General features: G+C 39.3%; 2 protein-coding genes across 10 annotated transcripts; both read right to left on the reverse strand.

The window, feature by feature from the left end:
- Positions 1-8,289: 8,289 nt before the first annotated feature.
- On the reverse strand, positions 8,290-26,320 carry RBP1 (retinol binding protein 1). Its single transcript, XM_039378774.1, has 4 exons — positions 24,869-26,320; positions 24,120-24,298; positions 11,691-11,792; positions 8,290-8,559 (listed from the first exon to the last, which is right to left on the reverse strand). The coding sequence occupies exons 1-4, from the start codon at positions 24,939-24,941 to the stop codon at positions 8,506-8,508; spliced, it is 408 nt and encodes a 135-aa protein (XP_039234708.1). The 5' UTR covers positions 24,942-26,320; the 3' UTR covers positions 8,290-8,505.
- Positions 26,321-26,387: 67 nt separating this feature from the next.
- Positions 26,388-49,442, reverse strand: NMNAT3 (nicotinamide nucleotide adenylyltransferase 3). 9 transcript variants are annotated; one of them, XM_039378769.1, is made up of 7 exons: positions 49,337-49,402; positions 44,441-44,567; positions 43,059-43,144; positions 41,543-41,679; positions 32,575-32,758; positions 28,345-28,454; positions 26,388-26,878 (listed from the first exon to the last, which is right to left on the reverse strand). In XM_039378769.1, exons 4-7 carry the CDS (start codon positions 41,649-41,651, stop codon positions 26,469-26,471), a joined length of 813 nt encoding a protein of 270 aa, XP_039234703.1. In that variant the 5' UTR covers positions 41,652-41,679; positions 43,059-43,144; positions 44,441-44,567; positions 49,337-49,402; the 3' UTR covers positions 26,388-26,468. The 9 variants fall into 9 exon arrangements, with proteins under 9 accessions (XP_039234703.1, XP_039234704.1, XP_039234702.1 ...); XM_039378770.1 differs by lacking the exon at positions 49,337-49,402 and adding an exon at positions 44,815-44,894 and having other exon boundaries at positions 43,059-43,136; XM_039378768.1 differs by lacking the exon at positions 49,337-49,402 and adding an exon at positions 44,815-44,894.
- Between the last annotated feature and the right edge of the window lie 4,394 nt (positions 49,443-53,836).

Consider the following 53,836-nt stretch of genomic DNA (forward strand, 5'->3'; position numbering starts at 1 on the left):
AAATTGCAGGTAGTTTTGCTATCTTTTCAAGAAAAAAAAAAAGAATTTAAACAGTGTTATTTCGGAAAATACTTTCATTGTGAAAAGATCAAATTATCAGCAAACAAGCACCAAAATGACCTGTGGTAGAGCTTTACAAAACTGAGTTTTCTAAAAATAAGGATCGCTTGCACCAGAAAAAAAAGGAGTATGAAGAAAGGAAACGTTTCTTGCTTTGTGTAAGCTATTTCATCAACAAATTTTTTGTTCTGATGGAATGCACATGTTGCACAACAAAACAAAATACACTCCAAAAGAAGTTGTAGCAGGTTCAGGAAGAGCTGTACTTCACAAAGAAATAACTCTTTTGAAAAGTGGCCTTTTCTGTGGGTACTTGTTCCATTTATTTTTTCTCTTGACTCGTACAGACATTCCTAGGAGGAGGATTTACCAGCCAAGATAAGCAGTGTGCCATCCTGAATTTAGGCACAGTGTCTTGAGGTTTTATGCTTCAGAGATGAACTGCAAGTAAGCTTTTGGTCAGCTCTGTAATTGAAAGCTGTACTTATTTTGCTATTGATGATTTTGCTGTTGTGGGGCTTTTTTTTCTTTTCGTTGTGCAGGGAGGACTTAAAAGAAGAACAGTGTTGTTTATGTGGGGATTTAATCTACATTTGCCTGCACATCACTAAGATTTAGGCATTCCTTTTTCAAATTTTAAGTGTTTGATGAGTACTGAAAACCAATCACTTCAGGGGAATGTGTGACTGAAAAGGCAACTGGATGCTCCTGAAGTTACACAAGCTGGAGTGGGAAGTGCAGGACATCAGGCCAGCTTTTTAAAACATTCTTGTGGCTGAAGAGGGCAAAAGGCTCTCCAAAAAAAAATCCACATGATATTCAAGCAAAGTAGGTACTTGTTACCTGTTAATTTTAACTAACAGTAAAGCACCTGGTAAGGTTTTTGACAGACCTTAAGCAGTTTGAGTGTCTACCTGTTCCTTTGGTCCCCCAAATACAATCAAAAATAGATGCTACCATGCTGGGAGTTGGAAAAAGAAATGGAATTCTGTGTAATGTGATACTTTAAATGCTTACAAGGCAGAATTGCTGTGTTAGAAAAATACTCTTGAAAGCGTTGTGCATATGTTGAAAAAACCATTATCTGAAATAATTCTGCATCTGTGTTTGGGACACATTTGCCTTGTGTTCAGTTGCACAAAAGATGACAAGGAAAGTTTCTAACGGAAATTTGAGGGTTCTTTGGTCCGTAAGGAGGTGGAGGCAGACTGTTCACAGACTATTTTGCTATGGAACTCTAATGTTCTACTTATTTTCTGTTTTGCTTGCTAGGGAATGAGTCATCTGTTTCTGCATCATTTAGGGCAGCGTGAAATCCAGTTTGCAGTTCTTGTTTGTCTGGCTCCTACGTCAGCCCCCGTGTCTGAGACTGGTTGAAGTTGGGATGATGTGTTACTGCTGCAGAGTGTTGTGAAAGTCTGTTCTGTGCTTTTGGCTGGTTTTTAGGTATAATATGTCTAAAACTCTCAAGTAGTTCTTTCAGAGCTGAGACAGTATCTGTGTTTATAGGTGCAATAATGGAACATATGTGTTGGAATCAAGGATAGTGATGGCTGGCTTTCCAGCTAGTGCTATTTTAGACCATATGTTGCCCTTAAGGATTGTCCTGAGTAATTAAGTGTCTCTGATGAGCGCTGTCATCAGTGATACAATGGAAAGGACTGACTGCATTACAGGGAACTACATTGTGAAACCTAAAAGTGAGTGTTTGGAGGAACTGCTTGGTGCTGTGTTTGAGTAAGTTCTTTGCTATGTTGCTGTTACACACATAATATGGCACTTTTCTCTCCTTTTTCTCTACAAAAATAAACTTGGAAATGTCAGCATCAAGAATGGCAGCCTGTTTCTTGACAGGATGAGTGAAAGATCACACAGTCATTTCACAGAAGCACTGCTGAATTGTGTTAACTTCTTCTTTATGCCCTTAACATGCCCAGCTGGAGAGAAGTGTTGGAAATTGTAATGGTTATGGATAATAAGTGTCAGTGTTTTGGTAAGAAAATATAAACTGAGTCATGCTGATTTAGAATTAGAGGAGGAGGTGAGTCTTATTGCACTTGATTGAATGTTAAATTTCAGTGAGCTCTCCCCATATGCTTTGGTTCTAAGCCCCACCAAACTACAATGGTGACTGCATTGCATTATAAACAACTCCTTTTTGCAGTAAGTCCACTGGCTCACACTAGAGAAAGATTGGGTGGGAACATCAGGACAGAGGAACTTTTCCATTTAAGGGTAACTTCAAATTTCAGTACAATTTTGCATAAGCTCTTTCTTCATCTTTTCTTTTGTTTCAGTTCTGCACTTCTGTACTGTTGCTTTGTGCAGCTGAAAGGAGAGGGGAAAGAAAAGCCAGTCAAAGAGTTAGAGGAAAACTTTGGAAGTGAGGCTACAATACTGATCAAAGCTTTTTAAGGAGTGCACATCTTTGCAGTGCACTGCTGAGGGTAATGCTCTCTGTCTTTGCATGTGCCCAAACAGGTTCGAAATGTTTGCTGCTCTATAATGCCTATGGACCCATAAATAACTGCCTCTGCTCCAATCTTTAACTATCAAATAGCTGAACATTTAAATAAAATGCTTTAAATCTGAAATGCTCTTGCTACAATATTGGCCTTTTAATTTGCTCAGCATTAGAACAGTGGTGTTAACGAGACAAATGGTCTCTTGTTATGTAAATAAGTGTAGAGTCAATAACACAGACCATTTCTTATCCTTCTTTCCTCCACTCCTTTAATGAGAATGTTGCCATTGAAAAAGGGAATTTTATTTTGCCTCCATGGTGTGGAAACTTGTCATGTGATCCTGTTGAAGGGTTCGGTGAAGAACTGAAATGCCAGTCCGGGTAGGTGTTCAGTGTGGATATTTATATTTAGCTATTAATATAGAGAAAGTGCTGGCCCTGGTAATAAAACACATGGTACTGATGGGACTCTGCTTTTGTGGGCACTTCTGCTAGACAGGAGTAAATTATTTAAATGAATATTTGCTTTGAGGTTAAAAAACCCTGAAAATAACAATAGCTGTACCACACAGAGGGTATTCCAAGACAAATGTGCTACTAACAGAGGATGAAAGGATGAATAGCTGTGACTCTGTTATGTGATTACAGATGAGGCTGTCCAAAAAAATAATATAATACAATATGATACATACTAGGAAATTTTATTAATGTTGTAATGGAGAACCCTTGCTTTTTACTGTCAGCTTGAGTTTCATATAGCAGAGTCAACCAAATGATTGATGGAAGTGGATGTGTCTGGTGGAGCACATCATTCATGGCATGCCAGTAGACCATCAATCACCCTCTGCTGCTCAGTCCCATGGGGGACTTCAGGAACCTAATGCACCTTCTCGTTTGAAGGTATTTGCCATTCAGCTCCCTCACGCTTCTTTGACAATAAAACACTTACACAGATCACACTGAGCACCTCTTTCCCATCTTTCAAAGCTGGACTGTTGCATAAATGAAGACTGCCAAGCCCAACTCTTATTTCAAGTTTGGTTTCCATGGCTTAGGTTGTAAGAGCTGCTCTTAGTCCACGTGTTTCCATGGAGCATTTCACTGGTGTGGGCTGAAATGAGAACACTGATATTCTGATGTTTTAAACAAAAGCTTCTAGGAAAGAAAACAGTCAAGTTTATGCACTAGAAGGGGTAAAGAAAATCTGAGTGGCATGGACAAGACAGAGAATGGCTCTTTGGTATCTCTTGCATTACAAGAATTAGGAGAAAGTACATTATAATAGAAAGTAGCAGATTCAAGCAAACAAAAAGAGGTGTTTTCTCAACAAGGGACAGAGGCTGTTTTGTTTACATTGATCCCACAAGTCATTGGAGAGTTTCATGAAAAAGAATATAGTGAAGGTTAATCAATCCAAAGAGAAAATATTCTAGATTCAGCTACAGCTCAGTAGAGTCTGGGAGAACACTGTAGTATAACATTAGTCATATTTTATGGAAATCACAAAGGGGGGTGTTCTGCACACATGACACTGCAGAATAAATCTGCTGATGAAATGCTCTGGCAACATTAAAGGCATTTCAAAAGATTCATGAATACCATTAATTTAATAACACTAATAACTGATATTAAAATACCTCTTTAGGTAATGCAATCTGGCTTAATTTGTGTTCTCCTGCTGGCAAAATATTTTGTTATCTATTAAAAAATCCTGGATTTTTAGAATACAGAAACAAAACATTTACAGTCCATAGACACACATGTATTTTGTATAGATTAGATTAGATTAGACTAGATTTGCACTCATATCAAGTATCTAGTCTTCAAGTAGTGAGTTAAAGGCTTTATACTTATTTGCCCCACTAAAACTAATATGTATATTTTGAATTCTTCATATAAAACAGAAATCAAACTGGTTTCCAAATGAAAATATAATCTGTACAGATTATTCTATCAAACATGATCAATTTATTAAAAATATTAGTGCTACTAATTTTTCTTCTTTCTTTCTCACCCTTCCCTCTCCTTCTACTCTTATAAGACCATCCTGTTTTCTTTAAATGCCACTACAAAAAGTTTCAGTTGGTTGGGGCTCTGAGCAACCCGGTCTAGTGGAAGGTGTCTCTGCCCATGGCAGGAGGGTTGGAACTGGATGGTCTTTAGGGTCCCTTCCAACCCAAACCATTCAATGATTCTGTGATAATTCTGTCCCTGACCCTTTGCATTTGCATGTGTATCATGTTTTCAAATCCTACTGAAATTTCTTTCATGTTCTGCTCTGTGAAAGCCTTGTTTCCTAATCATTGTGTGTTCTAAGCACACAACCTGAATGAATCCTTTATTTCATTCTCTGCATCTCCAGTGAAGATAAGCAGGCTGCTCATGGCTCTACATGTTGCTTCTTCTGTTTTCACAGGAAGTTTGGCCATCCCAAACTTTCAGGCTCCGAATTTTGCTCTCTTGCCCCATGACTGCTAAAAACATGGTTCTGTCTCTCTACTTCTTCTGTAAGGCTGCAATTTCACACCCACAACATGCCTTCATGTGCTATAGAGACAGAAGGGATGTATTCCTTCTGGGTGTCCTTCACTGAAAAGCCACAGAACCATAAAATGTAGCAGTGAGTTCCCCAGTCATCCTCAGAAGATCATACCTACTTAGAAAATGCACACAAATCCCCAGCTGGGGGAACTGAAGTAGAACAATCAGCCTTATGGAACACATTGGCCTTTATTCTTCAGCTTTCTCACCTAGAGGTTTCTGGATTGAGAATAAAAGCAATACTGAATTTAACTTTTAGAAATGGTGCAATGCACCCTTTTGCCTTTCCATTCACACTGCTGCTGTGGGCACTGGTCTTTCCCTACAAAACAAAAAATTTCCATTATCTGGAAGGAATGCAGTTCTGCAGAAATACAGAGTTGGTATTGGCAAACCACAGCTGAAATTCTGTGCAAGATCAAGAAAATCGATATGAAGTTTGATTCTGAGTGGTAAGCAAATCTGCATATGAATTCACTGTGAAGGTCTTGGCTACTAAGCAGTTATGAAAATAGTCAGGGAGGCTGATGTTTGTCAGGTGACTGTTGAATGTTATACATTCAAGCGAGCATTTATTTTATGGAGAAAGTGTTAAACTATATTTTTATGGTACATTTTCAGTTGTTCAAGGTTTGTGGCAGCAGCATGGTTCATTTTACACACATCAGCTGGAAAGCATCGTGGTGGAAGCAATGAATGAACATAATTTCCTTTTCCAAGGGAAAGGATTGCTGCAGGAGAGATAGGAGGTTACAATTATCATGACAAGCAATTGAGCTGATTTGAAGCCAATGTATTAAAAGTTAAATATTTCTGAATTTTCTGTATTTTACGTCCATGAGCTGTGGCAGTACTTTGTGAGCTTGCCTTTTCTCCATAATTAGCAGCAGGTTACATTGCTCCTGGTTGAAAAGCCATTAGTTATTAGTACAGTGCTAAATTTGCCCTTGTACCAAATGACCCAAAGGGGAAAAGCTGTCTGTTTGATTACAATAATAATAGCTTTTAACAATTGGATTTACTTAGCTAGATGTTAATTGATCCACTTACAACCTTCTGCAAAAAGAGTTTGTGAATGTTACACAAGACTGCAGAGAGCTGCAGGCAAAAATTAGAAGACAGCTGGTGAATTAAGGGTTATGAACTGCCAAGTTCTATTGAAGGAAAACTACATTTCAAAAAAGGTCTCAGTCAGTGCTGAACATTAAAAGAACTATGCAAAGTTTAACTTTGGATAGTGGTGTCACTATCCAAAAATCACTTTATTACATAGTTGCTTATTTTCCATTATTTTCCATTGTTCTCTTGCTTTCCTTGAGGCTGAAGAGTGGAGAGGTACCTGGAGGTGTCCATGATGATGAAATCCATAATTAGGAACTTGAAGGAAAGACGTTTCTGTGTCCAATAATCTTTCAAGAAAAACAAATGACCGATGCACTGAACTTTGGCAACTGGGAAATCCCCAACCTTGCATAGGATGGTAAGTAGCACTTTAAGTAGACAACTACTTGCAATTTCACTTAAGCAGAGAAGTATTTTAACCTGAGATCCACAGGTTTCTGATCCTTTCCTCTCTCCTAGTACCTTTCCATCTTATTTAATTGTAACCTGTTCCACGCCAAGTACAAGAAAACTCGAACACCATTATTTGCTGGTCTATATGTTGGTCAGGAGGGGTATCCATTTAGCTGTGGAAACACAGCTACATGGCTAACATACTCTTCCATGGGAGAAAAACAGCTTCTGCATGTTTCTGGTTGACTAAGCCAAGCATAATTCCCCGAGACTTCCTCAGTATGAGGAAGAGTATTGGCAAGAAAAAAAAATTACAGGGGAAAAAAGTAAACAATTCTCTGGAATTCTTAGTAGTATGAGCCACACCTGTTGTAATAGTAACACAAGAATTTACATGGAGAGGGAGTATTTTTCACCTGTTTATCACATGGGGATGCTTAAATCTTCATGAACAATATCTTCTGTGTACTTTCTGAAGTAAAACAACCCCCAAAACTTTAGAAAATTGAATTAGATGTCCATTACAGCACATCTGGTGCTAAACTCACTGTAAATGTAGTACTACTGAAATACCATAGTTTAGAAAGTTTATCATCCCTGCTGTGCTGACCTCAGAGTTTACAATGACTGTTTCTGAACCTCCTTTCCTTCATGTTGGATCAGGCTCCTAAACAGGTTTAACACCAGTGCATAATTTAAAGCAGACCCTGATTAGTAGAGAATGGCAGCATTTGTTCCCATTTACATTTCTAAAGTCTCTGTCAGCATTGGGTTCCCAAGGAAGGCAAAAGCCATGCTGTGCACAGGAGCTGCAGAAGAGTAGGGAAACGCAGAACATCTTAGAACACTTTAGAAAACACCTCAAACTCTGCCACAGCAACTTCCCCACTGATTGAGTCCTGGAAAATGGCTGGTAGAAGCTGTTCTAGCAGACACTTGGAATTCTGTTACATACTGAAGGTCTGATCCAACCAGACACCCTGTATCCCTGTTTCTTTTTGAACTTGTTGTGAAGTGGTGGTGCTAATTGTATATCCAGCGTGGTGATGGACTGAAAATACAACAGTGTGCTTTGAAGATTATTACTCCAACTAATGTTTAAACCAGCACTGGAAACTGCTCAGCCAATGCTTTGCTACACGCTCAGTCTCCACTGAGGACTGTGATGGGTCATAAAAACCTCTGCAAATTCTATGGTACAAAGCAATGCCAGTCACATCTGCAGTGTGGTGTGTGTACAGTTATATACAGCTTCTAGCAGTGATCCTACTCTTAGTTTCTCAAGAATAAGAAAACAAAATGCAAGGGCAGATATTTGCTGAAGTGTTCAGGAAAGAATTGCCCCTTAGCCATGCTTCTGTGTTTTTGCAGACTATTGATCCATAACTTTACTCATTTTGAGAAATCAGATTTTTATTTTTAGTGGAACACTTCCAGTGCTGTATTGCTCCATTGGAGCTAATGGTCAAATCCTCACTGGCTTCACTGAATTCCTGATGTAAGTGTAAGCTCATCCTACAGCTCTCAGTTTTCCCTACAACTACACTTCGGCTTTTGACAACAAGACTACGTGGAGGCCCCTTGCTAAGGCTATGAAAGGGTGATGTCTATTGAGAAGCAAAAATTAGCTTACAAGGTCTTAAACTCCAGCCTCTTGTTTTGCACCAGGAAGTCCTGTTTTGGTGTGGCCAAATTATGATATGCACACATTTATAGCGTTTAGTATCTTTATTGGCATTTCTAAAAATACTTTTATTTGCACTCATTTTTTCAAAATTATTTCTTAAAAATATTTTATACTAATTATACATTTCTAATGTGATCTTCATTTCTGTGTTTGCTCTTGTCACTGATGATGTTCACTTGGAGATTTGGTGGTAAGTCTGTAAATTCTACTGTTCTTCACTTCTGTATCAGCAGTAGGCTCACTGTACCTTCTTAAAGACCTGCTTACACATTACTCCACACGCTCTTATTTCCTAAGAAGAGAAAATAATTAAAAATACAACTTAGAACACATGGATTATAGATTCATGTGTATGTCCACCTTAATTTGAATCCACAATTGTTTATTAAATTAGTTTGGGAGGCTTGTACATATTTTTGCCTATTTTTCATCCTAAAAGAAACAATTTGGTTTGGGTTTTTTTTTTCTGATAAAAGATGGAGTAAGAGAAGTTATTTTGGGACCTCTGATCTTAAAGGGCCAAATATTGTGCATTATTCTCTATTTGCAGTTTATGCAACTGCTTAGATCTTTGTAATGGGCATTTCTGGTTTGGATACCTAAAGAAGTGGAGGTGGATTTGACTGACCAGTTCTGAATGTGCCAAAGCAGACACAGGCTGAAGGCTCACACAGAGATCAAGGGACAAAAGCACAGGTGTGCAGGAGTTGATAAAGCAGCACAGCAGCGAGTCTGGACTGAACCTGAGCACACTGGATGCCTAATGCTCTCTGCTGATCCTTTGTGTTCCCTAAGAGCTTTCCAAAAATGCCCACTTGCCAGGCATTGGATCCCTGTGAACTGGGCATAAGCAGGTGCAACAATGATCACATCCTGGCCTCTGATTTGTGAGGCTGCTTGCCCTTCTCTATTACTGAGACTATTACTGCTCACCTGCTTACCCTTCTCTATTACTGAGACTACTTAACTCTGACCTGAGAAGTGCCCACAGGTGTGTCCATGTGGGATGTGTGCACATGGCATGTGTGCATGGCTCAGCTGGTTTAGGGGGAAGAAAAACAGCGCAGAAGCTCTTAAGGGACACAAAGACCAAGGTTACGGATGACCCAGCAGAAGGGATGGTTGTACTTTCTAGACGAGACTTTTAATAAAGCTGTCAAATACTTGGAGGAAGTTATGCACATTTCTTATGGGGGACTTACTTTGATAAAATGACATCAAAACCCTTACATTAAGTCAATAACCTTATTGACATTTGCTGCTGGACCCCAAGAGGAGAAAGTGCTTCGTAATGAACCGGCGCACCAAGCAGACCAATACACTGATTTTACTTGGGACCTGTTTTGTTCACTACTCTATGGGTAACCCAGAAGAAGGAGTGTGCAATAAGGGCTAAGAGATCTGCTGACAGTGACAAAAACCTATAGAGCAGAAGCAATCAATACAATAGAAAAGGGCAATAAAACTCAAAAGGAAATGGAGAATGGCCAAATAAGTCACTCACATAAAATAAAATCTAAAGAGGAAAAAGAACTACAAAGTGCAGACCATGGAATGAAATGAAGGAAATAGGAAACAATAAACTACTAAAGGATGTGGTATCACTCTCTACAGAACTGTGGAAGAATTAACACTTGGCTCATTGTGTAAAGTTCAATAGGATCATAAAGCTATCAAAGTATCAATTTTTTAGAGGTAACTGCTCATTCTATCAAAGCACTCTCAAAAGTACAAGCCCTAGTTACCTTAGCTGGTCAAAAATAAGGTACGAAATGGGACTCTTTACTGTGTTTTTAACAGGGATTCAGAGAAGTAAAGAGGATGTCTTTTGAAGTTCATGAAATATAAAAAGTGATAAAATTGAAATACTGGGGAGTGGACTCTAAAATATTTTTTGCATGAAGTGATTTTATACTGAGTTCTGAGACAGACTGTGATAAATTGTCCAAGTGCTGATGAGTACAATGATGCCTGCATGAGCTGGCAGGTGTGACACAGAACCCTGCACAGCCTTCTGGAAAGAGCCCCAGGTCAGTCAGATTACCCTGGGGTACCCAGAGTGGCACTGGAGACATACATTTGAGAAACTGAATTGCACTTTCCGACTTCTAAAATCAACCTCTTGACAGGGACAAGTATAGAAAGTGGTCTGGGCTGGAGGTCCATGGGCAGGTTGTGTGGATAGCAGCACTCAGGACTAAAGAAATCCATGCTGGGGACAGGAAATGGGAAGAGATAATGACTGCAGAGCTGGCGAGGGACAGAAACCAGGATGCCAACACAGAGAAGTGCAAGAGCAACTACTGCTCTTGTTTCACATATGTCATATATCTTTCAGATGAGTGCATATATGTGCATGGTTGAGTGCAGCAAGGTGTAAACTCAGCTTCTAGGCCAGACATTGTAATGGGTCATTGCAACCTGTTTGCCAGCAGAGAATGTGAAAGGGCTGATGCTCAGTGGCATGGCAGCAGCTGTTGGGAAGCTGGGAGGCCGTGTGGAAATACTGTCATGTGCTGAATAGCATTGGTAATGTATGGACAGGCAATTCTGGACTCTCCTTATTGCTTGGCCCCCTACTTTGTGTGAGGCCAGGGCCTCAGCTCTAAGCTCTAAGGGAGCAACTTTCTCCCTACCTGCATTGGATCAAGTACCTAGTCCAGTGGGTAAGATGTCACATATATTCCTTTCCTGAACTGGTTTCTGAGACTTCCTGAAAAAAGTGTTTAGTAGAGGTTTGCAGTACTTTTGCAAAGATTTCATAGCTCTGCTACTGATTTGAATATTTAGAGACCATCCATTTAGGCTGCTGAATACTAATAGTCCTGAACAGAAATGGAGGCTGGATTTTGCTATCTCAGCAGGAAGACTGCCTTTCACCCACACTGATGAGAGAGTGAGGCTGCTATAAAGCCTTATAGGATAAAAGAACAGGCATCTTCTTTCAGGTCCTGTTAATTCAGAAAGACAAAAACGATGATCTGAAAGAACATACATTTCAAAAACTTAATTGCTGTTTTAGTTCTGCAGGCTATAATGCAGCGTGACCTGTAATTATTTTAAAAGAACAATGATGTATTTTCCCTTTAGTGTTGGGTGTGCAATTTTACCATCTCCCATACTGAGTATTTCAGAAACTGTGAGAGGGACATTCTGTTAAATGTCTTCCTCAATGTGAACATTTCAGCCTGGCATGTCTGGACAGACAGTTAAAACAGACAGAGTAGTGCTCTGAAACCACCAGTCTTTGTAAGGGACACAAAAGTGTAATGGCTCTAAAAGACATTGTTGCTTTAGAAACAAGTCAAATGCTGCACCGATACATAATTATGTCCAAGTGGCCCAAACAACAGCACATCCCCTGCTGTGTTACATCCAACCATTTTAACAGAGTGGCATTTAAAACCTCTTACATGATCTTACCAGGTGCATTTTATCTCCTTCAATCCACTGGGTCCAACCACGACCTTCTTTTTCTCCATTCTGTACACAAAGAAGTTTATCTCCATCCCAAGATACAGTGGTCTAACAAAATAGACATGTTCAGTGTTACCACAGTATTCTCTGATTTTATGATTAGTTTCCACGAAGCAAAACTTATCTCAAATGTAATTAATGATTAATGTATCTCGTAAGAATTGCAGAGTGTTATAATACTTAGGGTAACTACAAAAGAAATGAGCCTGAACAGAAAGATGCTGCCCAACTGCCTGCTAAAAACTGGAAGGATGAGATAAAGTTGTTTAAATGCAAGAAAAAATACCATCAAAATCACTGATGATGAGAGCACACTGCTCCCTCCCTACTGACAAACACAGCAGGAGAAGGGCTCTGCAGCCTAACGCTGTGTTTACAAAAGGAGCTGAAAACTTGAGATTCACTTTGGTTCTTCCACCCTAAGAATGATTCCCCAGCTGCACCACCTGAAAAAAATTCCCACTTCCTAGCATTACGGATGAACAAGGCTTTTGAATACTGAGCTGGTTTTAACTCATGTCTTAATCTGCCCTCCTTCATCGAGCAGAGTGGTTTGGAAGTATCAGCAAACTGGTGACTTTCCCAGCATTTAACTGAGGCTGGGGAACTACTTGAGCCAGGACTGGCATATGAGAGTGAGAGTCAGGTGTTACAGTATTCAACACAGCACTTTTGTGAATATTGGTGCTGTCCTGAGTAGTTCAGTAAAACTTGATTCATAAAACTATTTAAATGCACGCTGGTGCATCCTCCAGCTTGTTACTCTGGTTAGTGTTGCTTGACAATTTGCCTTTCACATCTCCCTAAGATAAAGAGGAGCAATACTCTGTAAAATATTTAAAGAGGGAAGAGCAGTGACAATTTGTGTTCCATGAGGATAATTTAACATCAATATTAGCACATGGCTCTTAAATCAGCTTGTTTGAAGTGGCTCTGAGGACTAAATATGAAATTACTGTCTATCTTGTAAAAGCCTTCAGCCACTGCCTGCAGCCAGATCAGGAGAGATGATGAATTCTGATCTGTCATTAAGGGAAACTTCTTGCATCCATCCTGTGTAGTTTCTAAGAGAAGTCAGCCTCCATTTGTCATTCTGGGAATTAATGCCAGTTCAACACTCAGGAACTGTGTGGTCCTATTTATTTAATCTGTGCATGTCACAAACAATTAATTCTTAAATGATATCCATGATAGCCACTATCTCTGCATGAGTACAGCCAGCTTCCTACTGCGGGAAGCTTTAGACTAAACAAGCATGGAAAATGAATCAGTAGAAGGAGTGCCAGAATAGATAATCACAGGCAAGGCATTGCTATTGATCACACATAGTCTCTCTGCACCACAGGGGGTCTCTGAAAGACAAACTCACGTGTCCCTGCTAAAAATCTCTTCAGTTTGGAAAACGCATTTGCAAATTCTTCTGTTTGTTTTTGGAAAATGATGTATTTAAACAAGTAGTAGATGACATTTTCGCGCGCAGCACGGCCCAGCCCCAGTCCTGGCATATTACAAACAGCATCCTGCAGTCCTCTGAAGAATCCTTAGGGTTCTCCTTCAAGAAGAACAAGGACTGGTTTGATGAAAACAATCAAGAGATCCAGGAATTGTTGAGGAAGAAGAGAACCACCCACCAAGACACCTTGCACTGCCATCCTGTCATGTGAGAAAAGCAGCCTTTCGTCTTGCATGCAGCAGGATCGGTGTTTACAGAGCCTTTGTGCTGGCTACTCTTTTATATGGTTCTGAATCAGGGGTCATCTACTGCCACCACCTGCGACTCCTGGAACGCTTCCATCAACGCTGTCTCTGTACAATCCTAAACATCCACTGGTCAGATTATGTGACCAATCCATCTGTTCTACAACAAGCAGCAGTCACAAGTATTGAGGCCATGTTGCTGAGAACACAGCTGTGCTGGACAGGGCACATCTCAAGGATGAAGGACCAACTACCACCTCCCTAAGATCCTGCTCTATGGTGAACTTGCCACCGGCTGCTGCAAGAGAGGAGCCCCGAAGAGGAGATACAAGGACTCCCTGAAACAACATCTCAGCCTTGGCCATATTGATCATCATAACTGGTCTGCTCTGGCCTCCAATCGGGAGGTCTGGAGACACAGCATCTATAATGCTGCTGATGCCTTTGAGAACACAGCAGGACCACCCTTGAGGAGAAAAGACAACGCAGAAAGAATCGTGTCTTGCAGAATTCACCACCTAAGGAGTCTTTCTGCTGTGCCTTTTGCAGCCGGACATGCCTGTCTCGTATTGGCCTTTTTAGCCACCAGCGCACTTGTAACAATGGTGGGTAGAGCCCTCCCCAAATCTTCCTTCATGAAGCACAGCCACGATGATGAGATAACATTTTAATGAAACTATATCCTCTTAATGTAAAAAATGCTAATGCAGGAATGAACAAATTTGGGTAAAACAGTAGTTTATGTGCTCACCCACAATATAAATCCTCTGCTTCACTCCTATTATTTGCTGTCTTCTGTCTCTAAGTGGATGTCTACAGATTCAAAGTCAAAAATGTTTATAAGCTAACATATCTAAGAATTTCTGATTCTGAAAATGAATGTAACAGAAAATGAATGATAACCTGTACATGTGAGGGATACCGAGGAATGAAGCATTTGCACTAAGCAACTTTGCTTAGTAACTGCACTTACTTGTATCTGTTGAGTATTAGCTCAGCATAGTTTAATCATTAGATTACCTTAATAGTTTTTGTGGGTTTATAGGGGAATTCAAAGGCAATACACCATGACAGAGTAAGATCCAACTTTATTAATCCAACTATTAATGTTCAAAGTCAGTTGTGGAAGTTATTAGGCCTGATAATATTCCCCGGCTTAGTACATTTGGGGGCAATTCACAAATATTTGTAGCTGTTCAAGGAAATGTTAACTTTTTAGCCTCCAAGGGTGACTGAAATTGTTTCATCTCAGAAAACAACACACTTTTTTCTCTGGCTTTCTTGTTTTTCCAGTCAAGATTAGATATTGCTTTTTGCAATCTGGCGATAACCACACAGAGTATAATACCACAGACCGTTAACCAAGCTGCTTTATCAGGCAATATTCTCAGTTATCATCCTCTGCCTTCCCTTGGAGAAATATAAATGCTGAGGGGATATGAGTAAACCATACAATTTCTGATTTTTGTATGTAGCTATTTTGTTCTGAAGGTTATAAAGGACAGAATATTGCAGGAGAACATAATGTCCTTTTCGTTATTAGCAGAACAACCCCTCTATGACAGTGAGATTAATCAGCAGCACCTGTATCTTGTCTTTCTTTAGGTCACACTGCAATGTCTCAATATCTCTTTTATTAAAGGCACACTAATACAGAAGATAGAAAATTCTCTTTCAACTCAGACTGAAACAAGTTCTTCCTCTCCAAACATCTCTATTGAGACACACAGTGAGTGGCAGCTGAGGTCAGAGGTGCTGTGGCTGCTACATTTGCATCCTCCACCAACATCTAAGACAGAGCAATGCTTGCCTTACAACATTCCCAAACACTGGAGTCAGAATATAAAAATAACACTCCACAAATACCACCGTAGGGCAAATGCTGGTATACATCATCTCTTTTGTTGTATATAAGAGCAAAGCTTTTATTTTTGAAGACTGGATCCAGATTTCACCACAGCATAATCAGGAGCCAAGCCCTGGAACAGACTAAGGCAGCTCCGCCTGAGCCTTCAGTTGCTGTTGTTTTCCCCTCCTGGCACACACTATCAAGAGAAAGAAACACTTTACCTTTTATGCCAAGCTACTTTTCTTAGAAAAGTAGGCCTTTATAATTAACCTTGTTTGCCCCTGTTTTGATAATAGTGTTACCTAAGGTTTGCCTGATTACAGACACTGAGCCATGGCTGGAAACCTTTGCCAGGGTTTGGTGGACACAGCTTGCCCAGGCAGGCAGTTCCTGTTCTTCATCTTCCTCCACAAGCAAGAGCAGAGGAACACTAACTCAGAGCACTGAAAACTGCAGTTTCCTGATGGTAACAGAACCAAGTAGATGAAAATGTAGTATTTCTCTAAAACTGAAGATTCCTGCAGGATAAATGGAAGCCATCATTTATTCCTTCTAACTAGGTAGTACATAATCTAATTTGTCATAAGCACACCTAAATTTTGCTTACTCACTGCCTGATCATCCTTCAACCTAAGATGAATACTTCTTAGGTCACATGCATATAATTCTGTAGGAAACTTCAACAGAGAATGGTGATTAATGTGCCATTAAAAATACTGAAGGTACACAAGAAAAGGTAAGGGAGTAAGACAAATAAGAGTGAGTCTTGCCTTAATTTAACTCTTCTCAAAAACTCTAACCAACAATATTGCACATTTTTCAGACTACATACTCTTTGTTCTTGAAGAGTAATAATAGACAATGGAGCTCCTCTGGGAAATGCAAAAGCCTTTGAAGCCTGAGAACACAAAAAAGTTCAATTTTTCTTTAGTTTTATGCTATGATTTCTGTAATCTTACACTTTTTCTGTACTCTGGTATTTTCCTTTCATTACTTGGTCATTCACACACTTTAGTTAGTGATTTAATCTCTTTGTGCTATGAAGATTTAAATTCATGTGCACAGCAGCACCATCTTCCTGAAAATTAAAGCTGGAAGAAATTATGATTAAAATATTCTCATCACCATTTTCAGTTATGAGACAAGAGAGATTTATTAAATGAAATATTTAATAAAACCAAATCACATCATTGACTATGTATTTGCTTTTTCTCCAGTAACAGTAGTGAAGTCTCGCACAATTCCAGCCTCTAGTGGCAAGTCATATTGTCCCACAGCCAGAGATAGTGACTTTTGTCATTTCCTGACATAGTCATCAAACATGTTATCACAGAACTTTGCATTTCCCAGTGAGGTCTAAGTGCAAAACCATTTGATGCTGGCTCTGCACAATGCTTCCCATTCCCCTGTTGGCTGTTCCTACTGTGCTGCTTTGTGTCAGGTGCTCTGCACCTGAAGGTACATAATGTATTTCACAGACAAATGAAAGAAAATAACTTTTTTAAAGTAGTTCATGAACATTTTTTGTTAATGCTACATAGATTTTTGACACGCTGCATTTACAAAAATGAACTGCAGCTACCACCTTTCATCCAAACCATGTTATTGACTTCCTGTCTGCAGGAGAAACACAGCAGTACCAGTTCTGTTTTTCTCCTGCTTCCCTTCAGAGTGTTGTCTCTATATATGGTGCAGCAAACGACTGCAAAGCTCTAAAAGTGCACACCGAGCTCCATCTCAATCCAGCAAGGCCCTGCTTGTGAGAATGACATGTCATTTTACAACTGTAATTATGATTTAAGAAGGATTAAACAATGGAAAGTCATTTTTTTTAGGTCAGATGACACAGGAAAATCCAATTTGAGCTGTGTCCTGTACAGTGTTTAAAAATAACACCAAAGAAAATATCCCAGAACTTTTGGTCACACGTGGCAATATATCCAACTAGGTATCCAACAGCTTCTCAAGATAAAGCATTTTCATCTGTCCTAAGTATCAAAGTGATATAAAAACCTCTGGTAAGCAGTTTGCAGGGGAAATTTTCATCAGATGAAGTGCTGATGGAATAAACTAATGTTGATGTCACAGCCAAAGTCTAACGTAGCTGTGAAGGGACATTCTGTACTGCTGTGGTCTGGGGAGGAGGCTGCACGCTGCTGCCAGGAGGCTCCAGCCATGCTCAGGGTTTGTCATCTTCTCTGTCCTGTAACCTCTTTTATCTCCTCAAATCTGTGTCTGGTAGGTTGGTGACAGAGAGAGAAACCACTGAGAAAACAACAAACCCAACAGAAAAATCAGTGTTTGGATTCCTGGATTTATCTCAAGATCCTGTTGCTGGCCATATTTCGCCACACTGTACCTAGGTCATGATAAAGTCTTCTTTGCTTCTATTACTGTCAGCATTTCCATTGCTAGAATAGCTAGGAAAGGGGCTTAGGATTGGATTGTCAAGTTTTAGATCAAAGGTAAGCTGCTGTCAGATAGGAGCAGATCTTAAATGTTCCAATGCCTTATTTTGAATCCTTGCTCATAAGAGCAACGAGTAACGATACAGTGCAGGGAGTAGTGGAAAAGCTGCAGGCCATGCAGTATGTGGGAGGAGGGGTAGAATCAATATTTTGGACAGTGCATAGTGCTTCATTTCTTAGGCATGGTGGATATTTTTTCCTACTGAAATAAAACTGTATACAAGTAATACAAAAATAGGAAGAGCTGTGTATATCCTATGCCAGGAAAAAAAAAAAAGGAGTAAAAACCAGCACATCCAATTCACTTTGTGCAAGGATCAGAATCGATTCTAAGACACTCACTGTTTAAAGTAATGTGTATAATTGATTTATCCCCTGTGTAATTTTAGCAAGATGCAATTGTACATAACACTAATGGCTTGCCATTCAAAATTGGATTTGTTGCATCTGGTTCTCAGCTTTTCAGCTGATTCTTTCTGATTGTACTTTCTGCATTCATAACTCTCAGAGCTTTTCAGAATTCTCAAAAAGCTGAAATGCTAAACTTATCTAAACCCATGTTCCCTACAGAACTTCAGTGTGCTAGCAGTGCTTTTGTGAATAACTAGCTCAAAAGCTTCTGATCAGTCTCAGATTTTAGACGTGAATCCAGCACTGCAAAATTCGAAGTTTATGACAAATTATATGGCAAAAGATTCAGGAGATCTCATCTGCTGTCACTGTGTGAATGTGCTGAGCATTTCACCTGCAGGCAATAAGCAGTGATGCCAAAAGAGCAGGCAGGGTGAAACAAGGCAGGAGAAAGGAAACAGCCCCTCTTTACTGAGGCACAGACAGGATGAACTAGAGTTTGAGAGAGCCTGAGACAGAGCCAGGAGTGGACCTCTGTTCTCCAGACCTCAAGGGGATTTACTGGAGGGATTTTCTTCCTCACTTGTGGGGAGCAGTTTGTAAAAGGTCAGAAATATCAACAGAAAACTACATGAAAGTCTACCTCTTTTAAACTATTAAAAAAATGTAATCAGTGATTATGCCAGTGAGGAGCTGGGGAAAATACAGTGCTGCAGAGAGACAGGGGGCTTAAATTTGGGAGAAGACTAGTCCCAGCTACAGTGATTCCAGAACAATGTTTGAGCCAACCAATTTATGAGAAAATACCTACAAGCCAAAAAGGACAGAATGTGCAGGGTAAAGAAACAAACCAGCTCAACCAGAAGGATCAAGTAAAGACATACTGATGATCTTGCATTTTACTAGACAGGCACAATGTGAGTCTTCTCATCCTGTGGGGATCCCTACTGAAATTCCAAGTATTGGAATGTTAGTTTTGTTTTTTTAGCAACAAAGTCTTAATTCCAAAACCTACTCTAAACTAGATTAAGAGCTGTGAATTCCATTTGTGTAACAGAAGAACCTTTCCTAAATAGTTAAATAAGCTTCATGAGCCATGTGATTTTGTAACAGGGCTTTATCCTGACCTTGCAGTGGTATAAATCAAATTCTGTCCAGAACAACCAAACTTCATATAAACTAGAGAGGAATCAGTGTCACACAAGGCATTTTTGTTAATTAAAACTGCAGTTTCAAACAACTTATCTCCCCTCAGTAGGATAAGGCACATGTAACAGGTGCCTATGAACAGTCCTTATGTGGCTGTCTTAAACATTAATTGACTATATTTTCAGGAAGCTACTTCATATGGTTAAGATGGATGATAGTTCTGATGAGTGAATTCTACAGCTCCCAAATCCTCACCCTACCCCACCCCAGCAAGTCTTAACTATGACTAGAAGTTATAATAGTTCCAATAAAGGAACCCTAAATACCCATTTGATAACTTATTCACAGTTATATTCTGCTTGCATTCAATTTTTTTAACTAACTGGTTAATATTATTATTCCCATATTCTGTTTCCCAGTTCCCAGTCATTGTCACGTCATTTCCCACTCCAATGGCAGAAGAAAACTACTCTGCCAGAGAGCACAAGGCTCTGAATGACCGGAGCAGCCCTCACGTGCTTGGCCAAATACGCAGCTCTAATGCAACTACCACTGTTTGCAGTTATCCAAGGAATTCTGCTGCTCTATATTTAGAACATAAAATCTTCCTTGAGTTTTTAAACAGCCCTTAGTCTCTGTCAGCATAGTGTGAGCTAAAGCAATTCAGTCAAATGCTTGAACAGCAGAGAAAAATTACAATGCACAGGCTTCCTCGGACTTCAGCAGCAAAATGATTAGAAAAGTAAAAATTCTAGGAAAGTAAATTTTGCATCTGAGCTATCCCATTTTCAAGCTGCTTTGACTCATTGGGTGCAAAGACTTGGAATGTGAAACTTCAACCTTTGTTTCAGCTTTTAAGTTTTTTCAGTTAATATTTTTGTAAATTTTTTACTATATATTATGCAAATACACTTTGAAGGCTTATATTTTCTGCTTGGTGTCAAATCCTGCTCTGTTTTTATGTGTGCTGGTACATACATTGCAGATGACTCCTCAGTTCCACTGTTTATTACTGGTGGTGAAAAAGGAAAGCAAAATTATCTGCTGATGAATGGGATATACTCTCAGAGATGGTTTTCAATTAATTGTTGTTTCAATAAGGTCTTGCCTCTTTTGTGCACAATAAATTTTTCCCACACTAATGTTTATACACATGAAACAAAGTTTCATACTTAGTGCAGTACCTGAGACAGTCACTAAATTAATCATGATGAGAGATTACAGACATTATCTTTAAAACTGAGGAAATCTCATGATGAGACTGGAGCTTCACTAAGAATTAAGATAGCAGGATCAAATACTCAGTGCAGGAAATACCAAAGCCAGAGTTATCCGTTTCACTTTAAATTTCTGTCTTGGTACACTATCCATCTGATATATGTTACCAATTAAAACCATGAACAAACTCTCCAGAGTAGCAGAAACTTTACTTCATGGTCTGATTCACATCTCAGGAGAAAAAATGTAACACAATATTAATGTTCTAAACTTCTTTCTACATCTTGTGCTCCTTGCAATATTTGCAAAAAATAAAAGAGGTTCAACTTTCATTGTACCTTTGTACTTCCAACTGCCAAGTTTTTAACAACCCTGAATATTAAGTATGATTAAACCTGCAGAAACACTTTGCTGAAATCGCCAAATAAATAGAGAAACTGTCACTTAACTTTTCCCTAGGAGATAAAATCTCTGGGGGAAAGCTGGAGGAGCAGCATGGCAGCATTCTGGGGCTCAGTGAATGCAGGTGTCTGTTCTCCTTAGCAGCCCAGGCTGTGCTGCAGCTTGATCCAGCCATGCTTTCCGTAAGGCAATGAGACCAGCTGCCCTCCTGGAAGTACCTTGCACTGGGATTAGGGATCTCTCCTGTGTGGACAGCTAACAGAGAAACTGCATCTTTAACTAAGGGAGAAACTTCTGAGTTTCTCAAGATTCCAAACTAGCACATGTTCGCTTCCCCACAGAAACAAAATCTTAAAGAGTCACCCAAAACATGTGCATACAAGAAAGAGACAGTTCAGGGTCAAAAGAAGGACAAACTGAACCTCCTGAGGTTTATCCTGCTCAATTAACTCACTGATCCAGAAAGTTCAGACAGGCTTCTGGGAGTGACCAACTAGAGAAATGAAAGAGCCTTCACAGAACTGAAGGAGAGAGCCTGTACTGCCACAGGAGTATCAACTCCCAGTGTCAAAACTTCAACTTACTTCTAAAATAAGTATCAGCAAAGCTTTTTAGCCTTTTCTCACTATGGACAGTATCGATTTGAAATGACTGTAGTTACACTCTACCCTGCCTGCCTCAAGGATATGTTCTACAACTGAAAGGTGAACACAGTTTCAGTGAATTACACACAAGATGTAACCTGTTCACTGTGCTAACATTATGTTAACTCTAGTAAGATGATATATTCTTCATTAAAAGGAAAAATGATCCATACCTATAGGGTGAATTACCTCTAAGGTTGTTTTTGCTGCTCTCCTGATGATTGCTCTGCTGTACAGATTAATGTTTAATGTGCAATTTGTCTTATCCATGTTACTTTGTACTGCTCATACATTGAGGTACTTGGATGAAACTTGCCCAGTGGTCTGCTCAGTCCACAACATAAATAACAATAATTGATTCCCAATCTCTCCCATTACACAGTCTGACTATTAATGATTAAGCCATTTATGGAGGCAGTTCCACAAGCTCCAGCTGAGCAAAGGAAACACCAACCTTTGCTTTTATGGTGGTATTCTTCATAACACCACTCAGGGAGGGGTCCAGTATCTCTTACAGCCTCCATGACCCTGCTCTCACAGGACTCTTTCTGCATTGTTGGAGTTATTTTACTGCATAACAACTGCAAATTTTTCCTCATGTTTATCAGATTTGGACTGAAGTGATTTCAGAAAGACAGAGCTTCTTATACTGTTTTGCCTTTGACAAAACAGAGGCCTCATGTAGAAATCTTTAATTGGAAAATGGAACTATTAAGTGTGATATGTTGCTACAAGGCAAGCAGAGAACCAGGGATCAGTGACCTGAACTGTACAGCTGCAGCTGGAATTTGTTCTTGGAGGCCATAAAGAGACATGGAGACCTCTGGAGGGTTTTGTGGAGTTACATCCCTAAGTCATTCTTAACAAAAAAACCAGTCTGGATTAGTGATTACCTCTGATTTTTTTTTTTTTGAAAAGGCAAGAAGGTGCTGGTACCTTCTGCTTCCAAGGCTGAATAAACATTTTGCACTATACAGTAAATAGATAAAATGCTTGAGTAACCTTTGAAAGTAGGGTGAATTAGGTTCTACTCCAAATCAAACAGCTGTTGTAGTGGCTAAAATAATCTTCCTCTAGTTTCTTCTTTCTGGTTTAACATTTTGAATTCTTCCCTATCACTCAGTTTAGCAAAAAAGGGTAGCAAATTTTTGCTTATTACAAATAAGGAAATATTTAGGATATTTCTCAAGAAATCAAGAGTTGTGTGTTAAATCTATTCAGCACTTGGAAAGCAGGATTAGGCAAGGACCACATTTCCCTGTCTTCTGAATCTGATTTTTTGGTTCTCACACATTTTGTAAGAACTCAATGCAGGCACTTTCTAGGCAGCCTCAGAGCTCAAAGACTTCTTTCTGCCATGTAGAGGATGGTTTAATCCTCCTTTAAATGGGAGTTTAATGGCATTTAAGTACGGATAATGCTTAGATGGAGACAGCTCTGTGCACACCAACACCGTGAGCAGATGTTCTGAACATTGCTGTCTCCAACGGGAATTTAGCCACCTAAGTCAAATCTTTCTGTGGGCTCATAACTCTTCAGTGCATCTGGACCTCATTATCCTGATTAAGAGCCTTCCAGGAGTCAAAAATGCATTGTGTCATTGGGGTATTTCCCTGTTCACAAATCCATGTGCTCCTCCCTTCTGTGCACTTTGGACTCTGCACTCCTAGCACACTTGCACCCTCTGGAACAAGGAGTACAGAGGGGTTACTTGAGGCATTCAGCACGTAGCCATTCTTTTTTTTCTGGTCTCCACAATCTTTCCCTTTCCTGCCATGACCTGAGCAAAAGAAAATTTGCATATCCTAGTGTTAGATAAAAGTATTGGCTTTAAATGGCACTATCTTTCTTGGAAATCTGTTAATTCTCTTTTATGTAGACGTAGAGTTCTCCTCTATAGTCCCTCTCGAGATAACTGTCTTTTGTTTATCAACTTCTTCACTCTAGAATATTGCCAGCATCATGCTTTCAAACTAAAAGGTGAGAACTTGGTATTCTCAAGTTTTTCCCCTGTTAATTGCTATTTATCAGTCATAAGATAAAAACTACTGTCTCCCTGGCAAGCAAAAAGAGCTCATAAGAGTCACAGCTTAGAGTCCTGTTTGTTCATTTCAATAATATTTGTTCCAGTAATTAATGTGTCTGCTTCAATAAATGCATATAATAATTTTTAAGTAATATATTTTTATAATTTTAATTAACTTATATAAATTTTTCAAGCACTTGGCCATTCTTACACATGGGGACTAGGGCCTGGTCCTGCAATCAGTGCATTTCCTCTACCATAAAACATCATCCAGTGAAGAGGTTCTGAAAAGGAACTGAGATGCCTTTTTGACTAATGAATATCCCAGTGTAACTGAGCAAATTTTCATTGAAATGAACTGAAATCAATTCTCACTGATAAAATTGCTTTGTGCTCCTGATTAAAATTAGTAAAGGCATGCCCAAAACTGTAGGTACACCTTGGCCAACTGAGAAATATAGAAATAATTTTAGGAATAGCCCCCCAAAAAGGTAACAGATGAGCTTTGTGAAAGGCCTCAGATTAGTCCTATTCTTTTTTTTTGCCCGTGGTTACAGTTCTAATTCTTACCATGCATTTGCGATCATCCACCCCGGATAAATCCTCCTCAAACTCCTTTCCTATATCAAATTCCATGATGTAGTTTCTAAAAGTGCTTAGAGTTTTAATGATCATATGATCCCCATCCTGAAGGATTTCTTTGTCAGGCTTTACCAAGTTTGCTATTTTTCTTACGGCAACGTTGACATCTGAAAAAGAAAAACAATTATTTTGATCCAGAAAAGTCGTCCACAAAAATAAGCTTGTCACTTTTTGGGAGAACTAAAAGGAACAAAGATAAATAAAATGTCCAGATCTTTCAGGCCAGCCTTCTCATCAGGAAAAAGTCCACAACTTAATTCTTTTAACTTCAATAACTTAATGTTTCAATTTTCTCATTTCGTGGAATCTTAAAAAAATTTGCATTGGGCAGTTCATAAGGCCTTGAGTATTTCTCTAGAAATACTAACACTTAATAATGTACAGTACTGATTCTTTATTAAACATAAACATTTTACTCTTTTCAAATTATGGTTTGAAATCTGCCCCCCCTTCAAGCTATGTAGTTTAATCCCTGTTATTGTAAGCTTCAAGATGATAAAAAGTAGAGGCTGCTTAAGGTGAAATAATTTTCCTTAAGGCAATTCTTAAAGTGCATTCCTGAAGAAAACATTTCTCATGAAAATGATTTATGACTATACAAAAAAAAAATAGATTAATGCAAAGACCAAGGTGGCATTTATTGATTATTTATTGAAGAAGTACAAAGGGGACCTTACCCAGTGCTTTCAGATACTCCTCAAAATTGTCATTGCTGACCATTTTCCAGTACCCATTGAAATCCACAGGCATCCCTACTTTAGGGAATTGTCAAAATCCAAGCCCTGGAAGCGAGTGTTGATGGTGCCCCACACAGCTCACTGCCTTTCTTCGGGCAAGCTGCAACTCTGCTTTCTTTTATCTCGTTTTTAGCCCCCAGAGCTATGCAAGTCCTCCTAATCCGATTAGTGCTGAAGTGCTGCCTTTAAACCCTTCCACAAGGCTGAACTCAGAGGTTCTAATGACACCAGGATGACTTGATTTAAACCCAATGAAACTTTCACCTTTCATGTAACTTCTGTAAGGGAGATCCACTTTAACCACATTACTCTTCATTTCTCATGCCACTCAGAAAAAAAGCCTTTTAAATAGCTTTAGTTTAGGATATCAGCCAAAGCTATACAAGGGCTTATCTTGTATGGTTTTTATGAGGCAAAATCTTCTTTCTTGAATATGTTTCAGCTACTTTATACCTTCTTCTTTCCAGAAAACAATCATACAGACTCTTTCAGTGAAAGCAATTTGGGTCTGGCTTTACTTCAACTTGTTCCCCAAGCTCCTTCATTCTAGAGAACTACCAGTGGAAGCTGTTTGGCCAACTAAGGGTTCTAAAGGGCCAGTGGAGTGGAAACTTGTATTAAGAAGCAGTGGTTAGCTGTGTATATTGATAAATGCTACATCACTACTGAACATGACATTTAAGAAATTTTGAAACACAAAAATAACACTTTAAGAGTTTATATATTCTTTGAAGGTGTCTTCTGTCAGAAATGAGAAATACTGATTCAGCACAACAGGCAACCAGTACAGAAGAGAACAGATTTTTCTGGCTAAAATTATGGCTCAAAGACTGAGCCCTATTAATAATTTCATTTATTTTCCACTGTTTATTTTCAAATGGAACAAGTGATGTTCCTCTTGGATATATTGTCTACTCTGGGGCTTTGGCAACGACTTACCCTTACAGAAGACTCTGGATCAGAGAAGTAAAGAAACCCACTTTAAACGTGGGGATGAGGATTGTCTGGAATTTGAGAATGCAGAGGCTCAAAAGTGGCGTAAGTGTTACATGTGTCTTTAAGTGCTTGCATGAAAGAAAGATATATTTCCATCTCTTGGCCAAACTGCCAAAACTCAAAAAGTTTTTTAGGGTCTTATAAAGTCAAATTTTAGCACTAACATATATTTAAACATATCTGTATAAAGTTACAGTTCATTATATTTTGCTGTTTCAAACAGTAAGCCACCTTCCCGCTAAAACAGTCTGTAAGATTACAGAATTACAATTTAGGAAAGTACTATGTTTGACCTTTAAGCATTACTAAAGATGACCATTCATTATGCAGATCTCCTTTTATTTTCACAAGGAAGCTGTTCTTTTGATATTTTCAGCTGTGCAGCTGAGCATCCCCATTTGCTTAAGCCCTGCCACAGGAGGATTCGCTGGTTTAAAACACCACATGATTTCAAGACATTTGGGACTGATGTGCTTTCTTTTTATTAACAAGAAACAACTTGCTGAAGAAATTCCAGCGGACAAACTGGCTGTGTGTGGAGGTATCAGTCCCTCGGGGGGGTTCCTGCTGGGTTCTGCAGTTTCAGAGGCTGCAGCAGGTCCCCTTCGTTCCTCCTCTCGCTCTCCTCCGTGTAGATGTTGTGCTGGGCGATGTAGGCTATCACCGAGTCTGGCAGCAGGTATTTGACGCTCAGCCCCCTGCGCAAGGCAGAGCGGATCCGTGTTGCACTGATTTCATTCTGAATCCATTCTTTCACCAGGAAGATATTGTGCTGGAATTGAGTTAAAAGGTCTGATTCCTTGATATACTGAGAGGGATCAGAGCCAGCCCGGCTAATACAGACCAAACCAAACTTTTCCACTATTTCTTTGATGTCTTCTTCCTTCCAGAGATTGGGGGTCTTAAATGTCTGTAGAAAATCAGCTCCACAGAGCAGCTTTAATTCTGGTAGAACTGGAAAGACAACAGGAAATAAGAGATGTCTATCCTTGCTCAGTTTTCTAGGAAGTTTTTACTTAAAATTAGTTTTAACTCATCACTTCATGCCCACCTCCCCCCTATTTAAAAATAATTTAGCTTTACTCCAGTTTGGTTTTGGTGATTTTTTCAAAAGGCTGCAAGGACAAAATCAGTTTAGATTTTATGTGTCTCGTCACAATCACTTTACCACCTACTTCATCATCACTCAGCATATCAAATATTATCAGTACAAAGGTAAAAGAGAATTCTTCCTCCACTCAAGCAAGCCAAAAAGGGGGAGAAACAAATGAAGAGAATGATGACAAACTGTATCTAATCAACTGCCTTACAATAACCTAGTTAGATAACCTACCAAATTTTATTTCACTTTTAGACAAATTTGAATGGGCAGAATATTTTACAGATATTTTGTGTCACATGGCCATGGCATTTTCACTTTGTATCTTGTAGGAATGACCAAGGATACTGCACCAGTACATTTTTTTCTGTTTTCTCCCCATTTCTTATTTGCTCTCCACTGCCTAAGCCCCAGCACAGAACTATCTCTTTCCTCAAATCATTTCTATGTAACTCATCATTATTCCATCTGAGTATTTTCCAAACACTGCCCAGGTATTTTCACAGCCTTGTATTCACGTGAATACAAATGAAGGGGAAGGATGGAGGTATTGCCTCCATTTTACACTTATTTGTGGTTGTAGGTGGTTAACACATCTGCAAGTCTTCTACAAACTCCTTAAATGGGCAATTCAGAAAACAAGAAACATCCCAGTGATGATGCACAAAAAGCAGACCTTTTTTTTCTCTACCAACTGTGAAGATACAACTCATCAACAACCATGAACAACTGAAATGTATTATTCATGTCCAAGAGAGGCTGCAATACTACAGGAAAAATGCAAGGTATCAAAAATCTAGCAGCATCCTAGCAAGTCACAGGGGCAGGGAATATGATTAAATAGGAAACCCAGAACTGACATTGTTCCAGGACCTGCCACACTTTTGCTGTCAACAGAAGCTTTTCTGGCCAGAAACACAGTAAACATCAAGGCATCAGCATCACTGGTGTGCTATCCAGATACTTTGTTTTCCAATACTAGAATTAGAATTCTAAGTAACCCCTGTATTTTTGATATTTTTTATTCATATATTCTGTGCTTTGCAAAACAAGCAGGGCCACAACATACATCTCTGACATAGCTAAAGATATGCTTATAAAACCCGGATTTAATACAGCTCCAAGGCCTCCTGTCTGAGTGGGAATTATTACAAAACACTGTACCAGCAGTTCTATTGGCATGGCTTGTTTTTGGCAGGCAGCTCCAGCCCTCAACACTCACCAGCTACTCTGTTCAACTTTTTCATTGTCAGTGTAACCTGGTACAGCTGCACAGTTTTTAATACTAAACAAAGAGTCATGTTTACAATTATGAACCAACCTGGGTGCTGGCAAGAAAGGGAATCCCTGGTGGATCTTTCATGGGGATGTTTGTTTTCCATGAATTCCTTCTTGGACTGGAGCAATCTGAGTGATTCATTATAATGGTGCCTGCATTTAAAAGAAAGGCTTCTGTGTGAGATAATCCTCTCAGAGATGCAACAAAGCGATTACCTGGCACTTTCCCCTTCAAGAACAGAGTCTGCTTTTATACACTTTGGATTGGAATACAATTTGTTAAGAATTTGGCATATTCACTCTGCCATGAGATTAGTATCAATGTAGTTAACATTTTGTGGAATTCACAAGCAATGTCCTTTCATGGCATTCTGGTTTTTAAATTCCTTTTGAAATTATGGCAATTTTGGTAGCAAAAAAAAATTCATTACAGTTAAAACATTGTGGAGGTTTTCACTTGAAACAGGATTAAATCACACTCCAGTCATTAGATTTAAGTTCTTGATTAAATACAACTCCTCATGATCATGTTTTTAGAACATGTGCTCAGATTTCAGGAGGAGACATTTTTGTTCTCTCTCCTCCTCTTCTCCATAAAAACATGTTCCCTGAGTTTTCACCTTGTGGTCTTCCCCTTCATTTTAATTGAAAGAATTCTGAGAAACTAAAAATATGCAATTCTTGTAAGATTTTTGACATCTGCTGTGCTTCTAATTTTACTGAGCTCAGATGCATGATGGCAGTCAAGGATCCCTTTGTCAGTTTTTCCAAGTTTCTATTACTTTATTCTTTTGCTGCTCCTGATCACTGGTGCCCCCCTGCAATACTGGTATTGCTACCTCATGTAGGGGCCTTTTCTTTGATCATGAGGGCAAGTGCCAGTGTCAGATCCAAACACCTCAACTCCCTTCCTTCCAAATCAGCATGGCCTTAACTATTTATAACAGTTCCAGACTTGCCCCATCCTGAGCCATGCTCAGGTGCTGCTCACATTGGCACAAACCAAAACTGCTTCAGGAAACAAGCTCATGGTTAGACAGGACAGGCAGACCCAGAGTCACATCAGTGTCCAGTCTCTGTCTAGCACATCCAGAGCTGACATGACCATCAGCTCTTGTAACTGTACCAAAGCAAAGATTATGAGTTGCAAGGTCCAGTCTGAATTCAGTGCGTGTACAAAGCCACAGACGCCCTCGCAATGTCTGGTGTCAGGAACGAGTTTATAGTTGAGGGATTTTAAAGCACACTCTTCAAATCCTGTAAATACTTCAGCCACAGCAATAAGTTGCACATGTGCCAAGGACCTGCACCCAGACAGACTGCAAAGCAACCCCCAGTAATTTTTAGTGCTCAGCCACTGGCTAAAGAAACTGCACAGACAAGAGGTGAGGGACATATGGTAGCAGAGAGGAGGTACCAGTAGCTTGGTCTGTGCCTTCCTACACTTCTAATTTTAATCCTGTCTTGCTGTAAACAAGATGCTATGTATAGTCAGGCACACTAACTGTTTATTGTGGTCTGACATTCTTGGGCCATGATTCAAAAATAAGAATGCTTGGCAAAGAGCTCCCTGCAGGAATAACGTTACAGGACTGCCGGGCCTGAACTGCACAGGGGCTGTTCAGCAGGAGTTTCAAGGGCTGGAGCAGGAGGGTTATGTTGCTGTAAAGATACACCAAAAAGTACAACCAATCTGCCAGTTTATTAAGCATTTTCTGAACTGTGTATGAAGCTTTGAGTCACTATTGAACTCAACCACAAGCACATCTCAACAAAAGTTAGGTAATGCAGATCTTTGCCAATTCTTAATTACTTACGAGTATATCTGCACAACAATCAAATCTACAATACAAGAGGAGTGAATGGAGCTCTTTGGTTACTGACAGTACTGTTTCCTTGGCTAGGAAGGATATTCTCAAGCAGCAGATAAGTGGAAATTAGCTCTATTATGTTCCCTCCTGCTCTCAAAAAAAAAGGCTTGGGATAGTCTCCAAAATTTCCATTCTCATTTAACAGCACCACCATAAGTGGGATATGAGCTTTGCTGCTTAAAATTCTTTTATGTCACAACTACTTGTGAGCCTCTGCAAAATCCACAGATTTTCATGAAATGTGACATTTTTATCGCACTCAGTTAAAACAAGCACTGTAAGAAAAGGCCATTCATGTATCTCAGGACAAAATGTTCCTCTGCAGTTAAGTGTACAACTCAAAATACTGATAAGAAGAGACATTTAGGTAAAATAATGATTTTTACCTTTGACTTGCAAGAGAAATATCTCTTTCTATTAGTACTGCAGTTTCCTACCTGAGGGAGTTATAGAGAAGGCAGCAATTGCTCCTTGGTTCTTTGAGCTGGGAAGAGCTATAGACTAACCTTGAAAACACGTGAAGAACAACAACTCCACAATAAACAACTGCCTGTTTATACTTAGTAAGATTCTAGCTCTAAAACCAGCTCTTTTTCATCTTTTTTTTACCCGTGACACTTAAAATACAATATAAAGCACAAACACCCACATGTGCCATTTCATCAGAACGCTGCTTCCCCATTCAAGGGACAGGGTTCAGCATTACATTAGGGCACTGGTTCAGCTCATTAATACAGGTCTCAGAATTAGGAAAAAAAATATTTAAGCTCATTTCTCTCCTTAACAAGCAGCCACTTTAACATTTTGTGAATTTAATCATAAAGCTAGAGGTTCATTTTCTAGGCAGACAAGAAGTCTGGCTGTTCGTACCACATTGATAACTACTTTGCCTGAGCAGAAAATTATACATGTAAGTTTTATTTATTGTACCTCTTATCCTAAAGGACTCTGAAGTGGATTTACAACTTCCAAACCCAATCTTGCAAGCAGTACTCGCTTGGACTGTGCAAGATCAAAGCCTTTGTAAGTAGGATCACCTGATCTGAGATTTGGGACTGTGTCCTCTGGAGGAAAATAGTTTTAGAGAAGTGAAGTTTAGGACAAACATCCCAAACCCAGCCACTACTGTAGAAGAGATCTTTTGGTGATTTCTCACACTGGGATATACAGTTGTGATTCGAGAACAGAACAGAGTTTTCTGCAGGGACAGGGGGGCATTGTCAAGCCTTCCTCCCATCCCAATCCTATTCTGCTCCCTGGAGGGGAGGGGCAAATGGAGCAACTGGATGTCTGTGTTCCCTCAGTGAAGCAAATAAAAGCCAAACTAAAAGGCTCCTTGAATTGTTTTGTAAACATGTAGTGAATTCTTATGTATGCTTTTGTAAAGTAACAGGTCTGGCTTTCAACTGCTTTCACAGGAGCCAAAAGATCTTTCACGGCAGTTGTTGGAAGGCACAATTTAGAGCCTTAAGCTACATGAACACCTGTTTCCACTTAAATAGTAACCTAAAAAATGGGGATAGAAATGAAGAATCAGTGACAGCTCTTAGAGCACATTCGCTGTAGACATCCAGGAAGTCTTTCAGTTTAACTCTATCTGTTGACTTCTGTAGCACCTGTGTTTCCAAAAGATGGTTTAGCACAAGAACTTCGTGTTTTCATACCTTGCCTCATAATGCACTTATTACCATATGGGAAAAGGCATGTTTCCAGGTCCTTGCATCAAGTTAACAGGCTTGGGACAAATTGTTTAATTTTTCCTTCCAGCACAAAGCCCCAGCAAACTCAAAGAGATTTTGAAGAAAACATCAGCAGTGATGAGCTTGGGTTTAACTTGCCATTAGAGTTAATAAGGAAACTTTTCAAGGAAGTGTGAATAGATAAACCTGGAGGCACAACAATGCTAACAAAGCTAATCTGGAATAGGGATGCTCCTGAAGAATTGAATTGTTTGTAAACCCTCTCACTTTCTGATTATGATCTCTATTACCTGCTTAGAGACTTAAAACCAAGAAAAACAACATGAGAGCCAAGAACTTTTCCAGCAGAACTCTTTCAGTGGCCAGAATTTTGCAGAGGCTTTCCACATGCATTTAACTACTTAAAGGGCATTAGTGCAGTGCTGCGGTTATTACAGAGGTTTGGGGAAAGCTTATCTGCTTTGCACTAGCAAAGGAAAGCCTCCTGGTGGGGAATCCTGACTTCTGAATGAATGAAAGGGATGTGAATTTTCATTGCTCACAGGTACAGTACTTTATTCCACAGCAAGTGAACACAACCAGACATGCTCTGCTTTGCCTGGCTGTTTTACAGGAGCGAGGTCTGTGCACTCACCTGGAAGACCAGCACATTTTTGGCAGTCAGCAATTTCATAAAGACAGAAAAAAAGATAATGTAATCACCTTAATACTTTGACTGTCTCTGTCCATGTCTCCTGCTCACTCTCCCAAGGATCAACTCGAATCCAGTCAGATGTCTTCAGTGCTAGTTTAGCCATTGCTATCCTGTGCCTTGCTGAAACCAAGCCTTTCTTTCCATAGTTGTCATTCACAGGAGACATTATGCCCTCAATCACCCGATACCTTCCTTTTGAAAAAAAGAAAAGAAAAAAGAAAATTATGTCCTCTTCACAGAACCTTGAAACTTTAGGGTGGATAACACCTTGGGAGCTCATCTAGTCCAACTTCTTCAAAGGTTAACTTTCATGGTTAACTACAAAATTATAAGACACTATGAACAACTTGTTTTGGTGTTGTTTTTAATACATTAACAGCAATTAAAATGCAGGTTCTTTGTTCCTCTGTGAACTGCTCACAATTACTATCAATATGTTTATCCTGTTATATGATCCATAAAGGAAAACTGGATGAACAGACAATTTTAAAGCAAGTAGAGATATTCATAATTTATGTTGCAAAGTACCAAAATCATTAGATATGATTAAGTTTCATAGTCAAGTAATTACAGCTTTGATATAGCCAGAGTAATGGATGACTTAACTAATACTACTTTGTTCTTAAGCATCTGATGCTTGTTTATCAAAATCATTGTCCCTTCTTGTGTTAAAGCAAGAATTGTGGCACATTATTACAGCTGTGATTAATGTGATTCAGACACATCAGAAGATTCAAGACCAAAGATGGGGCTAATGGGGTCTAAAATGAAACTTATAAACACCAGCTTAGCAGCCACTAAAGCCCCTTTCTGTCAGGCTGATCATGTTAATTAAATTTGAAAATAGGCCCATATTTTTCTACTCCTGTGACATCGTGGAATCATTGACACATCAGGCTCTTACTGTTAGATTTTGCAATTCTGTCCTCAAATCAGAAAACAAAAATGTAGCTCTCGTTTTGATAAACCATCAGTCACTACTCTAAGCTGGAACCCTCAAGAAATGGAGAGGAGAGAAAGGGTGTTTCAACTGAACAAAAAGGAAACAAAATTATTTCTGATGTAGCACGTGCATTTTAAATAGCTATGCTGAATATGATACTGAAGGGGAAAAATCATCTTCTTTTCTAATTCAATTGTTTTAACAAAGAAACTTAAATGCAGCATTATTTATAATGAAAACAATACCCCTAGACTCATAATTTCTGATACTGGCACATGACAATTTAATATTCTAAAATACAATCTAGTAACTTCACATTTATTTTGATGTAATAGGGTAAAATTTTCAAAAGTACTTCACTGGACTTAAGATGGACTTAAAAAAATAGTATGAAAATTCAATGAGATTTGCAACCTCTTAAAATGTCAGTTCAAACCATCCTCTGTTTTAAAACATTCTCATTGCAGACAAAATGAGCAAGATAAAACTTTCCAGAAACATGCAAAGATGTGCATATAATTAAGTCCATTTCTTGATCTGAAATTGGAAATAATTTCACTTGATTTATGAACAACAATTATTCTCTGGTAGTCTGATATTATACAGAGCTATAACAAATTGTTATTTAAAGGGAAAGAAAGTACAGTTTGAAGTCACTTCTCATTTAAAGGGAAAGAAGCTACAGTTTGAAGTCATTAGTATGTTAACCTTATTAAAAGGTTAACAATAATTTTATTTTCCACATTTCAGCTTTTTCTTTTCAGTTCCTACAGACATAAATTGTTCCCTTATATTTCAAATGAATATATTAAGTGTAAAAATTAAATTTCTGTGAGATCATGCTAACCAAGAACGAGTCTGTCCTATCCCTGTGAGTTGTAATGATTTCAGTCTTCAGTCTGGCCTAGAACTGCATAAATGGGCTAAGAGCTTCTGATGCCATATCAGCTTGTTCCAAAGCAGAAATGAAAACAACTAGAAGGAAAAAATGAAGGTACTTCAGCACTGCCAGTCAAACACAGGAGGTGTTTGAGATGATTCACAGCTGAGTAACCCACACTATGCAAACACGATGCCCAGGAGAGCCTTCCACCTAAAATTACAAGCTCTAGCTGTCAAAACATAGGAAAACATTTTATTATTGGCTGGTAATAACTTGTGTCCTCTTCAGTAATTTGAAAGTTCACCTATTCAAATATGGCCCTCAATTCTGGCAGGCATGCAAAGAGAAAATCATTAAATTCTGTCCCCTTGGGCTTTTCTTAATGTCCACTGCAATTCTCTTCTCTGTCCCATAAATTATTATAGGTAGCTTTAAACCTTTCTTGGTCCAGAATTATCTTCAAATTCTATTTCTCTGGAATAGAATTTTTCATCCTGAAGTGTGTTATTCTTGCTTGTCCTAAGTATGTGTAAAAATCCTCCAGGCCCTTAAGTGGCTTTGTTTTTCAAAACATACCTATCACAACTAGCAAAAAATTTCCTCTTGCTACAAACATATATTCTCTAAGAACTGTTTAGGAAAACTTGTTAATGGCTAGAAAACTGAATATAACAAAAGTAATGAAACAAAAGCTGTCTCTCAAACATGTTAAAATAGACTATTAAGTAGGTATTTAGTTTTGCATAATAAAAGTCACTGTCAATTGTCACAAACACTAGCACAAATGGTAATGCTGAATTAATGTATTAATACTAAAGCAAATTTATCAAATGGCAATGTCATATAAAATTGTATGTGTACTTTGGTTGGGCTTCTAAAGATTTATTTCTTCTAGTAGTAAGTCTGGAATTCACTGTGAGAAACTATACAAAAGGTAAATCATAAAAGTAAATAACCACTACAGGAATCCAAATAAATGAGATACTTCCATACATTTAACTTTGACCCATGACTCATTTTTCTCTCAGTGTCACAGGAAAACCCCCAACAGACTGGGAAGCTCTGCAGCTTTCTGGTGTGATCCTCCCCAGAGAAGAGGAATGACCCCACTGCTGTTCTTCCTTCCTTCCCCCAGCAGGCAGCAATGGCACTTGGGGCCTCAGTGCTGCTGGATTTCATTCCTTTTCCAAGATGCTACTAAGTGAGTATTATGAAATAGTTCTGGTTCAGCATAAGCAAAATTTCTAGAAACTTTCCTCCCTGCTGAGCAGTGCCCACAAAACATAAGTCTCTTCTGCATTTCCATGATAATTGAGTAAAAGGCAGAGTTAGACTTGCTGGAAGCTTCTCTGACATCAATGAAATATGACACCAACTCAAATACAAAATTTTGCCTCCCTGCAGATATGGGCATTAAAGACCATGTCATATATCTCTCATCCACTGGGAAAAAAACAAAGGCCAGCTAAGAAAAACCCAACACCCCCTCCAAAACCATACCCAGAGTAAACCACCAAAAAATTCCAAGCCACCAAATCAAAAGCCCTAAACACACACACAAAAATCCAAATCAATACCACGCCAAAAGAAACTTCCACCAACCTAAACACCAAAAAAACCCCAAACCCACTGAAAACCAAAGACCAAAAAATCTCCCCTCAAACCCCACGCACTTTACTCAAGATGACAGCACTCAACTCATCACCTACCTACGGTTTCTGTCCTGGGCATCCAGTCTGCAAGCATAAGAGAAAGAAAATTCCCTGGACTCCTGTTTCTTTCTAGAGACTCTCCCTAATTTTCTTTCAAGCACAGGACAAGATAACTTCTACACAGTGCACTCATGAATGATTGTAGGACACAGGATTGCAAAGTTTTTGGCGTTGGGTTTTGGAAGGTTTCTCCAGGAATAAGTATTTTCTTTGCTTCATTAAGCCTGTTCTAAGGGCATAAACCTACCTACACATCTCAGATTTAACCAAATGCATCTGATGAATGGTTTAAATTTTACTGCATAGTAGGTACACAACATCAAACACATAAATAACAACTATCACTCTGCTGAGGAGTCAGTTCTCCTTTGTGAGGGAAGTGGCAGCTATTTCAAAATGTAAAATGATGTAAAATGTGCTACCAGCTGTGAACAGTGTTGGAAAATAAGTTACAATATAATGTTCTAACTGTCTAAATTGAAACAAGAGCTTACCTTAATGTAAGTTTTCATTTCTTTGTTGAAACAACTGGCACACTTGCTTTTACAAATACAGATAATTACTGGACTATTTAATTTCTTTTATCAGCCTTCTGTGTGTGACGACACACAGACTAAAATCACATGACAAAATTCTGTATTGAAGCAATAGCAGTGGTTTCCCTTGAACCCACAAGAAAGCCACAATTATCCTCCCAGAACTCTCAGTCTACTAAGACAAGGAAAACAAATTTGTCATTGTTCCATTTAAACTAAAATGTTACTTTTATTTATAAGGTATAATTAACTGGGGAGGAGGGAGGGATATCTAACATCTTTGTTCAGATTAAATATCAAAAGGATATCATCCTAAGCTTACCTTCCCATGACATGTACACCATGCAAGCATGAAAAAGGAAAAGACAATAAGCAAGACTTTTTTTACTTCTTGTTCAGTCTCCTTCTGTGAAAGGAACTCAACAGAAGGAAAATCAAAGGGGAAACAATTCAGAAACCATTGCATTGACAGTGAACATCCATCAGAGCAGTAATGGACAGTCTTTGAGGAGAGTTCTCCATAGGGTGGATGGCTTTGCCTTCCTCACTGCAGAGCGCAGGACAGACGCAGTGACAGAATGAGGTGAGGGGTGCAAACACGGCAGGGAGAGGTGCCATGGGAGCACCAGACAAACACAACTCATACCCACCTGGCTGAGTGAGCTGCAGGGCCTGAAGGTGCACATTTACCTCCACAGTCAGACAGCCACTAAAACACACTGTGGCTCCAGGAACTCCTCCAGCAGCTGAGTAACTGAGCATGCACAGTGACCTCAAATAAATGCTCAGCCATCTCCACACAGCACATCCACAATAAACCTTTCATAGCAAGATCTTAAACCCAACTTCACTTCTACAGTGTTCACTGGATCTGGACAAAAAGGAGTATCTATGAAAATGAGTATTTCCCCAAGAAAGGATGGATAAAACCACCATTTTGAGAGTAACAATGTGAGTAACAAAATACTGTAGCTCTACTCATAAGACACTTTATTCTGAAACGCTCTCATCCATGTAACATGACTGGGAAGCAATGGTTCTCTGCAGCAATGCTACAGTACAAGAGGCTGTGATTCCAAAGGCAAATACAGAGGTAACACAAATACCACTGCAAGCTGGGGAGGCTCACCCTTTATTCTGCTGGGTTTTATAGTAAGACAACAAAACTTGTGGAACAGAAACACACCTACACTTCTTCCACTTAGGAAAGCATAATTCAGAAAAAGGTTAGAAACTAAACTGTATGCACTGCTAACAGTATTCAGCAAATGGAGTTTGATGTAATGGAAGTGTTTTCATCAGGGATTTGATATGCCTTGAGATGTCTTAAATTCATGCTTTTGATTTGCACCTCTGCAAAGTGCATTCTATAATTCTTTTGCAATGCTAAGCCACACGTGCATCCCTCTTCATGCACCTTTCAAGGGTAAAGCCTAACACAATGAACCAGGTACTGCTCTAGCCAGGCAAGCACTGCTGTAAATCTTGTAATGAAAAGAAAACAATCAAGTATTTGTTTCCTTTGCATTTTTTAAGCTAAGGCAGTTTTAACTAATGTCTGTCAATATTTATTGTAAATGTAGTGAGTAACTACAGCTGACTGGATCGTGTTCCAGCCCTGTATCTCATACTGCTGCACACACTCAAAACAGCAGCATCCAACTGGTGTTCTTCTGTTGTTTTCAAATTCCAGTTATCAGACTTGTTGCAGCAAAAACCAAACTGAAGCCTGCATTTATGCTGACTTGCTGGTGTTACAATCTGGTCCTATCCCTTTCTTGAAAATATCATTCCACTTCAGTCAAATGCAGCCCTAGAGCAACATTAACTTCCAAATTCTCAAGGCTGGTTAGTGACTAATTATTCCTTGGACTTCTCAGCTCTGCTGTCCAGCACTGCATCTGACACAACCCATTGATGGTGGCACATTTTTTTCCCACCTTTTCATAAGCTAGGAACTCATTATTCTACAACTACCCCTTGCGTGTCTTGTCACATAGAAACATCTTAGTCTTTCATCCCCTTCTCCTCTGCCCTCTATCCCTTTTGGTCTTATCTGGAAACATGGTGATCTAATATCTCACTATTCCACTGGCAATACTTGGGAAACAAGATTATAAATATCTTACATAGATTAATTCTAGTAATATATCTTTTTGGACTTTATGGTCAAATGAGAAACACATTCAGAGAGAAATAAAAGTATTAGGTATTAACAGACTGGAAAGGTACTTGCTGCAGTCACTAAACTTTCAAGAAACAATTTTAAAACAAGGGATTGAATCTCAGAAAATTTTAGCTGTGTGTGAGGATGTGTAAGGCATCAAATTTGCATGAGTAGATTCAAAATCCAGATAAAGAGAATCATTAGAGTCATCCAGACACATGTTAAATTTAAAAAGCAGCATGACAAGATTTGTTGGCTGAGAAAGGATGAATTACTTCACATGTGGCAATGAAACTGCTTTAGATACCAGAAACTCAATAAAATTTCCTACTTGAAATAGGGATGTATGAAAAATAAGATTAGGCAGCATTTGAAACTGAAGTGATGTACAAAAAGCTGGCAGAGAGAATTACTGGAGCTGTCAGTCAGGATGCACATCAGGGATAGTCATGTCATTCCTAACAGCAAAACCTGACTCTGAAGTCACAGAATCATTAAGGTTGGAAAAGTCCTCTAAGATCATTGAGCCCAACCATTAACACAGCCCTACCGAGTTCAGCACTACAGCATGCCCCCAGTGCCAGATCCACACAGCTTTGGAACACTCCCAGGGCTGGTGACTGCAGTGAGCTCCAGCCAAGCCACTTCCCAACTTATCATCCCAGTCCCATCTGGAATGAAGAACTCCTGCAACAGAACCAAATGAAGCCATTCTCACAGCCTGGTAACAGCCCCTTGGGCTGGGTGATTCCTCACTCCTGCTTCTCACCTCCCCAGGCACTCAGTGTGTGTCAGCTTCCAAGTGCACTGCTCCCTCTGAGGAGGGAATCCCTGGGAATACAGCATCCTCCTCCCTCAGTTCAAACAAACCCTAGCCATGGATCACCATTGTTCTCCAGCCCCACTACCAGCTCCCAGTCTGCAGCTGGGGCTTCTCAGCAAATGAGCTCCAATTTCTCCCCTCCTTGCCTGGGTAACCACAGAACTGGAAACAGGATGAAAATCAGGAGAGGATGACCAATTAACTTCCTGGGTAGGAATGGGTCTACTATCAAACAGGCATCCCAAATCAGTCATTTTCATAGCACTCCAACCCCTTCTGCTTGAGAAACTATCTTCACAGTGGAAAGAAGATCATACAGGAGATTTGTATATCCATACATAAAAACACATATACCTGCACTTACAGATACTTCAAATAAAGCCACCTCAACTTGTGATGGGTAACAGGATTCTTGCTTTGCACTGCAGGCAACCCAGACACAAATGAAGGGTTTCTTTAACACATAAAGCCCTAATACTAGTGAGTCTTCACACATTAAACTAAGAAGTCAAAAGGCAAGTCACACCCTATCCAGAACTAAGCACTGACATTAGAGAGGTGCAATGTAATGCACAATTTCCATTTCAGCTTTTCACAATTTCACTTTTAGCATGATTTTTACCAGACTTCTTTAAGTAACCTGCTCTGAGTAAGGGTTGGAGTCTCATTACACACATCCTGGAGCAGACGAAACCATGAATTGTGATTCAGACAGAGCTATAATTCATTTCCCAGTTCAATCCTTCTTCCAAGGTAATGAAATGTTACTTAAACAGAATTACCAATTGGTCTCACATTACCCTTCTACTCCTTGCACACCTGGGCAGCAGAATCAGTTACAAAATTACAGTGAAAAAAGTCAATTAAAATCTCTTTTTAACCCTTTATTTCCAGTCTTGCAGGAGAAACAAAATAATATTAAAGTTATAGGACAACAGAGACTTGTAGAGGTTGCTCTCTGAGCCAGCTCTGTAATTCTTCCTCATGAGGGTCAAGGTATTCTGACAGTATACAGAGAGTAGGTAGTTGCTGCATTTCCTGAAGAGGGGGATCAGTGGGTTACCAGATTCTCCCCCCGCCTCAGTTTGACAGCCACATTCCTTTTACTGTTATTTGCCCTTCAGGTTCCTACTGAACCACCTCCCTAGGAACTTCTGTCAGATTCCAGTGAACTACAATTCCCTCACTACTGCTTCCAGAAACATAAATGCAAATTTTAGCTGCCAAATGAAAAAAAACCAAACAAACAAAAAAAAAACCCTCAGCAACTAAGGAGCTGATCAAGCTTAGAATTCAATGCCTCTCAGTGGCTCTTCTGATTCTTGCTGAAGTTCCTGATGTTACCCACTTTCTCCTTTGTTGCCAAAACATTCTATCCTGCTGATATCTCACTTTTTTTTTTTTTTTTTTAGTTTATGAACAAATTATTTTTCTAGGATGGAAAAAGTGCCTCTTAGTGAAGATGGATAATGAATAATTAACGTTTCACCTTTTCTCCAGTTTCACCTGGCTGTCAGGACTGCTGACAGGTACCACTTCTTAGTAAAACACAGTGTATCATAAAAGCATGAAATTTGAACGTAAGTGATCCTTCTCAGTTTCAGAATTATTAAGCATACTCCTTCACAAGGCTCAGCCAGTTCCACGAATACGATCCTAAAACTGCTGATAAAACTTTCACTTCATTTGTGTGAACACTCGTTATACTTTTTTAAACCCTGAGCCAAAGGCAGAGGTAATGCTACACTTCCTGCATTGAATATGCCATGAAAGCCTCATATTAAATGATCAATAAAGAGCATTAAAATTAAGCCAGACATAAATGGAGAGCTTATCCAAGCAAGTACTGAAGAGGTTCCTTCCTTTTCCCAGCCAAGCCCTGTGCGTGTGCCCCTCAGCCCCCCCTACTGACCTGTTTGGTGCAGGTGATCTCTAGCCAGCTCAAACAACCGCATGTGCATGTTTGTGATGGGGTTGAAGGAGCCACAGGCTAGAAGAATGACAGGGATCCTGCTCTCCATCCTGACAGCAAAACATTAAAACTCCACCCTAAAGGAAAAAAAAAATTAAAATAAAAGACGCTTGACAAAGAGAAGCCCCTGTCCATTCTTCCTAATCTAAAAGGAGCACCATTCTCAGAGTTGTGTATTCATGGAGCACCAGAGAAGTAGCAGGAGATCAGTCCTGTGTGTTAAAATGTCAGGTACCTCAGTAAAAATGGAGCAGAAATCAGTTTAAATTAGTCACTGTGCTTGGAGCTACTTATTTGCATAGCTCTTTTTACAACTGATCCAGAATATACCTGGCATGGTAAAAACATGTATGTCCCACACACGTCTGTGAATTCAATTTATTTTCCTAGATTTGAAATCTCTACAATGCTCACACCTGTATATCAGACATACAGTATCCTCCTCACGTTCCCTGGCCTCCAGACCTCTCCACCAAATGTTAACTGTCTTCCTGCAGAAGACACTTGCATCCTAAACTTCAGCAGTCAGTCTTGGGTTAACAGACCAAATCCAGTCTGGATTCTGTGCTCTGTTCAGCCAAATCTTACTCTCCATCTGCAGTACAACCAAGTACTGTAGCTCAGAGCCTACCTCTTACTGTTCCCAGGCCTTATTATACCCTTTTTTTTTAACTTCTCTGACTTAGAAAAATTTAATAATAACAGTTACAACAATGTGAAGTTGATGTTTTGTAGCTGCCAACTCTATCAGTTAATTTACAGAGGATTTACAGTTCTGAAGCTTGGGACTGTACCTCTGAACAGCATTCAGTGCACCCTGAAACAAATTTTAATATTTCCACTTGTGACACATTAGCAGTTTGCAAAATTTTATAGAGAAAATTCTTTGAAGCATAAATGCTATCTGTAACTTGAACATTTAGTACTAAATATACATATAAAGATTCTTTCATAATGTTTTTATCTTACTTCACTCATTTCTCATATCTCACATCATACTCAGGGAGAAAAGACTTGCTGGCTGCAGAGCCATTGGAAGTTAGCAACAATTTTATGGTTTACAGTTGTAGCAGCTGCATGGAGCACATTTCACAGCACCCTCCTCTCTCTCTCTCCTCTGCTTTACTGTCCCTGTGTGGACACCAAACAAACTCACACATGAAAACTGTATGCAAAATCTGCAGGCTGTTTATTCAGAAAAACCAACACCAAAGTTTTAGTTTCCATATCAGCAGTCCTGTAAATGCATCTTGATTGTCTTTTTGCCTTGAAACAGTGAGCAAAACATTAGTATGTGAATGGGAGCTCTCACATGTGCTGGTCCATGGCTCTGTGAACTCTCTTCTGTTCTGATGAAGGGTGGTTTATATTCCCATTGCTGATCTTTAATTTGCCATCTTAGCTGAATGATTGCTTTTGTTTTTCTTTTAATTCTCTAGACTACTCTATTTCTCACCTGAAACAAAGGTGTTGGATGGTTTGATTGCAGCTCTTACTCATTCATACCCTGGAGACTCCAGGGAAAGACTTCAACCTGTAATTCTTAATGATAATCAGACAACACCAATAGTGGAAACTCAAAAATCAAGCCAACAACAATAAAAAGACTAAAAACAAACAAACAAACAAACAAACAAAAACAAACCAAGAATGTACTAATATTAAACATGTAATGAAGTTGTGTTGCATAAGATGTTTTATACATATATACACCATTTATAAAATCTAGTCATATATTAAAAAAAAAATCAAAAGAGAAGTGTTTTTATTCCTACTATCCCCAATATAGTGTATCCTAAACCTATTCAACAGGTTTAGTACAACAGTTACAATTTCAAACAAAACTTTCTGATTCAGCCACTATCTTGGCTGGTACTAATTAATTAAAGGTTTAAAATCAATGGAACACCACTCAAAATAAGAGGAAAAAAAAAAAAGAAAGTTAAGTGATTTTTCAGCTAAGCTCTCTTGAGAAATCAAACACAGGAGAGAACTTTAACCACAGAGCCTGTGTGCCCTGCTCTGGGCACTTGTACCAACAGCCCTGGCCAAGCAGGTGTCTCCCTATAAATGCAGTCACCTCCCACCCGAGTGTCTGCAGCGGGGAAAGCTTTCAGCAGCATGGAACATCGTGTGGCAATACACAAAAGGGCAGTTATCATCAAATTTAATCCATATAAAAAAGGGTTTATGATGGACAAATCACTATTAACTTCATTAGAAAATTCCCGCAAGTTCTCTTCCTGTTGCCTCTATTCCTACAATATGTCAATAATAGATGATGTAACAGATGACCACAGCTAAGTTCTGCTGAAAGACAGGAATTAGAGCCATATCTGATTAATTATCAGCAGCACAATGAAGTGCTGAGCAGTGCAGGCTGATTCATGAGCTGTTAAATTAGTAAACTGGAGAACAAGACACTGATCCGTGCACGCTCTGAGGCACTCACCCTTGAGGGAAAATTTCTGCAAAGAACAGAAATAAAAAACCAAATCCTAGCACAGGATTAAAGTGTTATCTCCTCCTGTGAGGATGAATCTAGATTAATTTAGATGAAATTTAGATTTGAACAAGTTCAAAGCTGCCCATTTCCATTCTCTTACTGGGCCACATCATTAACTCATATATATTCATGTAGATGCACTGAGTCCAGCTGAGTTACACCAAATGACATTACAAGAATATTATGGCTGCTAGACGTATTTTCAAAGTCAGAAAATAAAAAGTGCATTTTAGTAGCTGACCCAAACCATAGCAAATCACATTACACAAATGTCCCTTAAAAATATGACTGGATATCAGATTTTCTCACACTGTAAATAATGAGAGCCACACCTGTAACAGAAGTTACTCCAGTCAGTAAGTTCCCAGCATGTGCTGTCACTGAAATCAATCCTCTGCAACAGTGACAAATATTTACCAGTGTATCCCCACCTTCCACTTTAATAATGAACATAAGTACCTGGGTGAGAGAAAAAATTAAAAATGTACAATCTAAGGTGACATTTTATTTACTCATTAAAAAGCTTGTCACCCCAGCAAAGAAGAACAGTTTGTTTCAGTTTTCACTGGAGCAGCAGCTTGTACAACCTTATAAAAATAATCCCTGCTTTTTCACATGTATCTTTGAAATTGCCTCAAAGCACAAAAATAATAAATAATATTAATAATGCATAGGGATCTTTTGCTTAATTTGAGGGGGTACTCACTATTTTTATTCCATCTCTGTCCAGGCAGCAAAAAGATTTCCATGGAGAAGTTACCTCACAGAAAACTGCGATATGTCTGTGGCCCAAACTCCAAGTGCCCTGGTGGCAACCAGAGAAAGCAGCCTGAGCATAAGTGTCTCTTCCTCTCCTGAAATTATAATCCTTCAAATCACAGTAGGATACTTCACTCTTGCAATTCCTTTATTTCAGGCTGTATCTGTGGGGAAGTTCCCTCTCACAGAAGAGCCAACAAAATCTCTTCATCCGTGACATCTCTGAAATCAACCTAAACATCACTTATAGCTGCTTTTACTTTTATTTATTTTTTTCTTCTCAGTACAACTAGTTCTCTGTTTTCAATTTCCATTCCCAACTGTTTCTGCTCCATTGCTACAAAGAACCTGCAGTTGAAAGGAACTAAACAAAAAAAATCACCATAAAAAGTACACATGGATAAAACATGAAAAATATAAATAATAAATTGAGCACAGGATTCAAGCAATCTGAAATATGTGCAAATATTGAACCTCTAGTTAATAATGCTCATGGTATTGCCTTCAGTGATTTTCAAGTGCAAAAAAAATGAGCAGAAATATTCTTTAGCACAATTTTAACAGGATGGTGTTCACAATACCCATAAAACAGTGCCTGAGAGCTCAAGTCAACAACGTAATTTTTTAAGCCTGTGGAGTTGTTGCAAGTTTAGAACTTGTAACTGGAATTACACAGTGGGGCACAAGAGGGTCTGGTCCCAGAGTCCAGCCAATAAGAAGTCCACAGTGATGGTCCCATGAGAGTATCCTATAGGATATATTCCTCTTCATATTCTTAATATTAAGAATATTATATTTTATTAATGTTCTTAATCATCCTGCCAAATAATCATGCTTACAGGCTGCCTCTTGCTTGAACAGCAATAAGGGATGGAACAACTCAGCAACATGGAATTCAGAAACCACCATTCATGCATGTCAACAGTAAACTCCCATGTTTTTAACACGCCTATATGGGCATTTACTAAATGTTTGAGGTCATTAGATTATCTGTTATCCTTAAACAGTAAACATGTAAAGAAAAAACAAAGTATAACAGTCTTAATATTCTTTCTCTGCATCTCTGGGAAAATAACGAAATAATCCCCATTTTGTAAACTGCCCATTGAGCATTTGACAATATTTAGGCACAGAGATCTGTAGCAGTTCCATCTGGTTACAAAGCCAATGATACCTCCCCAACCCAGACTATGCAGAAAATAAGTAAAAAAAGACCATCTTGTCCAACTTCCCAGAGCCAGTTTGCTGGGAAATGCAGGATGTCAGCGTGCATTACACAACAGCAGTCCCTGCACATTTGGCAGCATTTCCACAGGGTCACAGGGACACAACCAACTCCTGGCATCTTCTTGTATTTACTGCAGGATGAGCTTTATAATTACTTACCCAGTAATCCCCTGTGATCACTCAACATCTAACCCTCAGCTCCTTTCCTACTCCTTGTGCCCATATCACACGAATAAATAAGTTTTTTATTACTCTAAGTAAAGCCAGTAGTCATCCTTCTGTTTGCACGTATGGGTCAATCACCCACAAAGAGCAATATATTGATCTACAGAAAAGAGAGGATACATGCAGAACTAAACCCCAGGGTGGTTATTTTTAAGCAAACAAACAGCTGATTTAGTGAAAACACCAACTTGTCTGTCAAAAACAGTCTCTTGTTAAAACTTCAAGTTCCTTTCGAGAAGCCCCTCAGAGTGATTTTTTTTGTCTATCATCATCATTGTAATTTTCTTATAACTAGCAAGATACACTTAGCATAACCTAAGGCAAATCTCAGAAATACAGCTTGCACACAAATGGAAGATATTGAAGCGGTAATGAAAGCATCTTCAATCACTAAAATTTGCTTTTATAAAGCTGGCTTTAAAAGGTAGCAAACTAATGAAACATCTAAAAGCACTACTGTAGAACAGATGCAAAATAATCATATATAGCAACCAGAGGGAAATGCAGGATTTCCAGAAAAAAACAGCAAGACCAAAGTTAAAACATCAACATCCATAATCCCACTAGTTACTTTTGGGTTTCAAAAAAGGGATCACTATTTGCCATCATGCTGTGTCAGGAGCAACAAATCCCTGACAGAGTTTATGTAGTCAAGGAAAGAACATCTCACTGGCTCTTCAGTCATATGGAGCAGGTCTTCTAGCAAAGGAAAGAATTAAAAAACAATAAGCTAAAATCATGACTAAGAAAGCTATCTTTCTATGCTTTGAAGTTTACTGGACCACCTGCAAGCAAGAAGGAATTCTGCAATATGTAGAACTGCTCAGTTTGTTAAGTGCATGATAGGTCTCGTTTTCCTCTGAAACTTCATCTATTGGGTACTGCCGGAGGCAACAAACCCAGCTCAACAATTGAGGTTGATAATGAATATATAAGGCTGCTGCTGGAAACAATGTGCCCTCCTGCACACCCTCGGTAGCATCCAGGTGCCCCTCAGCATAGCCTACTTGCCAGTGAGAAACTTGCAGCTATATTTTTAAGCCATCAAAATGCAAAGCATCATGTGCATTTCTTGCACTAATATAAGAATTTTCCTAATAAGATTGAGGATTTTGCATAGCAATGAAGCAGTTTAAGTAAATGGCTCCTAGGGTCAAGAGTTCACATCGCTTCTTATCTTTTTATTTTAATTAAATGATTGCTTTAGAACTTTACTTGTCTTGTACAACCAAAGAACTTGGAAATTACACTGCCCTGCCTATTGTCCAAAACGTGCTCTCTCTTTAAGAACATCTCACCCATGTGGGGATTTCTATCTATCCAAAGAAAAAGACATGAGATTCTGAAACAACTACACTGAAATGTTTATAAATTGTTCTGATAATTAAAGTATACACTAATAACCATATAGTCATACTATCTCCAAAACTTTGCACCTCCTCTTTTTTTGGTGGCAGACAAAAAAGCCAACAAAATGCTGGGCATCATGAGGAAAGGTACCAAGACCATCACATGGGGTATAGTCTTAGTGCTACCAGAAACCTGGGTGGGACCAAGCCTTGACTGCTACGAGCAGTTCTGGTCTCAGCTCAGGATGGGCAGTTCAAATAGCCAAGTGAATGGAGCCACCGCTGTTCAGGAGAGGCAAAAAATGTCAGAGACTGGTTGGTTTGGAGAGGAGGAGCTTGGGGGAGGCTACAGCTGAGTTTTACAGAATGATGGTTAAATTGAAAGCACAACTTCTTCCTGCAATACCAGATCTAGACAGCAGTCAGTAAAAGCAATACCAAACTTTACAACAGGCAAAAAGAGCACCCTAGGAGGATACATCCATGTGTGGTGTCCCTCAGGAACACAAGGTGAAGCAAGTGGCCAGGTTAGTTTCCCTAAACTGCATCTCCTCTCTCCATTGCCCGTGACAGATCGCTGGGCTGGACAGCACCTCTTATGTCTTTGAAACTCTCCATTATACTTTGTGAGCCTAAAAGGCTCATTTCTTAGTTTCTTCTAGTTATTGTTAAAAAAAATGCACAATGCTTGGTGAGGGGACATCCACACATTTTTTTTTTTTTTTTGAGTGGCAGTTGCACTAAAACAACAGCACGGGGGGGGGGGGGGAAATACAGTTGTGAAGTTGGCTGGTGAGATGCAGCCAGTCCTTCTTCAGGGCACCTGCTAAGGCCAGGGCAGGCAGCTGTGGGGTAACAGCGTCACCCAGCCAATTTAGTCTGCTCCAGATGCAGCAATAGCTACTGAAACATTTTATGAATTAAGTCCTTAGAAATCATCACTGCAATGAAATCCAATTTGTCTAATTAAATTATTGTAAAAGGCAGAACCTTAAACAGCTCAAATTCCCCTCTGACAGGACTGTCACCTATTGCGTCCTCCGTGCCTCCCTAAGACATGTCTGGACTTCCCGAAGTCCGGATCATCCGAACACTAATTAGCTTTCATAGCTACACCAAAGCCTGACATTTGCATTTCTGAAGCGAAAGGCATGAAGGTAATTTACTGCCAGAACCACACAATGGAACCAGACTTCAGCAGCAACTGTGGTGCTGCAAAGCTTAAAGAAGACAAACATCAGGGACTGCTTATAGAACTGAACCACAACTGTTGCACAAGGGGGGAAACAACCTCTTAAAGTGAAGTAGAGGAGAAAGATGAATTACATAGATTTAAAAAAAAAAAAGGGGGGGAAAGTAACCGTATATGCTCTTATCCTATTTAACTCTAGCACTTGGGGGGGGGGGGGGGGGGGAGAGAGAAAAAAAAAATCAGCTTTAATTTTCTGTTTTAAATACAAATATATATGCACACAGAGATATACACACACACGTTCCCGGATATATGCTTATGGTGTCACTGCCGGGGAGAGCACAACACGGGACAGCGAGGCCTGCCCGGCCCCGCCGCGCCGCGCTCCGCCCCGCTCGGAGCCGGCCCCGATCACCGATCCCCGGCTCCTGCCGCCGCCGTCGCCTCCTCCCCTCCCTCCCTCCGTCTCTCCTTACCGCGGCTGCGGGGCCGCTCTCCCCCGCCTTCCCCCGGCAGCTCCGCCCGGGCCTCCCCCGGCGGCGGCACGGAGCGGGGACTTCCCTGCCGCATTCACCTGGAGGTGACGTCCCAAACCTTTGGCTTCCTGCTGTTATAACTGTTTTTTAAGGACGGGCCCTGCGGCTCCAGGGCTGCGCTTTCGGCGTGGTGAGGACGAAAAGGGTTCCTGAGTTCGTATGGCTTTCTCAGAGGCTTGGAGCAGTGGAGCTCAGGTTTCTCGGTGTATTGAATGGCCTCATAGAGTCACCTCCTTTTTCAGCAGCTGTGCGATATTCTGAAAAATACAGAAATGTCACAAAATGTGCGTTTAGTAGATTTTTGCATAAAAGTGAAGTCCAGAGAATTTAAAAATAGTTTATTTCTTTAATTTTAGGCATGTAAAATCCAGCGTCTTGCGACGTCCAAACGTCACCAGTCAAGTTTAGAATCTACCCCAAACCTCCTGTTTTTCATGGTGTTGAAGGGAAACACAACTATTCTTCTTGTCTGACATTGTGGTAAAAAGTAAATAGGACTGTGGATTGCATTTTTAAGCTTTCCTGTGTAAAGTGCACATGCAAACAATAAAGCTTCGCTCTTACTCAGAGGCCATAAGCTGTGCTTCAGGCTGGCCTTGCTCAGGGCTGGCCTGGCATTCATGTCTTTGGATTGAGATTGGCAGCAGGGTTTATACTTTTGAGGTTTAACCTCAGGAAGTTTGAAATCATAAATTAGATTTCCCAGACAAGGCACAAGCTTAAACAAAACCAATCCAGTTAGGTGTATAAAGTCTCACATCGTCTGCTTTTAAGCATATATGGCTGTTGGGTTTGGGACTTCCTCCCTAATGCTGAATTTCTCACACCAGCAGATGGTCCCCACAGCTTCAGGGTGATAAGAGCGGCAGTGTGGGCTGTGCTGAAATTCTTGTTTACCTGTGTGTGGCTGTGTATTTCTCCCTGACATTTCCTTGCTCCTCTTTGGTCCTGCCCTCTTCACATGAAGTTTTAATTTTAGAATGCAACTTGTAACTTGAGATGGTAGGGAAATCCTGTTGCTAGTGGTGTTGTTTGTCATTGTTTTAAAGAGAAAAAATGTGGGACAAAAAGACTACACAAACCCTTTCATATATTTAACAACCCAGACTATAGGTGCTCAACTTTTAAATTCTATGGGATGATAAAACAATGGCAAGCCAGATTGGCAGTTTTGAAATTAACTAATGTGTATATAAATAATCCTTTTTGTCAAAGAATCTACAATGTTATAGAAACAATAATTCTCCAACTCCTTTTGAGAGACAAAAGTCTATTTAAAAAAACTTTATGAAGCTGACATCCTAGTGCATAATGGACCGTTTGCTTTGGCTGAGCAGCCTTACTCTGAAAAGGAGGAGTTAGGATTAAAACTTCCTTTTTCTAGAGTTTGAATTACTGTTGGGTGTTTTAGGAATAAATAAGATTCCCTATAAAAGGAGACCTAGTCCTTTGTTTAAAAAAAGATGACCAATCCAAAGATTAAATCTTGTGCATCAAGCTGAAAACTAAAAATGAGCTGCTGAGTTGACACAAATTAATGTGGCTCAAGTGATCTCAGTGGGAACTGTTCTGTGCTGGCTGAGGTTCTGTCCTTCACAAGTTTTGTTGTGAACTGAGTCATAGTTGTGGTAATAATTACTTCTTTTCTGTTGCTTTTAAACCTAAGGTTTCCATTTCACATTAGGTTTTAATAAACTGTTTAATATATAAAATGCTTTTAGAACTGGGAATAATTTGCTGATGCTAAACGAATGGAGCAGTAGGTCTGATCCTAAGCTGTGTTCTCCTCTGAGCCCATGTGAAGTGGGTGAAACTGCAAATGGTACCTGAAGTGCAAGTGATGTAAAAGGGAAGATATGAGAAGAGAGGAGCATCAGACAAGGAAGTGGACAGGAGCAGCAGCACTGAGATGCCACACTGCACAGGAAGAACAAATGACCACAGAAAGTTCCACGATGATTGTGAAAGACGATCTGGTTAAAACCTGTCTTCCAGCAATTAAATGAAGACAAAGTTACCCCTACAAGATCATGTAGCACTCTGACAATTACCTAAAGATAATGGTAATCACTGCACTGGCTTCTGCTCTTTGTCACAGTATTACTTTCATGGGTTTCAGTGGCCTGCTTTCAGTGCGACTTTGGAGCAACATGTTGCTCTGTTACTCTCCTGTTAGTATTAAGTAAAACATAAGTCGGAATACCCCTGCCAAGGTGTAAAACTATGAGTATGAAATTCCAAGCCAAATGTTGTTCCAGATGCTCTGAATCAATGGTTGTAAGAAAATTTGGCATTGAGCTTGAGACACAAAGCTCCCGGGTCTTCCATAAGTTCTGCACACTGAGGCTGTAGGATTAGGCCTTGTAATTGTAAAATCTGCCAAAACAGCAGCACGGCAAGTCTTTTAGTTCTTGGCATCTGCTCTGTACTGATGGGTGGTTCAGATCTGAAGAAAATTCTATTGGGACAAGATAGAGAAGCAAAACATGAGGGAAGTGTTCATTAACCTTTCCCCTCCATAACAGAATTGGAAAGCATTAGCCTGAAGGCTTGGCTTGATTCACTCAGCTTCATTTATGAAGTAAATACACAAGCTTTTATCTCTAAATTACTTAAATGCTGCAGTTATGGTTGGTTTGAACATTACATCAAATATTACAAGTACAGGAGGACAAGGAAATGTTAAGTTCTTGCAAATGGAAATCTTTCAATTGTTTGATTGCTATTAGAACTAAAGGCAAACATTAGCAAATCCATTATTACTGAGGTGAGCAGTAGAAATCAAAAGGCTAAAATGCAGTACAGACACAAAGCAAAGCGGGCTCCAGTGTGCTGATTCCTCTGAAACTGCAGAAGATAAATGAGCTGAGGTAGAGACAGGGCAGAATACAAAGCTTTGTCTGAAAGCTAAGGAGAAAAAAAACAAACCGACTTAAAAAGGGCTCAGAAACAATCATAAAACTTTTTAACTAGAAAATCAAATAGAAGCGTTGAAAGGGAGATAAATAAAATTTTCTCACTTGTTTTAGGCTCCCTGATGATAAAAGCAGGTTTTGTTTTGGTTTGTTTTTTTGGTCACAGGTGAACAGAATGGAACGTTTGGTTCATTTGGTTCTTTCTTTCTGTTATTAGAGAGTCTGTCACATGTGCATTTTAAATTGTTTTGGTTTTTCCCCTCTCTCTCCTTAATCCTCCACTGTTTGTAAAATTATAGCAATATGTATCAATTGTTCTTGTCGTTGCCTTCACTTGCTTGTATTTTGAATTTTAGTGACGCTTAAAACAGCTTTAAAATAGCTTGTTTTGTTTGCAAAATGTTTCAGACGACATTCCATATTATCTTTCCAATGCAGTGAGTGGTATTATTGATTGATAAAATCATAACATTAGGGTTGTTTAGTATTTTAATCACAATTAAAAAAATTTGCAATGTTGTATCTGGAGGTAACAACAACATATATCCAGTCTGAGAGAATTTTTGTAAGATAATTTAAAAATCGGTTTTTAATATACGTGGGGTTTTTTCAAGTGGATATTATGAAAGTGTTTGGCACCTTGCTTTTCCTTCATAAATTCTTTGGGGTCTCTGTTGATGCATGTTATTATGCTGCTGTGTTCTTCTGTAACCTGCAGGATTTTATCCACAGGTATTTTTAATAATTGTACTGGAAACCACAACACCATTTTTGTTGAATGTCAGCTTTCCTCTACCTAAAGCCTCCATATGATTGGAAGTTTAATAGTTCTGCTGAGCTGAAAGTGAGAGTAATACCACTACCAAAAGGAAACCATTCCTGTTTACCTGTTCTGTTCTAATTCAGAAAGGAAGGACCAAGACAAAAAATACTGGTACTTTAATATATTTGTGTGCAGCAAATTCCCTCGGCAGCAAAGGTGGGAGGGAGGGCAGAAACTCCAGTAGTAAAAAGGGTTATAATGAGAATACAGTATAAACTTTACATCTCTTTACCAAGAATGAAATAGGATTGAAAATAAACTCTTGCTTCTCTGCTGATAAATGACAGTAACTCACTGCTTTGCCTCCTTAGCCTTAACAGACCATTTTAACTTTACACAGGTTTATATCAGAGGAACAGCAAACTTTGGGCATTAAGATTTTGTTTAAAGTGCTGGGAACAGCCTTGTAATGATTGGAGTGATTTTAATTAAATTACTTTTAGTTAAAATACAGCCCTAGTCAAAACTGAAATGTGTCGTGGTGGCCTGTTTGTTCTGATGATTTTCTGACCACGTAGGACTCGCTGATCTCTCGCACAGATAGGGCAGAGGGAAAAGCAAGCAAGTCTGATGCTAGAAAGGGTATGGGTTTTCATAAAATGGGATATCTGACACAATACCATTCTACAAGGATCTGGAGAGGATTTTGTGTTCTTTCAACGCAGAACAAAGACTAATTTCAAACCTTGGAGGTTTGTTGTG

Source organism: Pipra filicauda, unplaced genomic scaffold (genome assembly GCF_003945595.2).
Source record: "Pipra filicauda isolate LSUMZ 115617 unplaced genomic scaffold, ASM394559v2 scaffold146_size1912638_pilon, whole genome shotgun sequence".
Classification (NCBI taxonomy): domain Eukaryota; kingdom Metazoa; phylum Chordata; class Aves; order Passeriformes; family Pipridae; genus Pipra; species Pipra filicauda.

What these genes read in the sequence shown, in the direction of transcription:
- RBP1 (XM_039378774.1), bottom strand. Translation starts at nt 24,941, where the DNA reads ATGCCTGTGGATTTCAATGGGTACTGGAAAATGGTCAGCAATGACAAT. An exon ending in GGAGTATCTGAAAGCACTGG is followed by an intron (nt 24,299 to 24,868) that starts GTAAGGTCCCCT and finishes TTTCTTTTTCAG; the next exon opens with ATGTCAACGTTGCCGTAAGA. An exon ending in TGGATGATCGCAAATGCATG is followed by an intron (nt 11,793 to 24,119) that starts GTAAGAATTAGA and finishes CTATTTTGTTAG; the next exon opens with ACCACTGTATCTTGGGATGG.
- NMNAT3 (XM_039378769.1), bottom strand. Translation starts at nt 41,651, where the DNA reads ATGGAGAGCAGGATCCCTGTCATTCTTCTAGCCTGTGGCTCCTTCAAC. An exon ending in AGATCACCTGCACCAAACAG is followed by an intron (nt 32,759 to 41,542) that starts GTCAGTAGGGGG and finishes TTTTTTCAAAAG; the next exon opens with GAAGGTATCGGGTGATTGAG. An exon ending in CCTTTCTTGCCAGCACCCAG is followed by an intron (nt 26,879 to 28,344) that starts GTTGGTTCATAA and finishes TTGTCTTTCCAG; the next exon opens with TTCTACCAGAATTAAAGCTG.